We start from the raw sequence: 60,948 nt of genomic DNA on the forward strand, positions 1-60,948 counted from the left end.
ATTTCAGACACAGCCAACCTGAATCCACAAGATCAATATAACCATAACAACATCAGTCAATCTCTCCAAAGCAACACGGGCTACATCCACATTACCACAGAACATACATGTTTTTTTCAGAGGAGTGCAGTCATCCCTCCAGCCTGCAGAGGCCCAGACAGTTTTCCTCTGTGGATGTATGTGGCCTGGTGGTGTTTTCTTTGGTTCAGTCCTCCACACCAACATTACCTTAAACTGAGGAGTGAGAGTTGCTGTTTGAAATAGTTTTTTCCCCAGTGGTGCCAAGTAAAGATGCACAAGTGTTACTGTCCTTCTAGCCAAAAAAAAAAAATGGATTTCAATAATACCCAAAGTAAGATGGGACATTAATACTTAGGTATCTAACCACACCTGTGTAGAGGTACCTGGATCCCTCCTCTGAACGCCTTGTAGGGACTTGTTTCCTCAGGTTGTTGCCTGCACAGTGGCCAGTGCTGGGGACCAGTGTGAGTGATTGTCTGCTGCTCTCTAGTGGAGATCTGAGTGTGGTGCCTCGCGCTTCGGTGTGATAGAGGAAATTTTTTTGAGGAATCTGGAACTTCACATACTGAGTAATAATTACACCATACAGATGATTCATTCACTTATTTGACTCATTCAAGCAGTCATCTGCTTGGGAAATACATTGTCCTTGTGTCTGCGTCTACTATATGTGTGGGGTCATTTTTAGTCAGCATTTGAGCACATGAGTAACTCTACTAGACATAAAACAGAGTCATGATAATAAAACTACAAGATAGAAAACAGAGTCATAATAATAAAACTGTTATTATCACAGTACAAAGTGCTCACACTTATCAAATACATATTAAATATATATTAAATAAACCCAGAAACAGGGTACACACATGTTTAAAGTCATTTGAAGGCAGCACCTCAGTGGGTGTAGAGTCTTTTGTTGAGTTAATAGTATCATTGTGTTACTGTTTTGAGTGTGACAGCGTCACCTTCACAGTGAAACACCTTGTTAAGGAAGTGAAAAAACGGAAGATGCATGTGGCTCCAGCAACAGGTGAATAGATGTGTTTGTCTGTGTCTGCGTGTGTGTGTGTGTGTGTGTGTGTGTGTGTGTGTGTGTGTGTGTGTGTGTGTGTGTGTGTGTGCAGTATTTTTGAGAACAGAGAGCAAAAGTGTATCAAAAATATTTCCAACACAAAAAACATGAGGCTTTGTGTTAATCTGTTTTTCTGTGTCTGCATGTCTCAAGATGTCTCAAGAAACGTCACAGTCCCTCTGAACTACACCTTTGCTTTTTATTTCCCTCATATAAAGATGATTCGTTGTAAATAATCAACAAATGAAAAGAGGCGGAGGCCGGCCGACGGAAAGTGTAATCGCAGTCCTGCTGCACATTCTGACACCACTGTGGTGCATTTGTCTCACTTCTTCAACTGTTTCAGGAAGTGGGGCAGTGTCACCAAAATCAGGAAACTAAGTGTTGCTATTAATACAGCTGAGCACAAGGCTGTAGCCGATGAGAGCTAATGAAGTCTCAGGAGTTTGAGCTGAACTGAAGAACTAAAAAAGACATATTTCCCCAAACGATGCTCCTTTGTGAGGTGACCTTGGGAACTTTTTGAGGCTTGGCAACCATGGAGGAACCCGTCTCAAGCACTGAAGCAGGTGAATATGAGCCGACTTCACTCAGTTTCAGGTGGAGAGGGTAAAGCCAGAGGACATATTTACACTGACACCGCGCTGTGCTGTCGGCCAGTGACGAGACTGTATAAATGTTAAAGGATATTTTATCCAATCTTTTGAAATATGCTGCGTTTTATTTAATTGAACTTTTTTTTTAATCTGAACTTTCACTTGATAATCTCCTCTGAGTTTATATATATATATATATATATAAAAAGAGGAAGCACACATCATAGCTTTCCTGTACAGTTATATTCATAGGTCACTTATTTTATGATTGTGTGTCATGTCTAAATTTAAGCCAGCCGGGTTCGCGGCTTTTAACAGGCAGATGGCGAGTCTCTGCCCCGCCGTGGGAGTGGGAGCTGTGATGAAGGTGGATATTGGCGCTGGGTTTCTTCCCCAGTTAGCGTGAACAGAGGTGAACTTGCCCTGATTAAACACTGTAATGAGTCAAACCGAATTACTCCGACCAGTGTGCACCCAGCGCAGTGTTTGCACAGCACCGTGTTGACTGCGCTGGAATATCAAACAAATCAGACATTGATTCTCTGACCACAGTCACCTTGACATTCCACAGCCGGACAGCTGGTATGTTGTGGAGCATTTCCACGACAAACACTACCTGCTGCAGCGTGGAAAACCGACGCATAATATCAGCAGTGTCGTGTCATTAGTGTAATGTCTGAGCTGATTACAAGACTGTGACTGATGTTTCACGGCGAGGCTGGGTCAGCGGGCTTTAGGAGGAACTAATTATTCATTATTTTCCAGTTTCATGCCCTGGTAAGCTGGTCATGAGACTGGTTGAATGCATGCACTGTGCATACTAATCACACTGTGATATGTTGGGTCTTTCATCAGGCTCCACATCAAACTCAGCGCATGAGCTGCTGATCCTGCACGCGGCCGAGGCGCAGGAGTGGGCCGCGTACTTGCAGAAGATCTTGAAATCCTCTCGAAAACTGCACAAAAGGTCAATTTTGCTGTACACAGTCGGCCCGGCCGACCAGCTGCATGGATATAACTTTGAACACTTCCACAGTTGCAAGTGCATCGTGCTGCTCCTCACGGCTTCATTCCTGGACATGCTCTCTGACCCTCACCTGCAGGGGGCCCTGCATAGACTCCTGTATCCGCCGCACAGGGCGGTGGTGCTGCTGTGCGGCGTCTCGGAGGACGACGTACCGACGGAGTGTTTTGAAGACTGGCAGAGCTGGAGGAAACTTCACGCTGATGACGAGCCTGCCGTCTACATCTCCACCATTGTGGAGTCCATCGCTGACAGTACGCACCGCTTCATCACACTCGTCTTTGTGCCTTTAAAGACTCACACTTCACACTCGTGTGGTTATAGGTGTATGTCTGAAGCTTTTGTCTGACAGACCGAGATCATTTAATATTCAGAGAAGCTGCTTTGAGGCCCAAATATACAAATATAACCAATTATAGCGTCAGTTCTTCCAAATGACAAAAGCTGTGTCATCTCTTACCTCAGCTCCACTACAGTGGAAGTGAGTGAAATTTCATACTCTATGTGGTGGTAAAGATTTGACAAAAAATGTTTGAAAAAGGACTCAAAAGCATGTTGGCTTTCCAAAGACAACATGCTTGTTAATCAGATCAATCCACTGAACCAACAGTTTTCACTTGGACTGAAGAAATAGTAATGGTAAATATTCTGTGGATTAATAAATGTTTTGAAAAACACAAATGAAATTCCATTCACTGCTATTGTGTAAGGTTGGTTTCAGTTTCAGAGTGAGATACCTCAAAATTAACTCCATAAAACCACATATGTCGTCAGAGTTAAAACAAGAGGGTTGTTGAGCCTTTAGTCTCTGCTGAATAACTAAAACTAAATAAAAGCACCTTCAACCTACGTAGAATATTTAGATACCCATAAAAGTAATAGATTTTTGAGAATCAATCTGTTGCCTTCTACTCATAGGTCGACAAGCAGAGGCTGAAAAGAGCAAATCTGCAACCACACCAGAGTTGCACATCTCAGCAGCCTCTTCAACTGAAAATCCCACCACTGATGAAAGAGAGGAAGTGGCGTCAGAAGAGCAGAGAGAAACTGTCCTGAAGGATGAAGAGGAACCTGTGAGCACAGAGAATTCAGCAAGGGAGGAAATTAGCACTCCCTCGCAGCTCACCTGTCTCACCGTTCAACCACGCAGAGTCCTCTGTGGGGTAAGACTCGAGTTATTATATAATAATAACATCAGAGGCTATTTTAGGGGATGTGTGTAATGAGTTTGATATGGTTTTCAGACAGGAGTGGATTTTGTGATTTATATTTTGGTGTTGTTATTCATTAGTGTTTGTGATATCAGCTATTAATGGTTTTTTTTCTTTCTTTCTTTTGATCACTGTAGTTATTTAGATTTTGATATGTGCACATTATGATAAGTTGATCTTCTTTTGTTAATAAAAGTTTTTTCTTCATGTATTCTGGACTGGCAGCAGATTGTTGGCGCGTAGGCAAAGCTAATCAGGCCAACATCAGCCTCTCAGCGACTTTCAGTTTGTTCCCTGAAGTCGCTACATTCTTAATTTAACAGAGAGACATCAGGCATCTATATATTCAACAGTTACATTGTGTTACTGTTGTTTTTTTGGTATAAGTAAAACATATGAACTGGCAACGTCGAAAAATGAAATTTATGAAGAAAAGAATGTTAATTCTATTTCACCTTTTTGTTTAAGGAACGGGAGACGCTGTTTATCATTTTCAGGCAGAAAATAGATGATCAGCTGGTACCAGAGGTGGAGTTTTCATCTGAAGGTGTAGCTGCAAAAAGGGTCCCAGGCACTGTGGAGAACGAATACACTATAAGTGTTGCTGCACCTGGCAAGTACCTCCAGGAAGTCATGTGACCTTAAGCTGTTACCTGAACTGGTGAATGTGAGATATCTGAAGTTGTTGTATTTTCTTGTTTTCATCTAGATATGCCTGCTGGACTGGTATCACTCACCATGCACACTGACCATTCCTGCGTCAGCTTGACGCCTGTTATGTATTATACCAATATGGGTGAAGTCAGTCGGTGTCTTGAAAATGCTACTGATCCTGTTAACTTCATCTGCCAGGTGAGACATTATTCATATAGTGTGAAGCACTGTTGGCTTTTTTTGCTAGTTTAATAGCTCCTCTACTGATGCCACTTATTTTTTACCTCCAGGCCTTCAACTTGACATCCAATGCAACAGAATCACTGGACAACATGCTAACTGACTCCTTAAAATCCAGAATGCCGGCAACAAGTCTCCAGCTTTTTGGAATCAGACAGATTGAAGAAGAAAATATGGCAGCATGTGAGTACAGTGCTCTGATTTTTGGCTCTGCTAGTTGCCAGTACTTGCTATTTTTTGGGGCATTCCCCACGTGATACCATAAAGTTAGTGAAGGATCTGCTGTTGTTACACATGTATTTCACGAACAGCATCACTGCAGTGCCTGTTTGACTTGTTACAATGAAATCACAGAAAGTGAAAGCATCTTTAAAGAGTCAGCATACGGTCATTCGAATGGTTGTATCTGATCTTTTTGTGCTTTGTACAGATCAACGTAATGAGGAGCTTCCCACACTGCTCCACTTTGCTGCTAAGTACGGCCTGAAGAAGCTGACCACCATTCTCCTTCAATGTCCTGGAGCTTTACAGGCCTACAGCGTAATGAATAAACACGGAGACTACCCCAACACGCTGGCCGAGAGGAGTGGCTTCTCTGATCTTAGACAGTTCATGGATGAATTTGTTGTAAGCTGACTAATGAAAGCCTTTTCTTATTTTTATTTAGTATCCTTTTTTAGTATCGTTTTTGATATTTTCTTCTGTCAGACGGGCTGAGTCCAAATGTGCACCCTCCGGACTTGTGAACTTTTGTCATACAAACTATGACGTCTTCACTGTCATTACGTCAAGTTTGTCAGGGTGCTGGACTGCAAGGGGGAGAAATACAATATGAGACAGGGCTCCTGTGTTTCCATGGAGATTAACGGAAATTTGTGGACCTATATCTCAGAACAAAGTATTTTGATGATATTTGATGATATGTGCCATTCAAATGGCAGAATGTGCAGTAAAATTTCCCCTTTACATGTGGTGCCAGAGACAATATTTGCACCCCTCCTGGGTACATGAGTGCAAGTGTGGGGACATTTGGATTCAGCATCTGTTACTCGTATCTTTTGAGTCAATGTCTGCCTGTTTCCTGTGTTCAAACAAATCTAGGAGACAGCCGACATGCTCAAGTCTCATCTCGAAGACACTGTCAACACAGAGGAGTGTGCAGAGGTGTATGAACTCATGTCAGCTACATCTCAAGATATCATGATGAAGTACTCAGGTTGTTCAGAGGACATATATGAGTCGATGCTGGGGATCGACCCTGAATGTGCAGAGGACCTATGTAAGAATAACATGATTTTATTTATTGGATCTTACAATGATAATCGCAAAACTTGTGGTTAAAACGTCACTGATGATCGCTGTGCTGTTTTTATCAGATGAGGTGATGAATGTAGTAGACGAGAACCCAGAGGAAGCTATGCTTCGAAAGTTTTTCCAAGGTATACATTTGAACAACTGTCAAAGTAATGACCTTCAATAGAAACATTGTGTATGTATAATGTAGTGATAATATGTTATTTACAATGTGTCCTCCAGCAAAACCTCACCAAGATGTAGTCCAGAACAACGAGCCCCCTAAAAGTGAAGAAGAGGAAAAAAACTATCAGAATGACTTAGATCAAATTGAAGAGGAGGAGGATCCATACAACATCTGCCCAGAGGATATCTATGATACTGTGGATCCAAATAGTAGCTTTAACCCGCTAATCCAGAACCGTCCACCAGCCCCCATCCCCAGAACTGAGTTTGAGCCTGAGCCTGAAAAGCCTATGACCTACATCTCTAGAGGTATTGTGCAGTCTGTTTTTATTCTCTTTACACATCATTATTCATAAAACTGCTCTCCAGCCAAAAATAGATAACTTGATATTTTTGACAGTATTTTCAGATAAAAGTACGTCCCAGAGTAAGATGATGGAGATGGGATATCCTGCAGGTAAAAAAAAAAGTTTGAATTATTAAAAATAACACTGAGAATCTTTATTTTTTATGTTTGATTTCTTCCAGTATAGTTAGATCATAAGACTGATACTGTTTTGTTATCATATGCATTTAAAGTTTTTAACACATTGTAAAATTGCTAATAATCTCATCTTTCTCAATGGAGGGAGCCAAATATTTCTGGATTTAGTAAGCTGAACACGTTACTACATTAAAAAACAGAGTAGTAGATTCTCTATTTTGTTTGACATTATCTCTTAATACCTTCATATGGTCAGTCATCAGTGTGCTTGCTTTTTATTTTGATCAGTATCACTCATGAGTGTATGTATAGAAAACAACCTTCAAAGCTCGACCCTATCGCCCGCACGTGAACTATGCTACCTTTGCGCTATTAATACTGCGAGACTCAAGGTTCTCAGTGTCACCAAGATGGTCAAATAAAAAGGTTGTGGCTAAATGTGTCTCAGGGCATTTTTAACCAAGTCTCTGAGACCAAAGCATGTCGAACATTTTGCCTTATCAAAGCAGGAGAAGCGCAGTTGTAGATAAGACCAACAATGGTGCCATTCAATTTAGTGTTTCAGCCATGACAGTGAGAGAGCATGCCCAGTACCAGAGCCCTGGAACTGGCTCACCTAAATGGAATGCAGCCATTGTGAACATTGTCCTTTTTCTGCCTTGGCAAGTCAAGATTTCTGCTGTGAAAGGCGTCCATAAAAAATAGGGTGGGTGGACGTTATGAGGCTCTGATGTCCTCCTCTCACTTGTGCAAATGCTCCGCAGTGAATCAACTGATCCTGCAGGCTAACCGAAAAATGAAATGAATTAAATTACAGTCCATTTGATACAACCCAGCTCAGTGGGAAGCAACAAGAAGGAGAAAACAGAGATAAATCAAATTTGGACTTTTTGGAATTTTTAAAAGAACAATCAATCAGTGGGGTGTGGGGAAACTCTTGGTACTGTAGAGTCTGTTGGCTCAGAGAGAGTTCAGGAGGAAGAGGAAGGGCCTTTTGTTGGTAGATCAGCTTCCACTTATTGGTGGGGAACAAATAATTGGTCTAGGCTTCCTGAAATAACGCCCGGTGATTGAGGTAAAAGCACTGCACAGCACCATCAGCCGAACTGGGCCAACTGCAATGTACAATAGAACTGGGACAAGTGTCCTCACCCAGGATCAACAGCAAAATGATAAAATAGTGGAGGAACTGAAAAACTGGACCCAATCCCAGCTGACACTGGGCAAGAGGCACAGCACACCTGGACACGTCGCCAGTCTATAACAGCACTGACACATAGAGACAAACAATCATTTACAAGGAGCTATTTGGTCTTTGGACTGTGGGAGGGGAGGACGTGCAAACTCTACCCAGCAGAATCTTCTTGCTGTGAGGCGGCAGTGCAAACCACTGCGCCACCATGCCGCCCCCAGAAGAATAAACTTAGCACAATGAAGGGGAATAACCAAAATATGTAACTGTCAATCAGGCAGGCACCCATATGCTACAACCAAATAAAGTTGGATAGACAAAACTTTTTTTATTTTATTTTTAAAATCTGATAGGTGGATTAGCAGCCAGATTAACAATCCAATCAACAGATATACAGGAATACACAAGACATAAGACAATACATAAGAACAGTACAGTAATAATCAAAGCAAAACAAACATAAAAAAAGTTCTATCTTCTGCAGAATATTTTATCTTTGAAATAAAGATTTAGGACATTTCCATTTTTAAATCATGGGAACTTCTTGTATAAAATAGCATTTATGCATCTTCCTGTTCTTTTGCTTCTTCTGATATTTTACTTTAATTTTGTTTTTATTCTTGCCTTGAGACCATTCTGCTCATCTGCATAGTAGTGATGTTTTCTGTTTATCAGTGTTTTTTTTAATGTACTACTGAAAGTTTGACTCAACCAATGAGCGTAGTTATCATTGGCCACCACGTCAGCTTTCTCCATTACACTGTTTTAAAACTACTGATTTATCAAGAAAAATTTTTTTATGTTTTCCCTGGGCATGAAATAAATTTCACTAAGTTTAACAAGTTTTCCACCCATCCAGCTCGGCCTGCAACGGAGGCTCCGACACCCGTTCATGACCCCTATGCTGGGATGAAGACCCCTGGACAGAGGCAGCTCATATCTCTGCAGGAGAGAGTGAAAGTGGGGGAAATCACTGTGGATGAGGCCGTCCAAGAGTTCAAGGCTTGGCAGTTTGACCATGAGCGGAGGGCGAATTCTATTCGCTATCAGCAGGTAGATAAATAATACAAACTTTATGGCCTGTCGGGTGTGGATTCACGGTGCACAAATAGATCTAATGTGTTTCATGTGTGCTGTTTCTTTTCTTTTGTCAAGGAAAATCTGAAGAAATTACGAGACAGCATCACCAGGCGTCACAAAGAGAGAGAGAAGACAGGAAAGGAGCTCGGTAGAATAATTTGACTATTTATCGTTTGAATATTTATTGTATTCATTTGGACGACATGTATCTCCATGATGGACTGACTATGAGCATGTCTTACTGTTGTAAAACTAATTTGTTTACGAGCAGAGCACAGTGAAAAATCACATCCTGTTGTTTTCAAAAATTCTCTTATTTGATGTGGTCTGACCCCTCTTAGATTATGAGATAAGTGCTCCGCTGCAGAGGAACTTATATTGGGGCTCCAGTGTGACATTAGAGTGTGCTGTGTATGAGCCAGCACCCAGAATGGTGGCTCCGCCCCCTCCTGTGGCTCAGGTTATCCAGAGAGGCAGCTGGAAGACAGGTAGCACGTCCAGCACATCAAGTAAGTCAAAGCTTTTTCTTCTTCATGATGTCTTTTCCCCAACACTGTGGCTCAGCTGCTAGAACTGTGACCTCTCGGTTCTTGGTCTTTCCTATTAAATACATGTCACAGACAATGTGGGCTATACCAGTTCTGATCATCAGTCAATCCTTTCTATATTTCACGTTCAGTTTGAGGCTGGAAGAGACTGAGAAAGATGCAGGAGAAAAGGTTCATATTCACATGTTACTGTTGGCACTTGGAGACAGTGGTGATATTGGAAGTGCCAGCATTTGCAGATGTGGAAGCTTGGTGCAAATTCAACTTCCAACTGGGTGCTACCTGAATAACTTTGTCCATTTGTTGTCATGGCTGATGGTGTTTCCCTGTAGACACTGCTGCAGTGGGTGGTAGAAAACACTGGAAGTTAAATCCAGTGGAATAATCCAAAACTAGATTAAGTAACGGACTTGACTCAAGGGTGTTTCTTTTTTCATACACCAACCAGAGGCATGCTTGTCAGTAATGCATTTCCTCTGACAAAACATTACGTGTTATTCCTGTGCCTTCTAAGTCTCTCTGGCTGCCAGGACCTCAAGTATTTGCCTCCCTTTTCCTACAGGCAGTGGTAATAGTCATGGTAATGGTGGCCAAATCATTACCTGTAAGAAATAATAACCTTTTCTCATAACTTTGTTCCACAATCCAACAACTCTGAACAGGCCAAAGCCTTTTTTATTCTGTTTTATTACTGTATGATGGATGAAGCATCAGGTAGATGGAGGCAAATGAAGGTTTACTGAAGGCCAAGGACATTGTCATTCCTTCTTCTGAATTTCTTGAAGTCCATCATTCCCACCAAACCGACTTGATAATGATTTCTCACAGTGCTGATTTATGTACTGTCGGTGATCTGTACCTGAGTGAGTGGGGCTTTTGCTCAAGGATTTCCTAGAAATAATGTTCCTGTTAATCACAAGCTACACCCATGTGTTTCGAAAAAAAGGCTTCACCCTCTGATCTTGACGGATGTCTTGACTTTGCAAAAAAATCCTGTTATGATGGTGCCCACTTCTATGATGTATGTCAGTCTGTTAACTCTCCCTCTATGAATCTAAATTACATCAAATGGGAGAAAGAACAGGGAAAACAAATCTCTTAGGAGCTTTTGGTATTTGGTTTTGGGGAGATTCATACTTGTTCTGTTTATTCTAGACATTGTCTCAAATTAAAGTCATGCACACACACAATTATTCAAAGACAAAAATTGCACAAGAGATTTCCTGAGAGCTCTTCAGTAAGAAAAACAGCTTTGGTTCTTTGCCCTAAGAAAACTGACCTGAAATATTAAAATGTGTCTGAAATACTTCCTCTCTTACAGGCAAAAAAAAAACCCAACTTATATGTACCAGAAGAAACAGGAATTTCCCACAGTCAAATTACAGTTTGATGACCTGGGACTCCAGATCTTATCAGAGATGTAGACACTTAATTAACCCTTCATAGTCATAGTTTGTTTAAGTTATAGTGTTTGTTCTTTCAAGGTTTTCTCATGTTTATGTTGTTTTAAAGTGAGCTGGCTCATAATACAAGGAGCATTGAGCTGTTCTTACCAATTTTAGGTTATTTGCATTTGACAGGGAACTGTCACTTTGAGTCCTACCTCCTCCTCTACTTTCCATATTTTTTAATATTTTTTCAGAAAAGCTATCATAAGTGAGTGTACAATTATCACAAAGGACAAACAGTGCTTTCAGATGCTGTTGTTAGGTTTGAAGAATGCTGACAGCCTCATGAGGCTCATATTTAATCGTGTCTGTTCTTTACAGGCTTCTCCTTTGTGTTTAATCTCACTCTCACCGCTCCTGCAGACGTGTTGTACAGCTGCAACATCGACTCAAACACAATATTTTTGTCCGCATTTGGCGAAGTGGTTTAATGGCATAATTCACCACAAGCACTAACCTCATAGAGTCTTGACATCACATGTTCTCTTGCCACATTAACCTGTTTTCTCCTTACATCAGGCACTGAAAGCAACAGACTCAGTACTCACAGCGCCTTTAGCTACAGCAGCGGGACAGAACCTGACTTTGAGGTGAGTCCGAACTAACAACAGAAGCAGCTGCATCCTCAGTGCATTTAAAAACAAGTCTTCATGCAGACTTACCTCCTTCTACATCAGAAACTGCTACACTGCCCAGAGTCTATAAGCCAAACTGAACCTTGACTTTCCTTCTAACCTTGTATTCTGCCCTTGTGACATGTATGACGCAACTGCACGCGCAGCAGAGAGGTAGTCAGAGACTCTAGGTTCAGTTTTATTCTATATTCACTGGGTACTTCAGTTTTTCAGCGCCTGAAATATTCACAGCTACAGATCTACCTGTGTTTTAAAATTACAGTGACAAAAGACTCAAATTATGTTTTTCTGGTTTGTGCAATCTTTGAATCTTGGCTCACATTGCTCAATGTTTTCTCAGAAATCGCTTGTCTTAGTGTAATCAGACTGTGTTTTCTTCCTCAGACCTCAATTTTAACACTTTAACTGAAACACCCACTCATATCACACAGGTCTTACTGTGGGTCTGAAGAAGCCTGTAACCAGCTATTTACCTTATTGATTAATCTGACAGTTACATCTTTGATTAACCGATCAATCATTTGGTCGATACAATGTCAGATATACAAAAAATGTCATTACATTTCCCTAAAACCCAGAGTGATATCCTCAGATTGCTTGTTTTGTCGTTTCAGAAGTCTAATTTCAGGTTACTTCACACAAATTCAAGAAATGTAGCAAGCCTCTCAACTGAGGATCAGGAACTGAATTTTGTTGGATTTGTCAAAATCTTTATTTTAGGTGTGGTCACAGTATACGTTTGATTTTTTTTTTCTAAAGGACACAATAGAAAATCTCCCTCCTCCACCACGACCCCCACGACCGTCTGATGCTGCACCCGACGTTCCTCCACCCAGGGTTCCTCCACGAATCCCAGAAAGGTCAGTCTGAAGCCACTGATTCAGTTTACTGATGCTACAGTGCAGAACAACACAGTATTTAGCAATTTGATACAGACAATTGTATTACACAAAGAGGAGTGTCTGTTGTTTAGCCTACCCTCAATGATTTGTATGAGGTAGACAATATATTAGAAACACCTGTCAACATGCAATGCAGTGCAACAGCACCACATACGGCAGCCTCCAAAATGATCCTACAGTTGAATGAGCACCTCCCTGACACAATATCAAGAAACACTGACCATTATAAGCTTCCTGCAGGGCGGAGTTATTGCATGACTGTATTAGACTGCATTCATTTTAGCAAGCAGCACCAAATAAAGTTACAACTGTTTATATTTTAATGGCATGTGGCATGACTGATTTGACTGATGACCTCTGCAATTATAACAGAGGTGTATTATATTATAAGGTTATCATTGCATGACAGATGCAGAGAGATAAAGAATATGCAAGCAGTGATGAGAGAGACAATAGGTGGAGAAAGAGGAAACATTCACCCACCAGTGATTCACAGCTGTGCTTCAGGGAGGAAGCCAAAGTCAGAAAGTGATGAAGGCGTCGATGTTCATGTCTTGTAAAGATATAAATATCTCCCATGCACAGAAGTGAAGGAACACGCTGAGAACATTTTAAAACAAAAGCAAAAGTTCAAGTGACTCTCAAACTATTTTGATAGTTAGCTTTGGCTTTGATGAATTCCTGTAACAACAGTCTGATCATTTTAAATGCTACAGGGTCTGTGTGTGCACAGTATACACTCTGGTGCAGCTTTAGCTTGTTTAGCCATTGCACATATTATATATTATATTGTAATGTGCTGTATGTACCTATCTGTGTTCCCATTTCGATGTTGTTTTTTCTGAACAGTATGTTTCTTGTTCTTTTTGAACCCATCATAACTACAACCTAATTCCATCTCTGAGTAAAACACGTTTAGGTGCTATGTAGATATAACAGTAACAGGGAAAACAGAGCTTCTGAAATCAGTAAAGTTCTGTAGTGATATTATCCTATATTTGCCTTTTATATGTCTGTCAAAGCACTTTGTAAATCCTATTTTTAAAGGTGCTATGCAAGGTGATTATTATTATCACTATCAGGAAATTTTGTCTGTAGGAAGTAACAATTTCACTTGTCATTTCTTAGAAATATGTAAGCATCTAAATAATGAAAAAAGTGAACAAGCCACAACGTTGTATGAAAGTTTGATGTGCTACAAACAGTGTGGCAAAATCTGCCTGTGTGGGTTTCATTCTTGCTAAGTTAACCGTGTCACTGTGAAACCTCACTGAGGCGTGTGTGTGTCCTGCAAGTGTCGGGTGAGACACTGTGAATGTCTGACTTCATACAGAAATATATCATTTCTGTGAAAACAGCATTTTACATTTACATTTTCAGTTACTTCAAAACAAAACCGGCGGCACAGTTTGGTAACGTGGACAGAAGAACTTGCTGTAAGCAGCCACCTAGCTTGAGCAACAGAGCTACGGCACATCAAGTGAAGGCCACTGTAGCTGATAACCATGTTCGGCCTGAGCTAACACAATAACTGAATTTACAGATTTTACCCTACAGCAGCTGAAAAAAATCCATTTTGATAAACTGACATTGTGTAAATTGAGTTTATTTCTCCTTATATCTAAATGAGGCAGTAGCTACATTAAATAATGGTGTAGAAATAAACCTAACTCTAATGCTAAAGCTAACTTAACAGAGTAGCAGTTACCACCATCTGAGCTTTTGACTCAGGTGCAAATTATATGATTTGTTGTGGTTAAGCTACCTTAATCACACATTTAAAAGTATAAAAGAAGAACAATCTAAATATAAAAGTACTCATTTTAAAACTACCACAATTATATAAATATATTGGTTTAACCACCCTGTTGTAACTCTGTTATAAACAAATGATATAGTATATTGTTTGAAACACTAGTTTCAGAGTCTGGGTGTAGATGTCACTATGCTGCAGCCTTTTAATTGATGTATGTCTCACTTTACCCGGTCTTTACTGTATATATAACTGCATCAGTGGCTGACCTCACTGTCTGTTTCTTGCAGGGTGCCCGAGAAGATGCTTAATGAGCGCTACATATCCTGCCCTACTCGAGCACTTCCTCAAAGACCTTCTCACAGACAAACAACCCCGGCACCTCCCATACCTCGGCGACTGCGGTGATCCACACGTCTACTTTTGCTGGGTTTAGTATCTAAAGCTATGGGTTATTTTTATTTAACAGGGAAGGATGTGTTGGAAAGACAGTGTGTTCCTCTGTAAACAACCATCAGGATTTAACAAGATGAAGACACACAGAGAGACAGTTGCTTTGTTGTTTTTGCTTTTATTAATGTGTATGTTTATGTATTCAGTCCCTATAATATTTCATTTTGTGTGCATGTGGGTGGATTTGTGTCTTTGTTTGTCTTTGTGTATGTGTGTCTATGTGTGTGGGTGAGAGGGTGATATTTAGTCTGATTGGTTTATATGTCATTGTATGTTTTTTAATGTAAAAACTGTAACTGTAATGACTGTAGGACATTTTTTAATAAATTCTGTGATTATAATAATAAAAGGTATGATAGCTTGTGTTTAGGTGTTATATTTAATCATGGTTTGTTGTGGGTGTCCTGTAAAATTAACTCTACCAACTGTGCCAGTACTATTAATGATGATGCTAATATGTATATATATATATATATATATATATATATATATATATATATATATATATATATATATATATATATATATATATATATATATATATATATATATATATCAAACTTGTGGGAAGCCACCCCAACTCCCAACCCCAACTCTTCCCTATATATAACCTATATTCCTGTTTTATTACAATTAAGTATGGTTTTACTTAATTGTTTTTTTGTAATATTCCACTAATTTTTACTCAAATGTTGTCACCTTCATACTTCTGGCTGTGATATGTGCATAGCATCTTTCTTAATCTTGAAGGATTGCCATTGGTCATGCATTGATGATATAATAACCTTTTTGGGGGGGGTCTGTTTTTTTGTACATCAGACTTAATGTAACTTCTTGATTTCATGATGAATATTATATAAAATAATGATAATAATATAATCCTTTTATATGCTTGAATACGTGCTTATTCTTAATTGGCTCCTTTACAACCAGTGTTGATTTATTTCTTGTGCAATAAGAGGTCTGGCCACTTGATGGTGCTCCATGTTCTCCTTTAAAGGTAGGTTCCCACATTTTAACATGTACTTTGTATGAAAACTCCTTCCAATTTGACTTTATCTCATCAAATATTTAATTAAATTACAAATTAGTGAATTGTAATTAGTTTAAATGAACTTTGTCTGCTCTGAAGTTCTCTGATGAGAGACATGTACAAAGTCTGAGAGAGTGTAGCTAGGTGGGACTTTGGTCAAAACTTTCAAAGTAAAACCTTTAGGATACTAATAAACGCTACATCAAGGTACAAAAGCATATATTTCTGAAGATATCTGTTGTAAGATAATTACAATTAATTCATTAACAATGATTCAGTGTATAGATTTGTGTCTTAAAATGCTTTTCAGACTTAACTGCATGAAACACCTGATAAAGACAAGGTGTTCAAAAGACCTTTGCAGAGAAACAAAATGTTATAATTATTTTATCTGTATTCTTGTTTAGCCTTTATCGCAGTGTGGTCAGGCTCATATGCAATGTGGCACATGTGGAATCCTACAATGTTACTTTTGTAATGGTCATTATTTAATTTAGTACATTAGAAATTTTAGTGGATCTGTTTAGATGTGCACTGGCAAATGTCACGTTTTTAATAACCACCACAGACAGAAATCATAGCTGTCACTTAGAAGAAGATTATTTAACTGCGAAACTCCAGTACAAGTTAGTGATGAGCTCAATTATTTTAAAGCTGCATTTCTCAAATGACAGGGTAATGTGTAGGTGTCATCCATGATAACTCCTCACAAGCTTATGGAGCATTTTAGTATCTTTCAGCTCATTGTTTTGGTACATTCTTACACCTGTCAGCTGTTTCCCACTGCAGTACTTTATTTTAGCTAAAACACTGAAACACAAAACACACTGTGGGTTATGTTACTTCCCCTGCATCAAACAATAGTGGCGCATTTAGGTGCTTAAGAGCCAGGGTGTTTTTTTCCTCAGCAGCTAGGCTTTTATTGTGAAGGGTCGGCGGCCCGGCCCCCGGTGCTCGGTGGTGGTGTTGTGCGGCGGCGCTGACGCAGCTGTGGCCGGTGAGTGTGCAGCGCTGACAGGACGCTGGTGGAGGGGAGCCGTCGGTCGCACAGAGCCAGTGAAGTGTGTCTGCAGCAGCGAGAACCACACTGGATTACCGCCGCACAGAGGTAAGCATGGAGCTGCTGCCTGCGGCGGCTGCTGAGGCTCTTCAGTGGCTTTTATTTGTTTCTTTATTATTATTCATGCCACCTTTTATTTATTTATTTATTTATTTATTTATTTATTACCTTGGCAAGATAACAGCTGACTTTGTGTTATTATGGTATGGTGCAAAACCAGCAGCACTTAACGTATTTCTCGTGAATCACCCGGTCCTGTCAGTATGAAGCCAGCAGACTCCAGCAAACAGAAGAGCTTCTGTGAATCACTCGGTTCCTTGATTGTGCATCTCAGCAGACGGGCGCTCTGGCTGTGGGACAGTTGCTGCAGTAAAGACAGGTCCATATGCGACCCGCCATGGGTGCCGCACTCTGAAGCTCAATGCCCAGGAGGAAATCCCAAATACCCAAGTCAGGGAATTAAAGGCTTCCTGACTGAATTCTACCTGCTATCATTTTTATACTAATGACTAATGAATCGTCTTTGGTGCGTTTGTGTCTGTCAGAGTTGGCAGGCATCAGTGGAGCGGTACTGTTAGCGGTTGTCATTGTGAGTCAGCCACTCCACATACATACAATAAGACTGTGGCATCAGGACCATGCTCCCAACGGAATGCATATTATGCGGCATGGAGGTGTTGGGAATGGCTTATTGACCAGTGTTTCAGTGTCATTTTTACCACAGTGTTGTCAGATTAGGCTGTAGCCTTTGGCACGTTTGATTAGATCATATTGTGTAAGTGGTGTAACAGTGAATGAGGAGCATTAGCAGCTACACAGAAGCAGTTCAGTGCTGTATTCGTAATTTATTGTTATTTTAAAGGGGTGTTTCAGTGCAGTTTCTTATTTTTCCCTCGTATTATCCCTGTGGTATGTCTGAGTGTGACAAACTGAGCAGCTGTGTTGTGTAGCTGCACGGTGATAACAGTGTGCGTCTTCTCTGCAGTTATTGACACAGTGGACCTGAATGTTAAACTTCATGTTCCAGTCTGACAAACAGGTCTGCATGAAGCCTCCAGATGAGCAGCATGTGACGTGAACAACTGCCTGACAGCACGAGTGTGGAGTGAGGATGTGCACACTTGTTCATATTGTGTTACTTCAGAGCACTGTCAGGATAGACGAGATTTCTAAACGTAAATGGAAGAAGTGACACATTCCACGTATTTATATGAAACATGAATAGTAAATATATAGAAAAACACTGATTATTGTGAGCTAAATTGTTTAAAAAAAACTGCAAACTTGCAATAAGAGTTATTCTAAAGTTACTCATGTCCAAGTCCAACATACCTGCAGCAGGAACTCTCTCCCTCCACTTTACCTCTGCTTCAGCTCACGGATGTCATTAAAGAAAACAAATCACCACTTTGCTCCACCATCAGTGAGTTGTGATTTTCCTCTGAAACTCAGTGGATGTGTTTGTCTCTGCCTGTGTTTTCATTCATAATATTACTACAATGACTACTTCTTTTTTACTTGAACGGATCTGCGTAACTTGATGCTACGCAAGCATGATAAAATATTAACCCCAACGCAAATAATTAATCAAACTGCTTCGAGGACTGAGGCAAAGTAGTCGGATTATCTCAGAACGACCTGTTGATTTTCTCAAAACCACCTGTTGAGGTGTTTTATAATATGGACAGTACATTTCAGAATATCACACTCTTATCTCATAGTTGTACTGGACACAGTCAACAGAGATACTTTATCTGGACAGTGTTTACCCAGAAAGAACAGGATATCCATTAGCTTCCTACATGTTAAAGGACTTTGTGTGACCAAGCCTCAAAGACTTATTGTTATTATATTTAACTTAAGTGTGTTGTCACTGAGTGAAACGACACAGGGCCGCTCTGCTCACTGCTGCCTCTGGAGAACAAGTTTTTCGGGCTCAGGCTCAGTATTGACTCAGTAGTAGTTGAACATCGTGTGAAGCCGACTCCTTCTTTACAGCTTGTGGGCACAGGGGTTGTAGATGTTTGCACACAGATAGTGACAGGTCCGTGTGTGTAAACGCAGCAGATACATCAGTCACGTTTGGTACCCAGCGGCTCAGCCTGGAGCCATTTCTCCTCTCAAGTCATTCAAAGAGCAGCCGAGCCCCTATGACCTTTTGCACATATTGTTGTGTAATGAAACTCAGATATGAATTATGTGAAGTAGCATATATTTATGTATCCAGGTTACAATAGTACATTTGTCTGTCAGAGCAGGTTGTACCTTATTTTAGTTTAACTCACCTCAGTGCAAAATATCGGCCTCTTACCGATGATAATTTTTTTAAAGGAGGATTTTCTGTATGAATTATGATACATTTCTAGAGCAGGGATGTTTTGAGGTGTTTTAATATATCTTGGCAGGATTTCAGGGTGCCTTGTGCCGCTGTACATAGAAAGTATTAAAACCGAATGTGTAGTTTGGCACTTGCTTTTATAAGCCAGAAACATCTAGTTCTTGCTTTTTCAGGGACAGAATAAATCAAGGTCAAAGTGTTGTATTTCAGTCTTTTGAGCATGACATGACAACAGAAACCTGCAGAGTGAGGATGGGATGTGTTGGTATGAACCCAGCATAGTTGTTAATGTTTCATGAAGCTTGTTCAGAGTCACGTTACACAGATCCTCTAGATTTGAGAGGAGCGACCCTCAGAGACATAAATCTCAAAACTGAATTTCAAAGATTTGCCAAAGCCATCTGGCGTCCAGATCACCCAGTCCTGTTTTTCCAAGATGATCTCAGTTTGGTTTGGAAATCTGACACAGTATTATAAATTATGAGCTAGTTACAATATGTGCATTCAAGTGGAAATTACCCACAGGTTGTTAGAATTCACTTGCTTTGCCAAACAAGTGTTTCACCTGTTTCTACGACACATGTAGTAAAGGCTGCTGTGTCCATGTGTTCAGGACAAGTTTAAAGGGCCCATATTTTACACTTTTCTGATATTGATCTCCATAAGAAGATACATTTGTGGTTTTAAGAACCAAAAACCATCTCAGTGTAGTTTTACATCTCCTCTCTCAGGCTTCTTTCTGGTCTGGTCCGACTGACTGTTTTCTGAGTGATCAAATAAAAATATAATAGATTTCACTCTGAGAAACCAAATCCTGCAAAGCTTGGGGCATGGCTGAGGGCTTTGTTGTGACATCACAAAGTTACAGAAGTCCTGACGGCTGGTTTTAAGGCTCAGTTTCTGAATACAGGCTGTGTGCATTTCTCTGTGGACTGAGGCTTTGATACTTTCACAGTATTAATATAGAATCTGGACCTGCTTTATAATCACAAACACATGGAAATCTACCTTTATACAACATGGGACCTTTAAGTTAATGATTAGACATTATTCAATGCGGGTTTGAAGGTATTACAAAGTTAAACTGGACAACAGCAAAATAATCTAATAATATTCATCTTTTTGCTGAGATATTTTCCTTAAAATCAACCTGATTAGTCTTTGATTTCAGGCCAACTGTGAAGTGAAGCACAACATGGACACAAAACCTTTGTAGTGACAGTATATGTAGAAAACAGCCTTGTCTTTACTGTGAGTAACGGATGGCTTTGGATCAGGCCGGATGTTTCAGCCAGACACCAGGTTTCTGTTTTCACTCCATGTTAATGTTACAACAGGTTGCTTAGCAACCCCACCCCCCCCCCCCCACCCCCACCCCCACCCCCCGTCGTCTTTCTCCATCTGCTGCCATTGGTTGAAGTGGATGGTGAAGTGAAGTGTTGTGCTTCGGCTTTTCAAGGTTCGTGGCACAAAGAAACCCCCTGATCATGGACGCATGTAAACAAGGCAGAGAAAAAGACAATTTATTCTGTGGTGATGGATTTAAGCTGCGCCCCCTCCTCCTCCTCCACCAACACCACCACACCTCCACCCTTCTCCTCTGTGTTATATGTCAACAACTGATGGAAAACAACAGCAGCATCATTGCAGTTGTTGGCAGATATTTGAATGAGAACCAGCAGATGTCCTTTCTCATCCTCACACAAACCAAACCTGTATTATTAAGTGGCACTGATGCATCACAGGTTTACAAATCACTCACTGCAAAACGTAATAAACAGCAATGATAATCTGACATCTGTGCTGCCACCTATGGAGCCAGGCTGTTATTGATGGAGCTGCCTGTTGTGTTTGTGTCTGGGTGTGACGGGGCGGGTCAGACCGGGCCCAGCATTCCTGAAATAGACAGATGATGGGGACCCGCTGGAGTCCTGCTGCACGCCCATTTCACACGAGGATACCTTCATAGCACTTAAAATTGCTGGATTATCACATCGCTGTTTATATTCACGTTTAGCCGCCATATCCTATGACTCAATTATCAAGTAGTCCTGTCACATAGGCGCTCAGAGAGTTATATTAGGGAACACACTCAGAGCTTCCAATCCACGCTGGAGTCAAAATATCCAGCGGAGACGAGGAAACGCTTTCAGCACTCTCTCAGACAATGATTTGAGTTGTCATTGCAGCTCACCTAATGTGCAGTCCGCCCTATTATCTAAGCCAGGAGGAATCTCCTGTGCACAGCTGAGCTCATTATCTAGTGATGACATTAAAATGAACATCATGTGTGTCTCTTATTCATATTCCCAAATTAAATGCCACTATATTATCTCAATAAATGTGTCTGTGATGGATTTTTTCCACTTATGTCACTTACTGAATCTCCTTATTTGCTCATAAGCTTTTCTCATTTTGAACTTTTCTCTCAGCGCCTACAAAAGTAAACTCTCTAAGAGCCCCCTGAAGAGATGCCGCAAAGCTACTAGAATATTCAGCTGAATGTTTATCCTCACTCCGGCCCCGTGATCCAAGCTTTCTGGCTCTTGGAGTGTAGCCTGGAGCCCTTGCTGTGAAGATGTATCAACCTGGGTAAACTGTCAGCTCTCAGACATTCTTATTACACTGGCTCTAAAAGCCTAGCAGACCTGTTAGAAGCAGCCTGGCTCTCTAACACAGCGTCTCTAACAGGCGCTTTGGTCCACGCTGCCAGCTGCAGCCTTCCTCAGGACCTTCACACGTGCCAGCCAAGTGTTCCCTGTCCCGGGGATCTGGCCATGGTCACGTCCAGTAACTGTCAGGACTTCTCATGGACACGCTGACAAGCTGCAGGCCTCTCCAAGCGCAGAGGGACACAACTGTCACTGGCTTGGTGTGATGGATGCTTTTGTTTTTTTTCCTCATAAAAAGGACATTTTATTCCTACCATCACAAACAACTTCAAAATAAGCCTCAAATATGACAGTGAAACATAAGATAACTATAAACCTGTTAAGTCTTTGTCTTAATGTCATATTTCATTAGGTGAGGTTCAAAGATTTAAAGGCACAGACGCAGTGTTCATATAGTTTTGGCTTAAGCTCCATCCATTATCAACATGGATGTGTAATCCCGCTCTGAGGCCTGTAATGACTGCAGTGTGTAAGTTACATACATTTCCTTTTATGCTGCAGTTGTTTGAAATGAACTTCAAATAGCTGGGTTGAGGAATGTGTAGAATCCCAGACTGCTGTCCAGTGTGGAAGCTGTTTATGGAAGAGAGTTGGGAGGGTGGAGGGTGGGGGTCTCTTCTCAATTAGGGGGGGATAAGCCGCTGCTCCGGAGCGGCCCTTTCGAGCCATGTTTGGAGCTGTTTGGTGGGATCCACGCACGGCGCTGGATAGCTTCTCCCCTCTCTGCCATTTGTTGACAAAGCAGAAGTCAAACGGTGTTACGCAACGGCCCTCTCTCTCCCAGCACAGCACAGCTGAGCGCGTGCTGAGAGCTCTTTTGTGTTAACATAGCATGGACCCCCTGCGTGAAATACATCACAGTTCAACTCGGTACCACTCCACCTCTGTTTAGAGCTCAGACAGACAGAATCTGGGGTCGGATTCAGATAAAGTGAGTGTTGCTGCCAGTGGAGATCACTCTGACTGGGATTTAAACTCTTAAACAATTCAGGAAAAATGAAAATCAATTTTTATAAAGATTCATTGCATCTGTTACAGTTGGATGAATTTGTTGGATACCACCCAGTTTATTTTCCCCACAGCTGACGAGATGAAGTTTCTCCCTCTGAATGTTTTATTTATTACTGTAATTTAACTGTTTAGTAATGTTTCTTATAAATTATTGGTTCTAATTAAGTGACATTCTTTCCACTTCCCCCTACGATTCTCTCAGCTTTTATCTAGGCTTCATTTAAGAGGAAAATCAGTGGGAAATAATTTTTTTTATTTATTGATTTGGAATGAAATTTGATAGATTTACAGATAAAGGCACAGATATTTCCTTGATATGAAAACTTTTCATTTTCTTCCCAAGAGTTAGAAGATTGATTCTACTATTTAACAGTGCGCTGACCAACACTGACACATTTTAACTTAAATTAGTTTAATTCAAACACAACCAAAGTTGTCCTTCATGAAAGCCCTCTGTGTCCTCCTGGTTAACTGTAAATTGACTGACTTACATAGAGCTTTTCTCGTCTTATCTACCACTCAAAGCTTTACAATAGAAGCCGCCTTCACCCTTTCACTCACACATTCATACAGTACTTTCCCCTCACATATAGTGCTTTTCTACTATGTTTATTTTCCCATATTGCTCCCAATGACTCCTCTATCCTTTATCCAATATGGGGTTCAGTATCTTCCTTCCAGCCTGAAGGAGCTGGGAATCGAACCAACACACAGTTAATACACAGACATCAGAGTAATATTGATCCTCTTCAGAGCAAATAAACATATTTTCCCAAAATGTTGAACAAAAACTGAGTTGATCTCATGATTAAATGGTTTAATTTAGTTATATTTAGTTATTTTATTTGGAAAAAAAATAGATATATAACTGTTTTTTTTCTTTGATGTAAATGAAATATCTTTAGGTCATGAAGTGATAAAATAGTCATTGATAGATGACAGAAATAATTCATTTCAGCCAACTGTGGCATCTTCATCTCACAGTCCGTATAACTTTTTAAAGATTTCTGTATCATAGCCTCCATCACACATGAACATACAGTCATCATGTCGACTGAGGTATTAAGACCTCATGGTCGGCTGAGTCATCCAGTAGCGCATTCCAGCCGTCCCCCTGTGGTCTGTCTGTCTGTCTGTCTGTCTGTCTCTCGTCCACCAGTGGACGAGGATTTCATATGGTGGCCTGCGCAGTTGTTGAGTGGGTGCCACATTCCCAGGTGGCATGTGGTGACAGGTCCATCTGGGCACGCCTGTTGTCAAAAACAAACAGACCCCCTGCATAGTGAGGGTCAAGGTCAAAGCTGGGACCGTCCCCCCCTCGATGAGACCCTCATAGCTCAGCCAGACATCTCAGGGGACTTCAGAGGGACCTGATGAACGTGGACGAAGGACTCACATCATCGAGTAGGTAATGCGTCGCCCTAGATCCTCAGTGATGCTTGTGGATGATCGCAGCCTTTTGGAAAAGTACTTTCAGTCACTCGGTTGCAGATTTATGTATCTGTGTGTGTGAGTGTCACCTAGTTGTGTGGATGAGAACTGTGAAATGGGATGAATCATCTGGTCTTTGCTGCGCGTTCCTGCTTTTAGATGGTCACACAGGTCTGAGCTGAGAGGGTGTTCCACTGGCTGCACGCTTCCTACGAGCTGGACTGATCATTTTAGTGTGTGATCGTCACCTGATCCTGCTCCGTCTGAAGGTCTGTCAGCTCTGAGAAGTTGCTGCTACAGACGATCAGAAGACATCTGAGCTCGGTGCGACTGTGGCAGTTTGTGTTCTTCTTCACTTCTAGGTAAACATCAAAATACTTTTTCTGTGAGGAGACTGCAGGTCTAATGTAACGAGGTCAGATCACCAGAGACCCTGGTGGAGAATGTGAGCTTAAAGCTTCAGTTAAAACACACAGAACCTTTGATCCTCTCGGTTTATCTCTCTATCTGCTGAACTTTGAGCTCCACACTTTGACTTCATATCCATCTGTTTCTGCCCAAGTGAACGGCCAACTTGGTTCTTTTTTTGTGAAGCGGAGACATCTAAAGGTTTCGCAGATGATTAGGACTGACGGTGCATTTAGGTAAATTGCAGTTTTACAGGAGTTTGGCTGATAAAGACTCTTCTTATTTTCCTGTTTGTCTTGGCCCGAGCCCTGCAGGCTGTCCCACAGCTCCTGCACTGCTCTCCTGTGCGCTGAGGCATCTATTCCTAAAAAGGCCTGGGGTGATCTCTGCTCTCCTGTGTTTATACAGCAAACTGAACGCTGCGAGCTGTCATCTTCCCATTATCTATTATAAGTGAGAGGTTCAAATACTCCCACGTCTGTCCTTCTACTGTATATTCACCATGTCGGGGTTCATCCAAGGACACGACGGAAGAAGAGTTGAGATCAGCGTAGCGCTCCTCAAAGGAATGTCTGTTAATGGTTTCGGAAATGAGATCATGGATGCATCGCCTCTGTGGGATGCAGTTGTCAGGAAGCAAGCTGATTTTACTAAAGAGAGAGGGGAAATAAATACACAAAGTTCTGATGCTGTGGGACGGCTCGGCTCCAAGCCTGGAAGATGTTTTAAAAGTTTTTTTTGCTTCATGTCCCCATGGGGCTTGTTTGGCATCGCTCCCATTTTCCCTCATCCATTTAGGCCTATTTGTGGAGGTTTCCAGCTGGAACATCAGTCCCCTGCGTGTTCTGCAGGTTGGCTTATTTACTGCCATGTGTAAACACAGTGCACACGCACACACGCACACATGCACACACTTGCATACTCATGCAAACTCAGAGCAAGCAAAGCTGCAACCTTAAAAAGCAGCTTAAAATTGAGATCATAGAATAGACTCCAGATGGAATGAAAATGCTATTTAAGTGTGTTTGTGTTCATGCATGAGCGACTGTTTGAGTGCCTTTGTGTGTGTGTGTGTGTGTGTGTGTGTGTGTGTGTGTGTGTGTGTGTGTGTGTGTCTCCTGACTCAATCAGCCCTTTTCTTGCCATTTTAAATGGGGATGTCTCCTAAATTAGTCGTGCTGGCGGAGCACAATGGGAGGCCCGGCGGACTGATGGGAAGTGTTTCACAGCTACTTTTCTGGTGGCCTTGGTGTTGCCTCTGCTCGCTCTACTGATGCAGCTCAGATTAACATTTGTTTGTTCTCTCTCACGCCCTCCCTGCTCGTCCTTAAAGGGGAACACTGATTACATTTTGACTTCATATGTTTGATACGATGCAGGACAGACTTCCTCTCACAATGAACTGGAGGCAAAGTGAGACGTCACCAGAATAAAATTCTCAATGAACGGGAGGACCACCTGCAGAGACAGCTGAGCATTAACTAATTAGTGCCTTCTTCAACATGTGCTTTCATTCATTTTACATGTTGTATCTGTTGACAACCCAGATTAGTTTGTTTTCTGTTTTTGGCCTCATATCTTTAGACAACAGTGTCATAGTACTGCAGGAATATTGGATTATTATTATTATTCTGAAGCAGGCATCTGATCTGTGCCACTGTTTCCCCCCTTTGCTGTGACTTTTAATATTAGTGAGGGGAGTTTTTATGTAACACTGAAGCACGAAAACATGATCATACATATTAATAGTTTGCTATATCAAACTAGGGCTGAATGATATGTAAAAAAGAAATCATACTGCGATTTTTTTACAGATATTGCTTTTGCAATATGAGTCATGATTTGAGCTTGATCATTTTTATTTCAGTTTGATCATTTTAACTGAAAAAAAAAAAAGATGATCGTGTTGCCTTAAATCTGGAGAATATGATTTGTGGGCAGTGGTGTCTCTGTAGCACCACAATGCTTCATTTATGGTCTGTTGTGACACATTTTACTCTTATTGGAAAAGTCACACCTCCTTTGAATATTGCTCTTGGCCAGATTGCAATTTAAATAATATTCTGATCAATTGTTCAAACACTAGAGGTTATTGTATTTTTTAGTTTGAAATATTCTTTTTTTAAATGAATGCTAAAGCTCAAGCTCTTATTTTGCCATGTCAGTCATGTGGACTCCTGTGTGTTGTAGACCAGATTTAAACAGAAGACTTGACGTTCACCGCCGTCCTGTCTGACTGTGGTGTATCTCATTTCAGTGTGTAACCCAACCATAGGACATCTACCACAATTTCATTAGCTGTACGTGGCCCCTGATCACAGCTTTGGTTGCTACAGCCGAGCTCTATGGGGAAATTTTCTCCATGTGTAATAGTGGATCAGTGCTCACAGCTCACTGCGCACTGCAGGCCAACACTGCAGAGAAGCGCTGGTCTAGTTTCCAAACTCACCCTGATCCACAGCTAATATCACAGTCCATGTGATGCCAGGTTTCTAGAGTCTGATGCAAATGGAAAAAACAAGATATAGAGATCTTACATATCAGTGGATATACTGGATCTGTAGGTGGTGATACATGGTTTGTCGCACTGAATACACAACAATTCAAAAATAAAGTCACATGTATCTGGGGCTTTCCGTTTGCACAGTTGTTTCTCAACGAAGGTTCATAATAAAACAGAGAAGGAATTACACTCACTTATTTTTTCTGCTTTTATTCCTGCAGTAAAAGAAACAAACTACATGTGATTAGCTTTGCTGCATGTTGCTGCTGTCTGTGTGTCTGCAGGCTGATTTTTAATGATACATCACACTGAATCTCCAGATATCTGCTCCTTACCTTCACTGTTTGAAGTGTTTGTCTTCCTTGTGTGTCTTCCTCAGAGCTCTCCAGCAGAGGGCAGTGTAAGACCAAGAGCGTCTCCCAGTAAGTCAGCTCTCAGCCAGACTCCAAATGATTCACTGAACCTCATTTATGTTACATTATTATTATATAATCATGTCTTCCAGGCCAAAATGAAGTTAAATCACTTGCTTAGAGTTAAATGTACTTGCCAATTTCTAGTGCACATGATAAATAGTTTCACTATGTACTTTAATGAATAGGTGATAATGAAGCATAAATAATGCACATTAAAAATAGGTATTAAATATTTAATTTGAAATTATAAGAGGTGAAAAAAACTGTTTATCTTTCTCACATTTTTGTTTTACTTTATTCTTTACTAAACTAATATTTGTATGACATTTTAGACAATCATAAAAATGTCCTCCTGTTTCTGTGTGTGTGTGTGTGTGTGTGTGTGTGTGTGTGTGTTACAGTCCCGCCAGGTCCTCGAGCAGTCTGCGCTGTCAGGATCACACCTCTGAAAACCATGAAAGGTTCTCCTGACCTGATTCCTGCCGCAGGTGACGTATCCCTCCGCCTCATCAATCTTTCATTGCCTACGACGGTGGGACACCTCTTACTCACAGAGAAAACTTAGACGGACGCTTTTAAAACTCACTTGTCAATAATGTGGTGTCACTTTAACAACCTGTGTTGAGGAAAAAAAAAAACATACAGGACGAGCTCCAGCTGCTCTACTTCCAGCACTGACGGTGTGATCATGTCAATTAGTTTTATGGGACTACAGGATATTAAACTGGTGACCTGGTTTTGATGTTAGAGATCTATTTTGGTCATTTGGGGCATGAGGTAGCGATGATTTGGATTCAGCAGCTCCTGTGAGGCAGGAGAGCACTCTGACAACACAGAACATGACACTGCTGCGCCTTGAACAATGAGGAGCTGTGGAAGTGAGACTCTTATTTTGAATGTCTGCAGACCTGGACCCCAGCAGAGTGTGCAAAGGGAAAGGAGTCGTGACTCTAAGGGCCACCCTCGTCCACATAGATGATGAGGACTGCATCAGTGAGGAGCCGAACGTCATCACAGCACCAAGTAAGTCTGGGCGGACGCCACAGCTGTTTCCCAACTTCTCTCCATATGATGAAAAAGTATTTAGAGCAGTAACAGCTGCGTAATGTTGACGGAGGATGTGAAGCTTGGTGTCATTTAAATAAAACGTTTCATCATGAGAATTCCTCTCGTGCCTTTCAGAGCTCTGTTTAGATGTCAGGATTATATAACTCCTCACGTTTTGAGATCTGTGCTCAGTCACCGAGCACACTCTGAGTCATGATAAAGGGCGATTGCTCATATTTCCATGAGTGCGTCAAAGAGCCTTTTTGTCGCGGCCTGCCCACACTGCACTTTGGAGCAGGGGGCCTTGACTGTGGGCTTGTTTGTTGCGTAGAGCACATTGGAGCTGGACTGGAGGTTGGCCAAGGCTTTTGGGAAGATGCTTTAATTGTTGTAGAGCCTGAATATAAAGGCCATTGGAACAAACGGCCTTTGCAGCTCTGAATGGGTGCTTTGTTCTGATGACAAAGTTCAGAGATTGTGGGAGAATCTTTTTTTCCCCCTCTTTTCTGGGGATATTAACAACTGTGTGCATGAAAACCACCAAAGAAAGCATTCACACTCTGCGGATAGAAATGGAGATTTATTTGATCAGCAATTAGCTGTTGTGGTTTTCTGGTTTGCTGTGATAAGTTCACTGAAATACTGTATTTTTTAGTATCATCCTCAGTGCTTTTATTCTGGAATCTTTTCAGGCGGCTGGACAAGCCAGATTAATGGAGACAGCTCTAAAGCAGGACTGGCGGAGGGAGGCAGCGGCCTCACAGCTGATTTACCTCCTGTAAACAACCCTCAGTGCCAGGTACGTTTTACTTCTACCCCATTTAACACTGGATCCTTGTTTGGCTGGTTTGTGGTTTTACAATTATGAGAACTGTGTGATCTCCCCATTTTGGTCCTTATTTGATTTCGGGGAAACTCTTTAAAAACCTTTATAAATATTACAATGTATTTTTCTGTCACCTTCAGGTCAATTCACCAGAAAGCATAAAAGAAAACCAGGCTCCATCCTACAGTGACATTCAGAACTGTATCACATCGTCCCCTGGCTCTGTGTATCCCTGCACGAGCACCGTCAACCCCACCATAGTCCTGCTGCAGCATAACAGAGGTGAGCACACCAGTCTGTGACGGGTATCAAGGAGAGTTTTCAGAAGTTTGTAATAAGCATACTGTTATAGTGTACGTCTGCGTCTTGTCTGTGATCCATTAGCCTTGTCTTGCTCTCTGCTGTCACACCTGTGCTTCACTGTTTAGTCACATTTCACTGTCCTGTCCTTGTCTTGTCTTTCTCTCACAACAGAGCAGCAAAAGCATCTTTCTCATTTGGAAGGTATGCACTGGGAGCTTGGTGATGTCTAATATTATTATTATTATTATTATTATTGTTATTATTGTTATTTCTAGTCGTCTGAAATTGCCATGAGCTGGAATGAGCTAGAGAATTGGGCCAGTAACTGGTAATGATGTGCAAATGCTTCCCAACACACACGAGCCCAACCGTTAGATGTTTTGTTTTGTCTGAGGATCAGCATTTAGAGCTCGACCCATAAGGGGCACCAGAATACCAAACACACGCACCTTGGGGCTACCTCTCTCTACACTGTCCCTTTAAATAATATAAGGCATAAAATTATAATAAAAATAATAAAAATAATAATTTAAAAAATGCACCTCAAAACCCAGTGGATGGAATTTAACAAGTTTTGCTGAATATGATCTGAGAGCCACTATTAACCAGAGTCTGAAGTGCTGTATTGGCTGATGATGAATGTGGGCGTGGCCTATTCATCATTCGATTTCTCCTTGCTAGTTGCTTACAAGCTCACATGAAAGTTGCTTATTAACAGACTTTGGCTCCTTTTGTGACACTGGCTGTTTTTATGTGTGTGTTTTCCAGTGAATCTTTCAGCTTTGAAACTCTTGACAAACGATGAATCTGAGCATTTAGCACAATAGACACAGAGGAGAGCATTTAAGGAGGGGCTGTAATAGAGACAAGTCTAATCATTAAACCATTTCTCATGAGTGTCACATTTGGTCAATTTGCTCCCAGCTCCTCCTCCTCCTCCTCCTCCTCCTGCACCTTCATCTTGGCCTTGTCTTCTTTCTCTGTCATTGTCTCTAACTCACTCTACCAGCTTGATTATATTATCTGAAATACACAAAAGAAGCCAGGAATATGTCAGTTTAAATTAACATTAGGATTAAACTGTCGTGATGCCATTATTCTTGTCTGTTAGAAAAAAAAACAACCACTGACTTCATTTTGCTGCTCTGAGGTTCTGGAGCTGATCTAGTAGATTCACTGCAGTGTGAACGCCACTGCTGCAGTGATCTCACCAACGTCCTGTGAGTGACATGTAGGCATTAGTGGAAAACTAAATATCCAAATGTCTGTGGTGCAGTGTACCACATCACCCGTCATGCTTAACATGGGTTTCCTCACCTTTGCTACAACATCACTGTACAGGTTTGGCACAACTACCTGAGAAATGAATGAGTGAGGGTTCACTGTAGCATGGTGCAGGGTAGTGCAGTGAGTTCTTCACCGCTGAATGATTTGCCAGAAGAACGTCCAGGCAAATCACTTCACTAATCATTTACATAATATGCTCTGCAGTTGGGTGGTTGTGTGGGCGCAATGGATGGAGGAGGTTGGCTGTGGCTGTGTATTATAGCCCTTACTCGAGGGAGGGGGGGCTGGACAGATATGATCACAACAGGATGATAGACATACATATGATTACATTACAGATGCTGATAGGTGTTTCACATCCCTGCCTTGGCGTCTTGTGGCCCTGCACTGTTTGCAAATGACTTTAGTTGTATCAATTGGGCTGATTATAAAATACTCCCTAATAGTACTGTTGTTTTGCAATATACATTTTTTTGGGTGCCAAATCTATTACCAGCTTCACAAATCACTTGTTGCTGTCACTTGCCAAGTGTATAATTAATAAAGCAATGATATAGTAGTTATTATTCAAGTGTTTCACTTTCTACTTCTTATTTTGTGGCACAAAATAGAATCTGAGACAGAAAAAGAAAGAATTGATGTGTTCTCCATAGCACAAAATATATTTTGTGCATAAATGCAGCAGCTGACTCATTGTATGTTGTCCTTAGATTCTCCATTGATTAATATTATTATTATTTGTCACTAGTATTTGTCCCAGATCTCTCACCCCAACACTTTGAACATGAACCGCCACAACGGTCCTTTTGTCACAGCAGACATTTTGAATTTTCATGACAGGAAAAGAAAAGGTTGAGCTAATTATATTAAGGATGACACATTTCCATTAAAACAAGCTGTATGTAAATTTACAGTAAGCCTCCCTCTGAATAGAATTAATATATAGAATTAAACACACCCTTCCTTAATTCAGTACACTCTGGAGTTTTGCAGCCACAGCCTTAATAGCTAATTTTAGCTAATGCTAGCTAATGTTAGCAAACATGAAATAGAAGATGCTCTGTTACAGAAATTATTGAGTAACTTCCTGGACTTTGACTCTTCTCCACTTGTATTATGATTTTAGCATTTAGCTTTGTGCTATAATTATCAGCTGTGGCCTCAGTGGTTGTTGTTTACCAAAATAAGTCTATTAAGTGTCCCAGTAAGCTGTGCTAGCATGCTAGTGTGCTAGCATCCATAACACAAGGGCCCCAGAAAAAGCTAAACTACATAGGATTCTGTTGTTGATTTAGGAGGTTGGCAGGTGCAAAGAGGGTAATTCACTTATAGGCAGATGGAGAAAAAACTGAAATGTCGAAGGGAACTGAACGGAGCTGAACACAGACTTAACTAAACACAAGGGCCCCAGGTAACGAGACACAGGTGCAACTAATTGGGGCAGGGCAGACAAGGAAGTCAACTAAACAGAGTCCAGGGATAACGTCCATCTGAGGGGCAGCTCATAACCGTCAGTATTTGTTAATGTTATTAATTTTGTAAAAATAAATGTTTGTTTCTGCCCAGATTTATTGTAGGCAGCCTTCACCTGCAAATCTTATTAAGTCTGGCCTTCACACCGATCCCTAACTGAACCTGGCCTATATCATATATGTCGTTTTGTATAACGTTTTGTCTGGCTGATTTTTTTTTTTTTTTTTCATTTACAGACCCAACCCCAGAAAGGGACAAAAGCCCTGGTCCTGGCAGAGACTCAGTGAGTCCTGTCCCTGATATGGACGGGAAGAGGCTGCGTCTATCACTGCACTCCCCTGTCCTCAGTCCTCTCAACAAGCCCATTGTGCCCGTACGGGTGAGCGACAGAACCCACTGTCAGATAAAGACTTTATCAACTGACTGCAGACGTTTAATGGACGCTTAGTTCATACAATACATAGATCCTTGATATTAGAGTAATTTATATTAAACACATTGCTATGCATTATTGCAATACTATGTTGTTGATTTACGCCACTTTGAGGATTATGTTTATAATTTTGTCAGCAAAACATTTCTCATAGGAGATATATTTTAGACGTGTCCTAACAGGAAAAGCACAGGTGTAACTAATTAATTAACATTAATGGCTCTGTTCCATTTAGGTGCCAGCATACACAATATTAGAGCCCAGGAACTGAGACTTCTTAATGGAGTGCAGCCAACATTAAAGTCATTAGTTAGACCCCAGTGTGATAAATCAAAATGTCTTACCAAAACCACATAACATCACCACAGCTGCTCTACTCTTGCTTGAGGCTGAAACATTTGTCTGATAATCTGATTTGTTATTAATGAAAAATGTCCACATCCTAATTTCAGAACACTGAAAAGTCCAAAGACTGGTATAAGACAATGTTCAAACAGATACACAGAATACCTGGTAAGACTTTATCATCATTTCCACTCTCTGTATGTCTGATCACTTTGGCCTGTCATGTTTCTGTGTTGGTGTCCAAGGTTTGTGTATGTTCATGTGTGTGTTTGTATGTTATGTCACGTTGTGCTCTGTCTCTCCATCACTGTGCTCAGAGCCTATTGAAGAAAACCCTTACCGCCCCACCTACATTTTCCCTGAGAACTATGACATTCAGATGAAATCAAAAGGTATCCGATGGCAGAAACTCCGCTCTTGTTAGCTTTACTAATCTGCAGCCGTCCTGGGCCCTTTCAAATACTTCTGTGTTCAATCTGTTTTACTAATCTCGTACAAAACCACATAACCTTGAAGATGTCCAAAGTATTTGAAAGGATTTAGAGGTCCCATATTTTACACTTTGCAGTTTTATCTGAAGTGTTGATATCTATTAGAAGAAATACTTGTGTTTTAAGAACCAAAAACCATCTCAGTGTAGTTTTACATCTCCTCTCTCAGGCTTCTCTCTGGAGCTCTAGTAACAACATCGATTTCTGAGTGATCTTATAAAAATATAGCAGATTTCAGGTAAACACTCAGAGAAACCAAATCCTGCAAGGTTGGATGGTCCAGGTGGCCGGGGCTTGAGGCGTGACTGAGGGTGGTGACTGCTTTGTTGTGACATCACAAAGTTCCAGAAATCCTGACAGCTGGTTTTAAGGTTCAGTTTCTGAATACAGGCTGTGTGCATTTCTCTGTGGACTGAGGCTTTGATACTTTCACAGTATTAAAATAGAAACTAGACCTGCTTTATAATCACATGGACATCTACTTTTATAAAATATGGGACCTTTAATCTTTTTCCTTCCACTTCACACAGTAGAGCTACTATTTCCATCAGTTTTAAGCACATTGCAAGTTTCGTGCTGATCCTGATGTTGGATGGATTTCATGGTCTGATTGGCACAAATACAGTTGATCCCGATCTGTGACCCAGACTTAAACAAAAGTGTAGCTTCCTCTACCAAAACATAAGGCTACAAAATTATACACTGCAGTCACTTTTTAAATGGATTGACAGACCATTAATGCAATGATTAACACTGAACAACCAGTACGTCCTAGTATGCTGACGTGGGTAAAGCTCAGCTCTTACTATATTCACATACAACTCCTCACTGCTATTGGAATATACTGAACCTTTGAATTATTGTTGTCAACAAAAACACAGATTGGACAAATTTTCTTTGATGTCGATGTGTTGACAAGAAGGATGCACGAAGCCTTGTAGTGTCATTATATTTTTACTGAACTGTAACAACTTAAAAACGCAGACTTTCTGTTTTTTTCTGTTAACCCCTTATGATTAGAAATGTCTTATTTATTGATGCAAATCCAGGAGCATGATCAGGCTGTAACGAAGTGTAACTGTGTTGTAGTGTAGGGTTGTCGCCACTAGGTGCTGCTCCAGTCCTGCATTGAGGTTGTGGACGGTCCTGTTTATAGTTAAGAATGTACAAAAGTGTTTGTTGTTCATAATAAGCTTTACCATTCAGTGTTTGGTTTGAAGTTCTGGATGGCTGGTTATGATTAGAGTTATGGTATATGGTTTAAGCTCATTTCAAAGGAGGAAGTTTTCAGAATGAGACAAAGAGCTGCCAGACCTCTTATTTGGGTTTCTCAGTCTCAGCTCAATGACTTCCATGTGTAGTTATGGCTGATATGACTCTGTAGATGATATCTCACAGAAGATATAACTCTCACAGAGATCAGTCTGACTGTGGCGTTCTCACTCCACATTGCATTACTTATTCAGAGCCTTGATGCTCATCGATGCTCAGATCCTGTTTTAGCTCAGTAATGTTTCCTGTAAAACGCTTTGATTTGACACACTTTGATTTAATTTGATGCCTGGCCTAATGGAAGGTGTGAGGCAAACACAGTTTTCAGTGCCTTTTGAATAATTTAGCATTGTGCTGCATTCATTACTTTTCAAGTAGCAGACATAGGCATAGTTACAAGTGATAATAAACGGCTTTTGATTGTTGTTTGCTTCCTTCAGATGATGGTCCCCCCCCTTTTGGTTACTTGGAAGACGGTGAGTTATGGATTTATGCTTTATAAGCATGCAAAACAAATTTCAAACTGCACGTCGTCCATCATTAGTATTTCCAAGATTGTTGTGTGATGTTCAGCAGTGTCTCTTTCTCACACTTCAACATTTGTGCTGTGTTAATGTCTCCAAGCGTCTCCAAACCTGTCAATGTTTATGTGCCCGTTTTCAGTGAAAACGGTCCCACGCTCAAAGAGTGACGCCGAGGTCGATTCAAGAGGACGCTTGATGCCAGTGCCAACACGCTCCTCTTCCCTCAAACCCTCTGCCAAAAGGTCAGTGACCTCCATCTGCTCCAACCCTCCTCATGACAGTCACTGTGATGTTTTAACACAAAAGCTCAGATCTGTTCATGTTTGTTAGTGAAGAAAGGAGCTGCTCACCTCCAGAAGACTTTAAATGTCATAAAGGTAATTTTGACCAGAACAATCCTATTTGTGTCTGCTCTGTAACAGTCAGCGTTCCCATGATATAAAACCACAGATCAGGGTTCATAATTTAACACTACCCCCTGAAGGCAACAAAATGTGTCTTGTGATAAACAGTTTGTATTCTATTCTAGTGTAAATAAATTCTATTCTATTCTATTCTAGTGTAACTAAACATGGCCGCGCACAGCAGAGACACAAGACGTTTCTCCTTTCTGATTCTGATCTTATTTTATTTTATTTTATTTTATTTTATTTTATTTTATTTTATTTTATTTTATTTTATTTTATTTTATTTTATTTTATTTTATTTCTATTAGTAGTGGCTTCCTCTACTTTGTCCCTTTACATGAAGTGGGATTAATCCTCATCCTTCCACACACACACACACACACACACACACACACACACACAAACACACACACACACACACACACATGTCAGCGCTGACACGGGATGATCTGCTCTTAGAGAATTGAGCGATGGAGTGATGAAGGAGGACAGGTGATAGAGGATAAACAGTTTCCCACTAGAGCTGCAGATGACATGTTGAGGTCTGATCTCCTCCCTCCTCAGAGGTTGTGTATGTAGGGATGTAAACGCTGCGGCTGGATTTCCTTGAGCATTTCATTCATAAAAGGTTTTTTGTGTGTGTGTGGTGAGAACAGGTGTAAGAATAACCGACTGTTTCTTATTTAAGAGTCATACCTCAGTGCTTTTCTGAGCAGTGATTTAAGCGCTGGCTGTATATGAAGAATTTCTCTCGGGAAATGAGGCGCTCTGTTTTTTGTCACTGGGTCCAATCTAGTTTACTCGATTGAATTACTGATTTGGCTCAACCGTGAATTGGATTTTCTGTCATATCATCATTAGAGGAAGAGAGGGACAGAGAGAGAGAGAGAGAGAGAGAGAGAGAGAGTAGGGATAATGAGGATAGACGTCATGTTTAAATTAAAAAAAAAAAAAAAACATCTTAGCCTATGCTGGTTGCCATGGAGACTACTTGATAAGGATTGGCTCTCTCCCATCCCACATCACCACCCCTCCCTGACACCCGCCTCTCCACAGGAACGAGTGGGAGCCCCCGGATAAAAAGGTAGACACCAGGAAGTACCGCGCCGAGCCCAAGAGCATCTTTGAGTACGAGCCTGGGAAATCATCGGTGCTGAAGCTGGAGAGAACGGTATGCTAGCCGCCAGCCTGTTTACCTCCCTCTCTCTCTCTCTCTCTCTCTCTCTCTATCTGTCTGTGTGCATGTCGTGTGCGCTGTCCCCTACTCCACGCACCATCCAACCCCCCCAACTCACCCCACCCACCACCTCTGTATCTAAGCTCCCGGGTGGCAGCTTCACCAACAGCTCAGGAGGAGATGTATGTGTAGCCTGAATCGCCATGTGCACCACATTCCTAAAGGGTGTCCTGTTGCGGCGACAGATGATCCTGCCTGGCAGAGGGGGGAGTATCACTTACAAGGATAGCCATTGTCTTCCTGTCTTCAATTTAAGGTTATTGGGCTGAATTAGCTCAGTGTGAGAGGATCCCAGCGAACACACAAAACCTGGATCCTGTGTGTTTTCTGACTCTCGTCTCCAGCTTTAACACTTTGTGTTAAATCAAACGCTGCAGCATTATCCAGTGTCCTTGAGGTCTGTCTTGTGAGGATAAGCTTTGCTACATATAGTAGAGAACTGGCAGCAGCTGTAATATTTACCAAAAAGAGAGCACATTTACTTTGCAGATTTCATAGGGCTCAGGTTCTTTATCATTTCCCTCTTACATAATTAGAAACATGGGGAAGTCTAGGATTGTGATTTAGTAGTTTTTTGATATGTAATAATTCTCAGTGACATCAAGCTAATAGATGTTGTTTGCCAAGATCAGGCCCGATCCCAGTGCCAACAAACTCACTCATCACAGTTCGCTCCAGTTCATCCTGGGACCACTGTAAAATAATGGACTCTGCTGTTTTTTAATTACAGACTCTGTTATGATCAGTCAGTGTCCTTGTTGCTGTCGCTGGTCATTCTCTGCATTAGGGCCATTCATTTTACTGTTCTTTAAGTTGTGTTGTCACTTACTTACCTTAAACCCTCCAATGTATTATAGCTTATAGTATATTATAGCTTAAAAATGAGTTTGCATGTTTTGTTAGTCATTATCAGAATATGTCTGTTGATTAGACAGATCTATATTTATTTTTCTAGATTTTTAGATAGTTCTATAAATGTATCGTTCACATTAAGTATCTGCACGTCTTGTGTAAGACTTGCTTAAAAGAATAGGTTCATGTTTTTCAAGTGTATTTTGCAGCATACTCCTGTTTATACACAAACGGTTGCAATAGAGGATGCCATCTCACTTTCAAAAGTTCAGCTGAAGCTAATATGACGGCTTCAGCAGCCAAATCAATTGTGTATCTGCCAAATCTGTTTCATATAAAACCTGCTCTTGGTATTTCAACGGACTGATACCACCCTCAGTAAAAACACAGCCTCAGCCAGGAGCCACTTAGCTTAGCTTTGAACAGAGACTGGAAACAGGGGGAAACAGCTAGCCTGCTGACAGCATCCACGTGCCAGTGCCTCTGATAACTGACATATTTAATTTAATGGCACATAATAAGTTATGTGCCAGACGGATACTTAGGAGCAGGGACATCCGGGAGAGTCACAGTGAGCACAAGACTCGAGGTTTTTATACAGATGATTAAAATAAGGGAGCTTTAGAGATTTTGTTTCTGTTGGACAGAGGCAGGCTAGATGTTTCCCCTTGTTTCCATTGTTTATGCTAAGCTCATCTAACCGGCCACTGACAGTAGCTTCATGTTTATCATAGATACGACACTGGTATCAGTCTACTGATTTTACTGTCTGCAAGAAATTAAATAAGCATTTCCCAAACTATCAAAATATCCCTTAAAAAAAAAGACTTGAAAAAATGTGAACCTATCCTTTATTCCGCTTATAAAGAAATAAAGAAACCAGCAGGTATCGTCAGGTATCGTGTGTGTGATAGGCCCATTAGCTCAGGTGTGTATTTTCTGTGCTGTCTGAACTGTCTTCTCTTTGTCTTTCTCCTCCTCTTCTTGTTGCCATGCCCCTAGACTCAGGATGTAAGTCCGGAAGATGTAGATTTAGAGAATGAGCCTTGGTATAAATTCTTTTCAGAGATGGAGTTTGACAAAGCGGTAAGTGGTTGCTGTCTTTACAGTGACAGTATATTGTACGTCATTGCATGTGATAACATCCGTGTTCAAATAATGCCTAAACAACCTGTGTCTGTCTGTACGGACTACTCTCAGTTCCTACTCCCACTGAATCATTTTCTTTTTAATCGGTCCTGCACATAAAAAAGTTATGTGACAGCATGTGTGAGAAGAAAATTTTTGTTCCATCGACGCAGCTTAATAAGACGAACCTCTGTTATGATCCTGTTTTTTCATCATAATCTCTCGTAATTAAAAAAAATAAGAATGTATCTGTATGTTTATACAGAAGCCCTGAAAGGCAAGAGAAAACCTTTTTCTTTTTTTATCTGTGATAACAAGCCCTGGGATGCAACTGATTTAAATTTTTTTTATTTTTTGCCAGGGTCATTTTTCAAGCTTTTCTTTTTAGTCTGTATAAACAACCCCTGAGAGGTATGTGATTTTTTTTTCTGGGAACAAAAGAAAAAAACTATAACAATATGCTATTGATATTTTTAAAAATTTTGAAATATTTTTTTTTCTTTTATTCTTTTCTTTTTTTTCATCTGTGAAAATGAAAAAATCAAAAAGAAAAAAAATTTCACTTGCCTTTCAGGGTTTCCGTACATATATATGCGGCAAAACCTTTTTCAAAGCACTTGATAAAGCTGCTGTCATCCCTCATCGTCACCACATACAGTTTAAAAGGATTTTGTCCCGCAGCAGCATCTAAAATAGTCGACTGAGATCTATTTTTGCCTTCTTCAAAAGTATCTGAGCGAGCACAACAAAAACACTCTGACCCCTGATGTTGGCTGTGCTTTTTATCCCTCTACAACTTAGATTATTAATATTTAATAATGCTGATTATTGATTAGGATTTATTACACTCCAGTCGTAGCACAGTTGTCTATGATAAAGGTCCAATTAGAGATTTTATCGGGCTCATATTTTCTTTACAGCAGGATCTTTTGATCTCTTTCCAACCATGGCAGCATCCCTGTTCCTCCATGCTGTTAACTCAACACCCAAGAGTAACACTTTGTTTCCTTAATTTTCATATGCGCCCTGCCAACTAGGATTCATATCGTAAGCCGGAGGCCTTGACGGGGGTGATTCATCCAGAAGTCACTCCTCACTTGGAGAGCCTGCAGTCCGCGCGAGCACCGGGCTCCAGGATAATCCCAGGCCCTTGAAATAATAATTGCTGCCCATCTGCCATCTAGCAGATTTACCAAAATATCCAAAGTGGTGCAGGCATGTTGAAGCAGTATACAGTGTCATGACAAATCCATGCCTCAGGTCTTAGATGGCACCAGACAACTGTGGCACTGGCTGCCCACAAACAGATGTTGCTTCTCCTCGCTCTCTGTCAGTCAGAGCCCGCCACCACACCCTGGATCATATGAGGTGGCACCGCTGACTACGACATGAGGTCATGTCCTAGCATCAGCCAGACGCAGGGGCAGAGTCTCCCGCTCTGGGTTAGTGTATATGTGGAGGAGGTTTAGTCGCGGAGGCGGCCGACTCTTGTCTCATGGCAGCCTGGATGTTTGCCAGATGAGCTGGGCTTGATGACTGGCTCCTGTTTAATGTCAAAGTCACTTCTAAAGCTGCACCTGGTATGTGCAGTATTTGACCTTAAGGCTCGGCCAGACACACTGGCTCATTGGGGTTTGATTGACATATCAGTGCTCACTCGCTCTGTGTTATTGGAGGAGAGATATGACTGGAAGTCTCCAAAAACGACAGTCGCTCAGGAGTTAAATGAGGAGCGAGGGCTTCCTGGCTCTGGTCCAGTCAGCTCCTGTTCTTATTAATAACCTCTGAAGTGCTGAGGAGAAACACTTCTGCTAATGAAGTAGTATTATAATGATGGGAAACTTCTTCCATCTTATGTCTTTGAACCTCATCTTCAAACCGTCTTGTGGTTTCACACTACTAATTAGCCAGTTGTCGACCAAATACCTGTCAGTAATCCATTTGATTTGAATCTTTTCTTCTTTATCCTGTCAAATCATCGTTACTCATCCACTAGCAACCTCTTATAGTCACCTAATAGCCACTGAGTAAGAGTGACACCTGTGTGTGATCACAGTAATGGTCCTCTTGATTAATATTAACAAGCTCTAGGTTCAAGAGGAGCCTGGAAACACCTCCGGTGACAGTTACAGTCAAACACAGGCTCATCGATGCCGGAGCTGGAGCTGGAATTCCTCACATAGCTCTGGTCAGGAAGAGCGTTTTGGCCCCCCCGTAACCGACAGAGTGACTCCATCTGTCGAGCATATGCTGACGAGGGGGCTGCTGCCACACTGTCTCAGCGCTGACTTACACAAACCCCCCCACCCCTCCGGCCTACCACCTGACATATTCTAAAGGAGGCAACTCCATAAGCCTGCCAGCTCATTGTGCTTTCATATTTAACCTCTGTTATACACTTAACCTTTACCTTTAAGCATTTAGCGGAGATGAGATGAGGGGCGCGCGTGGCTATAACAGGCCCCTCACACTGGGGGAGCTGTTTGTTTTCATGAGAACATATCAACACAAATAAGGCGCTGGAAAGAATGGGATTCATGTTACCATGACCTACTCATGACTGCTATTTTGAATATGAAAGCGGCACACAGGAGCCGCGGCGCTGAGTAGCCAGGGACACCTGTTAGGAAACATGCACAGGAAATTCTGCAGAAACGTTGTCATCGGTGTTCCACTGACTCACCAAGGCCTTTATTCGTAACCATGTACAGCTCCAGACATGTCACGCTGTTACAGTGAGCACTTTCATGCTCTGTTTATCTGATAAGTCAGGCCAGTTTTATTATTTCTCTACCTCTAACTTCTGTCCGACCCTTTATTTCATAAGATGTATTTTTTTTAAAGTTATGCAGCTATGAGAGTAATGTGATATTAAGTGATGTGAGTGTAGGATTAGTTTGAAATTGAGCAGTTTTACTCTTTTGTATAAAGAAAAGTTCACATAAACTGACACTAATCAGGCATCTTGTAAATAACCAGATTAAGATTCCTTCACTCCAGATAAGCCGTCCATGCTTTTTTCCTGTTTACTTTCCATTCAAGCTGTGTGTGTGTGTGTAAGCCCAATTACCCAGGGGTGTCAGTGAACACTATCTTCTCCCCGTGATATCAGATTTGAGGGGGACACGAGACGTGGCGGCACAAGGAAGAGCTGCAGATTATTCAATGACACTGCCGTGTTCTCCAAGTCGACATGGAACATTTGGCTTTATAAATAGATCCGACTACAGACCTGCCAGCCTGATGTTCTGTTCTTATAAAGATAGGCATTTATTCTGAAAGGTTATTAATGATAGTTCTGCCCTGGCAACTAAGTGGAAAGGCATGTTGTGGCAAATGAGCTGCGGAGAGTGCTCCTTGTCTGGTCATCGGTGTGGGAAGCGGAGGCTTGGCCGCCGCGTAGGGGAAGTGGATGTGGTATTAACAGCAGGGCTGGGCCGGACTGGGCTGGGCTGGGCTGGGATGAGGATTGTGCAATCGTATTTGCAAACAACACTTGCGCTCTTATTCATAGTGTCTGTGTCACGTCTGTTATTTTTACCTGCTGTGACGTCCAGAAAGAGGAAAGCAACAGAAACAGTGGGCTAAAATTAGTTTCCTCTAAACCATTCAAAATGCTAGTGGGTGCTACCACACTGAGTGACCACCCCCGTGTTTTGAAGATAATATCTGCTCCTAAATAACAACTACCTTTGCCCTTATAGCCCTGTACACATTTACTTATTTATGTATTTAATTTGCCTTTATGTTTTTTTTGTTCTTTGTCTTTATAACATTCTTATAATTATGTTTCTTCTTCAATGAAAATGTTTTACTGTGTTATTCACTTTGTCAGGAAGCAATTGTCTCTTTTTAACTCTGTAAGTGTGTGAGATAGAGTGTCGTGTGTGTGTGTGTGTGTGTGTGTGTGTGTGTGTGTGTAATTCGGCCTGCTTGTACCACCAGCTGGTTAATTGTCCCCTGGTCTGGTCCACTGGTAATGAGAGTGACTCAATAACAGACAAAAGAGACGGCTTCACTTGAACACAGCAGCCCATTGGCTGAGCCTGTAACAGCCCCCTCCCCGCATGGGCGCCCCCTGACCGATGCACGCCCACTCCCCCTCCCACCCCCCCTCCTCTCTCCTCACTGCCGCTTGTTTTCTCCAACTTGCATGCAGGCCAAAACACACGCTTACTCCCTCCATGCCAAGACCAGTCCAGAGAGGCTAAGAACCCCGGGTGCTCGAGGCAGAAACCCAGAGCAGCAAGTGAACGGCAGAGAGGAAGAGAAGAGAGAATCTGGCCATAGCTAATGCCCCTGCCTCTGTTCTAGCTGGAGGAGACCTTCCTGTGGATCTATCAATGACTTCTTTGTTTGGTTTGTTGCAGAGTGCCCCCTCTTTCAGCCCCCTGGAAACAGCCTCTGACCTGCAGCAGTAGTAAGTCCACGCTTCTCCTTCCTATTTGGATACTTGTGCTTTAAATCTCGCTTCCTTCTTCCAGTATGTAGATGATTATTTAAACCATGTTATGAGGATAAATGTCAGTGAGAGATTTCTCCACCCTGTAGAGCTCGCCCGCCTACAGCAGGGGGACTCCTGCTTCCTGAGGAGATCCTGTTAATAAGGCAAAAAGCTACCAGAACAGTGTGTCCTCTGTGTGTGTTTCATGGTGTTTTTTAGTGGGGGGGGGGGTTGTAGTGTGGAGACATGGCTGCTATGTGGTGATTTATTTAAAGACAGCAACCTGGATGTCACTGGGATAGAGGGAACTCGCCCCAGCTGCTGCATAACTCAAAAACCGTTATCTGCTTCTGAATGGGTGTGTGAGCGGAGAGACAAGCAGCAGCTGGATCGGAGGGTGATGCTAACTCTTCACCACTCGTGTTTTTGTCTTCGGAGATTGACATCTGCTATTTCTGTTTGTGTAATAAAATGTAAGGAATTTAGAACCGAGGTGCTGTGACTGTCTCATGCTGCAGTCCAGGGAAAATAAACATCACTTCTTTCCATCTGCTACGATCATTATGTCATCACGGCCAAAGAGATTCCCAATCCAAACTTTTTAATCAATGGATTTGTTGTTAATTTTGAAAGGGAAGAAGGTTCCTGTTGAAGTAGTGGAGGAAGTTCACTCAGACTTTTCAGAGGAAAGTCATAAACTGACTTCCTTCAGAGGCACATATGTTTAGGGCTGGATGGGTTTTTTTTCCTTTGGGGTTTATTTGAAATTGGAGACGTATTTTGTCGTCAAGACAATATTTGTGCAATGCAAAAACCATATGTGCCTGTGCAGCGTCATTCGATGAATGAATGAACCTCTGAGCAGATGATGGTGACAGTTATTCTCATATAGAAAATGCAAACATTCATCTAAAATACCTCCTCATCATTTCATATAAACATTACAGTTAACCTGCAATAAGCAGCGTGCTGACTGTTGATTCCACCAGAGCTTCCCCGAGAGACTCGTCTTAAATCTTGCATGGCTCCTGTACTTCCTCTGCAGCATTTATGTGAATTCTTGTACAAAACCTAGACCCAACATGATTTTAATGACTCTCTGCAGTCAGCAGTGCACTTGTTTTTTTTTTCCTCACAGCTATGAAAGAGCTTCTTGTTGAGGTAGGGAACAAGGAGAGTGATGTATCCATACATTTGTGCAAGCTTGTAAAACTCTGACTTGGCATCAGTGCAGATGTAAAACACATTTTGGAAAATAGATTCCTCTTTCTCCCGACACCAGTGAGAAGAGTTTGTACAGGATTTTATTGGCGCTGTAAGATACAGGCGTCTCTGTCAGTTTAGTTTGTCTGCGGATAGAGGAGCAGCGTGAGTAACACATGAGCAGGGTGACAGAGAGTAAACCTGAGAGTTGTACAGGTGCATGGCAGGGGTTGATGCACCATGCAGGAATGTTCAGAGAATATTTATAGAAATCTGCTCTGTTGGCCTCTGCAAAGCCAAGATATGAGTGGAAGCCAGGGCCTTCTCTCAACATCAGCCTTCAAACTCTGTGGCTTCTTTCTCAAGTTTGACTTTTACTGTCTGATTATTTTGTCTCCCACAAGTCTGCAAAGACAGAAATTACCTTAAGATATGCGAAATAAGAACCATATGACAGCTCATTACCCAATTTGTGTGCCTGTGTTTATCATAAAAACATGTAACACAACACCTCTGAGTGACTTTGACTGTGTTTAATTAGCTGCCTGCGTTCCTCTCACCGCTGTCTAGCTCCTCGAGCAAGTCTGGACACAGCGAGGTGGAGAAGGACAGAGACTCATCCACGAGCGAGCCTGCGGCTCCAGAATGCGACCGCCATGTTTACAAGAGCGTCCTGGAGGGTGGCGACATTCCCTTGCAAGGTCTGCGGGCCCTAAACAAGCGCCATGGCAGCTCTTCCTCCTCTAAAGGTAGGACAGCAGCCACTTTACGTATGTGGCCAGTGAAAAGGAAGGTGTGTGTATGTTTGTGGGTGTGGATGTGGGGCCAGACAGCACAGCGGGCCATTAAAGGCCTTTCCTGCTGAGACAGAACCAATGAGTTACAGACACTGATGTTGGACGTGTCAGACAGGGATACATGTGTTTCCGTTTACCTTTCTGTTGGAATCCACACATTTTCTTTGCTCCCAGACCTCACAGCCAATCACCTCGCAGCATTCATCCCCTCAGCAGCTTTTGATTTATTATTGATGCCATGGATGTTTTCATCAAACGTGTACTGGCCATCTGCTTTGGAAAACTCACGGAGGGAGTGAGGTTGTCTTGCTAAGTCGATGGACGCTAACCTTGGGGATTTTCCCCCCTCTCCTGCTCCAGTTGTGAGCCGCCAGTCGCTAGGCAGGCTTAGGGCAAGTCTCCAGAGCGTTCCAGCGCCAGGGAGCGGAGGGCCAGAGTGGGAATGGATGATGAGGGACGATAAACAGAGCTTTGCTTTTCACAACCCTGGCCAGACATGGGTGAGATAAACAGGAGGGACACAGAGGGTGGGCAGGCATGAGGAAGTCAGCTGTCAGTGTGAGGTCAGGGGCTGGAATGCCTGCGCACTTGGACGGAGGAGAGAAACGCCAGAGGAGATGTAAGGAAGAGAAAGGAAGGGACAGTGTGACCCAACACATGTCATTACTTTTACATCTGGAAAGTCCCACAGCAAACTTTCAGTCACTTTAGAAACTTATGTATCCACAATAATAACTAATATGAATGTTTTAAAGAGGACATATCCATGTCAGCAGTCTCAGGACACAGATGCAGTAAATCAGGGTAGCCGTTGTTTTAGCTTTTACGCAGAACTGTGGAAAGACCCAGTAAATGGATTTGGCAGTCTAGTCAACTGACTAGCACGCTCTTTCATTAGCCTCCCGCCAGAGGCACCACCTTGATCATTAGAGTCAGTTACAGTTCACCGCACAAGGTAAAGTGTAGACGAGCCCAAAGAAACGACCGAGTGCTATAAACCAAACACTTCATCATGAGTTTCTGTCTTGTGCTCATGTAAAAAAAACTGTATGAATCTTTGTGTCTTTAAAGAGCTAAACCTGCTTCAGGGCCTTTTCATGGCTGGAGTGGTAACTCTTCACTCACCACATGCAATGGAGAAAATATCTGGTCTGCTTCCTCAGTGTGTGTTTTCCTGGCAGATATGAATGTGACAGATGGGTCACTCATGCTACAGAAGCGTTTCTCAGCATGTGAAAGTGTTGTGTCATTTCCCGGCTCCATCTGTAGCACTATCACAGGCCTCACTACTACAAGCCAGGAGCTGACTACAGCCAGGATGAGCATTTACAAGCTTTTTTTGACAGACATATTTCACTGGTCATGTTCAGTCAGGATACAGTTTTTATTTACAACCGTGTAGCAGAGCAATGTATGTATTAACAGCAGTGCCAGGGGCCATTTATCACTGCAGCTGCCCGTCTGATTGCTAAAAGTAGAGGAGGAGAAAACACTGTATGGAGCACGTTGAAGTGGACGTGAAGCAGTCATGTGGAGGAAAAGTCTTTCCCCCTAACATGACCATAAAACAGAAAAAAATGTTGTGTTAAGACTTCCTATAAGACGTCCAACATTACATAACATTTCATGGCATATTGCTGTTTTAATACTTTATGTTTCACTTGTTATATCGCTGTTTACAGTGATAATAATGCAGAAATCTGTTAGACAGTAAATTGCTCAATTTTTACAAAGCATAACTCTTCACTGCAGTTTCATTCTGTTAAAATAACAGTCATCTGTTACTTGATGTCTAATGCATCAAGTCTGCTTCCTCTTCTCATCTACTTCTAATGGAACCTGGTCTTTACTTTAGAAATGTGCCTGACTCTGTTTTAGTGTGTATGTGTGTGAACCTGTGACCATTGTAATCTAATATGTTGTTTATTCTGTTGTCCTGCATGCTTGCCAGTGGATTATAAAGGTGGGAATGGCTATATAATTTCACCCTGCTCCTCTGTAAATAGTCAATCGGTTCTTGCCAGTAATGCAATAGGTAACCAGTGTAAGAGTAAGAAGCCTCTTTCTGCTGCCAAAGCCTGCATACCCCAAATCCTGCCTTCTAAGTTCAAGCCCAAGCTGCTGCCACCCAGTGGTGACAGTCAGGAGAGCAGGACTAAAGTCGTCAGGCACCCAAAGGCCCACAGCTGTGAGGATCTGTACACGGGGCCGTGTCACACGGACTTTGCTGGAGCAGAGGAGAGGGAGAGTGGGCAGTATTCAGACTCTAAGTCCAGCTGTGGCAGCGACTGTGCGGATGGCCTCAGGAATGTTTCCCCTGCAATCAGGAGGAGCGCGTCTGAGTTCTCCAGCCTTTACAGGACCATGCATCACATCCAGAGGCCCAGTTCAGCTGGCTGCAGCCCCCACGGCAGCGTCCGGAGCCTGGCCTCCCTTTTTGAGAAGGCAAAGGCAGACGGGGGTGAAAGGTCAGAGGCAGATGACGGGGGTAACATTCCACGGGAAGCCGTGTTGTCACGGGTCAGCGAATTTGAAATGATCATCCAGAGGTCTGGCTCGGCACCCAGCCGCTCCTCCTCCCTGCCCACCCTGCACTCCAGCCACAGCCATAGCCCCGACCACGCGCCTGCCCACCTCTACATCGCGTCTGCAGTGTCAGCGGAGTCCCTTCTGGTAGCCAACGCCACCCAGACGGATGCCTGCTCCCCAGTGGAGGCAGAGGACAAGAGCTCTGGGGAGGAGGCCTTGTCACCGAGCAGTGTGACGGTGGAGGAGGCCGCGTCCTCCTCAGAGGACAGACACAACATCAGGGCTGGGTCGCCCTCCAACACTGAGGCCGAGGTTGAGCAGATCTTCAGTAAAGGTTCCCCAGAACTCATCCACCAAAATGTCAGTGCATCAAAGAGTCCCATAGCACTTCTCACAGCATCCCCACCGCAACACAACCATCTCCACCACCACCACCACCTCCTGCACCACCTGAACCACCAGCTCCTCCTCAAACCAAGCAAATGCAAAGGCTCCTGCCCAGCCTCCTACACGCGCTTCACCACCATCCTCAGGCACGAGAGGCAGCAAGCCACCACCCAACAGGAGAGGCCCCCACCTCAGGAAAAGAAGACCATGCTGCCCGGAAACCTCTTCCTCATGGGTCCTGCTCCCTTCAGGCCACGGAGGAACCTGCAGTCCCACCAGACTCGGAGAACCCTGTTAGCCACCAAGGTGACAGCAGGCACCCAGAGGCCCAGCAGCCTGTCCCCTGAGCTCAGACCTCTGATCCCTCAGCGCCTGTCCTCGCTGGAGGTCTTGGAGAGGCTGGGCAACGGAGAAGGAGGCAACACTGACCACCTGAGTAACGGGCAGGGCTTGGACGCCAACGGGAACCTACTGCAGCCGCTGGCAGCTCACCGCAGAGGTGGCTATCTCCATCCCTTCACCACTGTCACCCTCCTCTCTCCTCATTTATCTCGACTCTCTCTTCACCTCGTGTCCCTTTTCTTCCACAAAGAGACGCCGCCACCCTCCATCTCTAGTCTGTGTGGTGTGTTTACAAAGTGACAGGGAAGCCTCCATCTCATTCTGAGTATGCTGTTTGGTGCTCTTCCATTTCACTGTGAATGAATATGGTCCCTCAAACACATCAAAGCGCCTCACTGTAGGAGGTTCAGGCAGCCTTTGGTAACGTATACATCTCCTTGTGACATCAGATTTGAGTTGTATGCAAGAGTGCAAGAGCCTGCATAAGCATTACACTGATTCAGACAGCACTCGTCATCTCGTTAATAATGAGATATTAAATCTTACCTTAAACTACAATCCCAGCATTCATCTGTAATGTTTAAGCAGGATATTATGATACAACATTGCATACGCTCTCTCAAATTGATGCCTCACCATGTCTGTGTACTGTATCTGTTTTATTTTATTTTCTCTGCTTTTTTGGGGACTGTTCTCGTCTGCCATCTTTCATTCTCTCACCATGAAAGGTTTGTTTTAGCCAGACTGGATGTTTCCTGTTTTGATGTCCATTGCATAAACAGCCAGAACTCAGAGCATCAGAGACACAAACCTGAAACATTGATAGCTGTTTCTCGTGGCCCTCGCTGGGACACAGACTGAAACATCTATGGTGGTGTGGGAAGCAAACTAAGTAACAGTTAATAAGGTGAAACCTCAGTAAACTAATGGATGCTGGTTGGTTGATCAGTAAAATCATGATGTCATGTTTATTTTTCTTCTGGCCAAGATACAGTAAATTTCATATTTTCTGTCCTGCATTGTTTTGTTTTTTTTCATGAACACACATCGGGTCATTCTGTGTTCATTCCTCTGTGCATGCAGGATTACATTTGGCTTTTTTTGATATGTGTGTGTGCGTGTGTGTGCGTGCATTTCGTTTTAGTGTTGCAGAGATTCTGGTGTTCATTTAAAGCATGCGTGGTTGTACAGCAGTTCTTGTATAATTTTATGACTGTGTTCACTGGAAGAAGGAGGAGGAGAATTGAGTGCAATTTCATCATCTTCTTATTGAGAAGTTTTGTTCTTGTGATCTGCCTTGAGGTCGACGATGACATTGCTTCACAGCATAATCCTCTTTCTGCTTCTGTTCCAGACTCATCCCCAGCTCACGGGGAGAGCCAGGATGAAGTGTTGCGGAGGCGTCATGGAGACAAAGAGGTGAATTTCCTTTAAAATTAAGCCAAGATTTCATTAATTAAACTTCACTGGCAATATTTATGTAAAGATATCTGTGTTATGAATGAGGAAACTATATATTATGCATCACAAATGTGTCACATGAATAAAAGAGGAGAGGAGACCCATATCTGGAGGGGACAAACAGTTCAGTCTGGTTTCCTGGTTGCAGAAAATCTTGGAGGAGCAGCGGCGGTTGAAGCGGGAACAGGAAGAAGCTGACACAGCGTCGAGGCGACACACAGGAATAGTCCCGACACACCACCAGTTCATCACCAATGAGCGCTTCGGAGACCTGCTCAACATCACAGATAACGCAGAGAAGAGGAAATCGGGCGTAGAGGTACAATACAGGGCTGTGTCTTATCCTTCTGTAAGCAGGAAGAAAAGATGACAGATGCTGTGTCAGTCTGTGTGTGACTCAGGCTGAGGGGTGAGGCGGGTGAGGGGCTTGTCAGCAGGATTTCTGTCGACACAGATGGCTTTCTCCTCTTAGTTAAAAATTCAGAGTAGTAACAGAAGGAATGGTTGAGTTTATCACTGAATATTTCAAGTCATTTTCACAGTGCACCCTGTTCACCAGCTGTATAGCTTGTATTAGTTGCACCCTTGTGTTTACCAAGGTGTGCCTGCTCTCCTGGCACGCCAGTCAGACTGTAAGCAACCCACAGTAGCTTCTAACTGGGCATGCTCCAGAGGACAAGTAACCCAGTCAGTCACAAGCACATCATTCCTGTCATTGCTGGAATATTTATGTACAGAGGGGGCACAGAAAGGACAAGTCAGGCAGATTTACAGTACACAACACCAGAGGATCTTCTTTTTATGTTCTCTACATAAAAGACAAACACAGACAGTGAAACAGCCAAAAAGAGACAAAGATTTAGATAAATAAGAGTATTTAGTCTTTTGGGAAACTTTCTGTAGTGACCTGTAATAACAAAATCAAGAGTCACTCAAGTTTCTTTTTGTATCCTCACAGAGAACTCCAGCCATGGCTCGCTTTGACTTCAGAGCTGAAACTCTAAAGTAAGTGGAAATGATCACAATCTGTATTTAAATGTGGTTGGAGAAACAACCTTACAGTTTATTACAGTCCAGTACAATAATGATGTTGTTTTACTGCCTCCACCCTGTGTATTTTTAGTTTGGAGTATCTCATGGGTGGTTGATGAAGAAGTGGTGCCAGAAAATCTGACATTCACAGGAAATTACTGTTTAGAAAAGTAGAAAAGTCAAAATAAAAGTGCTGTTGGACAGACAGTTGGCATGAAACCACACTCTTAATTTTTCAATTCTCTTAATTTCTCTTGAATTTCTAATCTTTTTGGAACATTTCTAGGGAGTTACCATTTCAGAAGGGAGACATCGTGTACATCATTCGACAGGTGGATCAGAACTGGTATGAAGGGGAACATCACGGACGAGTTGGTATTTTCCCCCGAAGTTACGTTGAGGTGTGTGGCTTCTCTCTGCCTTTCTTTACTCACAGTCAGGATGGTTTAAAGGACGGCTGCAGCAAAAATTATTGTTAAATAAAACATATAGTGCATTATAATTCATGTTTTTTTGATTGAAATAGTTTCTTTGCTCTCTGTAACTGGATTCTTAAAGATGTTTTTCACAGTAATATTTTTGCCAGCCACGATTTGAGTCATATTGTTTTTTCTCGGTTAGTCACTTTTGTTATCTGTCTGCTTGTGCAGCTCCTCCCGCCCACAGAGAAAGCCCAGCCAAAGAAAAGTGCCCCGGTGCAGGTCCTGGAATATGGAGAGGCTGTCGCCCGCTTCAACTTCACTGGGGACACAGTGGTGGAGATGTCCTTCAGAAAGGTGAGATGGGAATTAATTCATACAAACTCAAGAATATTTTGTAGCAGTTTTTTCTAAATAGTGATTCTTTAATACCTTTATCACTAATTATTCATGAGTCCAACTTTTTAAATGATATTTATTATCGATGTTGTGACCACGTGCAGGGAGAGAGGATCACACTAATTCGTAGAGTTGATGAGAACTGGTATGAAGGCAAAATCGCAGGCACCAACCGCCAAGGCATCTTCCCCGTCACCTACGTAGAAGTGCACAGAAGACCCCGCGTCAAAAACGGGGTGGAGTATCCCGACCCTCCCATCAGTCAGTCGCCACAGCGCAGCACCAACGCTTCTCCTCAGGTGAGGACTCTAAGCCAAACTGATGGGTCAGTCTTGGGGAAAACTGGCCCAGATTTTTTATTAACACTCTGAACCCAGAAAAAAAAACACCACGTTTCATTTAAAATGTTTTGTCTCGTGAATTTGTTTCATCTTTCATTTTCCTTTTCTTTCTCTCATCCTTTCTTCCTCCTCTGCCTCCATCTCCTTCATCCTGTTGCTCTGTAAAGCTGTATCGTAATCGTCTGACCACCTCCCCCCTACCCCTCCCTCGCTCCCCCCGCCGCTCCGTGTCCCCCGAGGTCCACGCTGTCTCCTCTGAGTGGATCTCCCTGACTGTGGGAGGAGGGAGCCCCCCTGCTGCCCCCACCCCTCCCCTGCCGCCGCTGCCCACCGTTTCCTACCGCTGCGGCGAGTACCTGCCCCCACCTTACTCCGCCAGCCCCGTGCCTCCCATCAGCGGCAGCCCATACTGCGTCTCCCCCATGGCATCCCCATCTGCTTCCCCTTTACCCCCACCTTACCCACCCAGACCCAACTCCACCACTCCCTTCCTCACGTTCACCCCACCTCAGGGAGAGGACTTCCTGCTCTCCCCTCCCTCCCCACATCTCTCACGCAGCGTGAGCCCCTGCGGCGGGCCGGTGCTGGAGGGCTGGCTGAGGGGGGAGAAGGAGTTGACAGAGGGGAAAGGCACAGAGTGGGACAGGGGCGGCGCAGCCCCGGGCAGCAGGCGAAATAGCCCTGCAGAGGTATCTTCTGCATGGTGTGCGGTGTTGCATCTCAGGCTCACTCTGGAACATGGGCTTTTGGCCACAGTATGATTCCCTAAAACTGCAGAACTGAAGACGTGACTAACTTGTAGATTTGACTGAAGTTGACTTTAGCCCTTTAGAGGATGAATCTGCTGGTTTAATAATAATAATAATAATAATAATAAACTACAGAGCACTTTTCATACAAGAGATGTAGCTCAAAGAGCTTTACAATAAGAAATGTGAAGTAGTAAAAGCAGGATAAGTTAAACCTTGTCACACTGCTCAAGGCTGCAAGACTGCATGTTGTTGTGTTTACTACTAACACGCAGATGATTTACAGTGTGTCTGTTTTATATAGTTCTGTTTCAGATTTCCTAACTGTAAAAGGCTGTAAGAAGAGATATGGTGCTTGCATTTCCTGGACTTATTTGAGAGCTCAAGTTACTTTGTCTGTGTAAAATTCAGCTTATAGTTGCATGTTGTTGTTGTTCTATTCAGAGGTGCCATAACATGGATGACATTGGAGGTTGGAGGTTTATTTAGGACAGTGACATATTTATTAGTGAGTATTTATAGGTTTCACATGTTGGCTTCTGTTTCAAAACCTACAAGGAAACACAACCTGACTGTCTCTGAAGTACGACAACAATTTACAGCAGGTGGACATGAGGTGCAGTCGCCAGAGATAAGCTTAAATTATGAAATGTCCAGGCTGATGTGACGTTTTTGTGTTGCAGTTTGTGAGGAATGAGGCTGATCATCATGGACGGAGCTCCAGAAGCCCTGTGATGCTGTTTGACATCCAGGATAATAACAACGTTAACTCATTTGCGGTAAGGTGGTACAGAGTTTCCTTGGGTCTCCAGTGAAGTTTATAAAAATAATGTGAAGTTTGTTAAATGACTGTTTAACTTTATAACCCATCACCTTCAAAGATCCATTGACTCATCTTTAACTCCCATTATGTCGTCTATATTTGTGCTATATGTTAGACATGGGAGCTATTGGAGAACGATCCTTTTCCTATTAAAGAAATTGTTTGATATTTTGGGGAAATAAAATTAGCAGATGCTATTTGCATCTAGGGTGGATAGCCACTTTAGCTATTTATTCTCAGGTGTATCTAGCATGACAGAGACAAGCAATGTTATTTGCAACCAGGTGTCTATAGTCAACAATGCTATGTGCACCTGGGGTGGATAGTCAATGTGGCTATTTACACCCAGCTCTCCTGGACCACTTCAGTGAGTCACACAGAAGAAGTTCTGGCAGAACATTGTTGTTTTCTAACACATTGTTAATGTTGTGAAAGGGTCTATTTTAACCCAAACCTCGATATTTTCCTAAACCTAACCTAAGTCGTTTTGGTGCCTAAACCTAATCAAACTGAAATCTGAATATAATTTTTTTTTAAACTACTAAAAAAATACTATCTCACCTGACTTCCTGAAGACTTTCTGCTATAGTGGTGTTTAATAAGCGTTTAGAACGCCACCTGGTGTCCAGCGCTAATTAAACATTGTATTTCAGTAATCTGGGCTGTCTGCTTTTTAACAGGGCAAAAATAAAGGGCCTTTAGGAGCCATTGGGCAATTCATACAGAAATAAATAGTCAAATAGCTGCCGTGGGACTGTTTTCACCCTGGTGCAAATAGACACAGAATAAAATTTGGTTTTCTTGCTGAAAGGTAAATAGGAGGATCAGTATAACTCTCATGTTTGTCTGTTCAGTATGAACCTGAAGGCAGCATCCAGCCACAGACCAGCACCTCTCAAGATCAATAATTAACATGTTATATCGTGTCCGATTGATTCATACAAAAAAAAATGGATTTGGGGGTTGTGTGCTACTCATAGTGATTTCATGGAGTCTTGTCATACCCAGATTTCTACATCTATTTTCAAAGGAAAGTCGCTGAATCCTGCTAAAAAAGTTGCTAGATGTTACTAGACTATGTCATGTGCTAATTTGCATATACAAGGCATCAAACTATAACTGCTTAAACATGTACACAATTTAAAAAATGAAGTTAAGCTAAACTTTACTGCCTCCAATGAGCTTTACTGTTGTCATCTCACCAGTTTGCATCTAGAAACAAAACTACAAAACCTTTTTATGGAGGCTGTGGAGCTGAAGTGTCGTAAACAAGAGAGTATGCAGACACTGGAATAAACTCACTCCTGTAAATTCTGTGTATTTTGAGGAAAATAAGAAAAACTTAAATAGTCAAGTTAAATCATTTACAACAAAAAATAAAGAGAAGGAGTTCCCCAGACAAACAACTCCTTCACATTTCTGTCTGGCTGATAATTGGTTGCAGAGCCACAGCCACATGAGATCATGGTTACTGAGAAATATAGGTGACTCATTTCAAAGGAGAGAGGAGTTAAACTTGCCATATTTAGAAAAATCATTAGAGAAGTCTTAAACTATTCACTATTCATCACCACTACTCTGCCATTACATTGTTTTCCCCATGCTAAGCTAAGCTAACCCACTACTGGCTTCAGCTTCATATTAAATTGAGGGATATGAGAGTAGAATCACTTTTCTTATTTGACTCTCAGCAAGAAACAGAATAAGAGTGATCACTCAAAATGTCAAAGTATTCCTTTCAGCTGTACCTGTCAGCTTCCCTGTAATCCTGCATGTTCATACTGAATATTATCTTCTAGAAAGTGAACTAATATTTCATGTTTCCTGTCTACATGCTCTCACTCTGGTGTCTTGCCTCTTCATGTCTCTCCTCCCGGGCTCCACCAACATCTCCTCTACTTTTAACGGATCACTTCCTTTTCTTCCTTTCTACTTACTGGAACCCACCTTCCTGTCTCGCCCTTCGCCCCCCCCCCCCTCCCTCTCTAACTCCTCACCTCCTCCCCTCAACTTCACCTCGGCATCTTCTGGGACCCTCGGTGTGGGCCCACTGTCTGTCTTTTCTCTGACGACTTCACCTACTACTACTAGGAGGCAGTGTGTAATGAGATCTTGAATATAGCTGAGACCTCGGTGAGGTACTGCAGCACCCTGTCCCACCACCCTCATGACTCTGTCCATAGACTGCACCCCCACCCCAGTAAACAATCTTTCATCATTTCCCAGCAACCCCAGTCCCACAGCAGCAGTCCGGAGCCAAGTCGTCTTAACTGTGGAATGTGAGTAAGATCTGTGTTTCAAGTCTGAATTTTTTCCTGATTTCATATTTTGCATCCTCAGCTCAGCTCAGCTCAGCTTTGTGAGTTTACCAGTTTATCTTTGCACCCCGCTCCAGTTTCCAGGCTTTGTACAGTTACGTGCCACAGAACGAGGACGAGCTGGAGCTGCAGGAGGGAGATCTCGTCAGTGTCATGGAGAAGTGCGATGACGGCTGGTTTGTCGGTATGTGCCTCAGGATAGATTCTTCAGACGTGCAGTCACACTCGCTGTGTCACATTTATCCATACAGGGTTTCTGCAGCATGACAGCAAAGGACTGCACGCGTGCAATGTGCATGCTCAGGCCACCTGGAGAAGTAGAGTCATCTTCTGACATCCATCCATATAGGGTTCCTAAAGAAGTGACAGTGGATGATTGAATGTAGTGGACATGCTCAGGTCTTGCTCTGCATTTCAGATATAGCTCAAATGTGTAATTTTGTCTTAAAATCAAGCTCATTTAAGCCTTTAGATTAAGAAAAGTCCCTTTACTTCCTTTTCCTGATCAGGGTTTCTCTTTCTCTTTCGACAGGTACCTCAAAGAGGACAAAACAGTTTGGGACTTTCCCTGGGAATTACGTGAAGGAGGTGAAACTGTAAAGATATCTAATCTGGCTGTAACACATGGTTGCCTGTCAAGCTTGGGAAGTCATTACTATCGCGCATGGCTGTTGGTTAGAATAGACATTTAGCCAGGCGAATCCATTTTGTCTGGGGAAAGTGATTGGTTCAGCCTGAGGTATGTCAAACTGCACGAGGCGAAGACGGAGACGGCTCACTGCCCAAACCTCAGCATGGTGTACACCTTCATCACACTTCACTTCGCTTTCCTGACAGAATACGTCCCATCTCCACACGTGGAATATCTCTGTGAAAACCTACCACAAACTAGCTTTTATTGTACAGATAATAGCTTCCATTTTGTCCGTGTGATCTTACAGTACACGAGTGTTAATGTAGCAGGCCGGCAGCAGAGCAGTGTTTATGGGTCAAGGAGAGGATCTTATTGCCTGAACGTGACTTTGGAGGAGTCAGAATGTATTTTTTGTGTGATGTGGGGTTGGAACTGTTTGTCATGAGCTACCTTTCAGGATCAGAGGCGTTTAACACGATTAGCTAAAGTATGATGCATATCGAAACAATCACTTCCTTTTTTGATTTAACTTCCAAAAGAAAACCATCAGCGTTGGGATCAATGTACCGTGAGTTTAACGTGGTTCCTCACTCTGGTCCTACAGACAGTTTTCCTCAGTTTAGATTTAAGGTAATGTTGTTGACTCAGTGCCCCCTGGAGTTGAAATTCTTTAAAGACCCTTTAGAAACTGGTCTGACATACCTGTTGCTTTCTTTTACACTTTCAGTCAGTGTTGCTGCTTTTCAAGAGCATGGCAGCGCTCACAATTCAGTGTGACCCAAAAGCTTTAGATACCAGTTCAGTATTGCCTTCATTTCCTATCCAAAGGTCATCATACAGCAGATATTACAGTCATATGTGTGACTAAACACTAAAATGTTGAAGTGTGCTGTTAGCTTCTCCTTTTCTCAGTTACCACAACAAACACAAACTCAGAACACCTACTGTGTTGATTGTCTCATAACAGTGAAGATAAACTCTGTGTATGCAAATAGAAACTCTTTATTTGTGCTTGAAAACCTCCTCTGTTGAATTAGAGACTATGTTTGCTGATGCCTGCAAGGTAGCTGGTGGTAGACGGCTGGCTTCAGCTCAACTACAGGACAGGCGTGGTAGCACTTAACTTCCTGTTTGGTTATTTTAGGGGGATCCCACCTAACAAGATAATAGAAGATTAATCAGTGATGACACAAAAAGCTATTTAATGTTTTGAATGAAAGCCAACGAGGTGTCTTAGAGAATAATCATACTGGTTTTTAAAAGCATATTGAGATTTTAACCAAGCCCTTACTGAAAAGATTGTATGTTTTAGCCTTGTAAATGTGTACAGAAAACTTTGAGAGGCCTTCCAAATATGACCACATATTTTCATATGTAATGACGACAACTAGCTGTTTCATTTTTATGTACCTACATAAAAATGACCATTAAAGGAAATCTTGATTCAAATAATAGCATTTATAGGTCGGCATAAGAACAGCATGCACTGTAACACCAATAAGAGACTGACAAATCCGATCAGAGCATGAAACACTATCAGCTAACGCCTCTATATTTGCATTTAGCTTAAAGAAAACAGAAGTGACGACAGGGTTAAAAGTCTGCTCCTCTAGCTTCAGTAGCTCCTGATGGTTTGAATTCTGCTATCAAAGCATCAGAGTCCTGCGGAGCACAGAGCTCCCACATCTCCAGCACTGTCACATCCTGTAACACACACTGTCAGAATAGCTCCTCCACATGCACAGATCAAAGCTATTGTTGTCTCTCTTTTGTTTGTGTTTTCATCAAATTCCTTGTTGTCATCAACCGCTGCAGTGTGCCCATCAGTCCTTAGCAGAGCTGTCAGATAGTACTTGCAAATAATTCTTAGTGCTTGTTAAGACCTGCTCAGAGCAGCATATGGGCGTAGTTTGTGGGGCAATTTGCTACAAAAGTATTTAAAGTCAGTGTAGTTGATACCAGGAGGGGCTGAGCTGTCCGAAGCTCCGTGTAGCTGAGGTCAGATCCACACATTTCCAATCAAATGGTGCCAGACTATCCGTGGTCCTTCCTGTTAGTACAGATCTTTCTGACTGCCTGAGTGCACACAATCTGAACCATAATGTGAAGTATAGACAGATAAAACAGTAACGCTCACTAGATCTCAAAGTGTATGTTTACTATATCTCTGTTTTTCTTGCGTCTGAATGTGCAACAGTTTTGCAGTGATGACGATAAACGATGACCTGGTTGGAACATGACTTGAATGTTGTGTATGTGGTGAACACACACAAGTAGTATATGAAGTTCAGCAGCTGATTAAGTGCATTGATTTAACAAAATTCAGTAGCAATCAGTGTTTCATCCTCTCTGTGGCGTTTGCTGTTGAGACAAAATCAGGTGTTTCTTCCTGTGCACATCACCACTGACAATTCTGCCGGCATCGGCAAGGGAGTATCGACTCAAGATCAAATACATAATATAATACATTGCATTGTGTGTTTGCTTATATAGCACTGATATAATGTTCAGGTATTTTGTTACACCACAAAAGCATTTTTCCTTCCACCACATTGTTTTTTCCTGTGTAACTCCAGCTCCTCGTGAATGTGCTGATTGGCCAGGAGTCTGTCGACCTGTAGGCTTGTCCTAACAGAACAACAGCAGTGTCTCAAAAACACTAGACTGTATGTGGACAAATAAACAGTTACAACACAACTCACTATAGATTGTTCCTGTGATATTCTGCTCGATAAACCATCACAGGATGTATGAATGTATAAATATATGAATGTGGCACTGCCTGCGTACACACGATTTGTAAAAAAAGAAAAAAAAAACATGTCTGAATGTCTTTTCACCTTGAATGAACACGCAGACTAACGAGCAGCGCGGCACAAGAAGGACTGTAAATATGTAAAATATAAAAAATATACTGCAGGTGTCTGAGCTCTCAGTTACTTGCAGCAGTTTATTTACCTGAAGGATTTTTGGAAAAGCACAGAGTGGAGCGTTACTGAGCACAGGAAGTTAGATGCATATGAACATTACGCTGCCATTTGTGAGGATCATAATGCCTTATGTTAGATGCAAAATTAAATTGTGCCTCATTTTCATTTAATGTTTTTTTTTTTTTTTTGGGAGTATCACTGAAATGTATCCATGACATATTTAATGTAACCATGATTTCCCCATTACTCCCAATCTCTGTGATGAGAGAATATTTACTAAGAACTTGTCAGTTACTGTGCAAGTACCTAAAAGTGTGACACAATGCTTCAACTTAATGATTAATAACCATGAGAATGGACTAGTTTAATGGGACGCACAACCCGCAACAGGTTTGGTTTGTTTGCTTCAATTTGCAGTGCTGTTACATTGACAATATTAAAAATAAAGATACTATACACTGCTGTGACTTCGGTATTATGCAATATTTAATAAACCATTTAAACCATTTGGTGTTTTCTGTGTTGATTTCCTGAGACAGATCTGGTGTAGAGATAAGCTTGTAATAAATGTCAGAGGATAACTTCTGTAACTTCAGCCAGGTCACATGATAGACTTTTATTTTGTCTGCCCTGTGAGTCCTGTGGAGAAGCATATGTCTGTCAGATGGGTAAAATCCCATTAAAGTGGTGATGTTGATAGGTGTGTTTTTACAGCCCTGATAGGGAGGAGCAGGTTTACTTTTCATTTACAAAGATCTTACATAAGGGCTTCACTTTAAAACAAACAGATTTAAGGACTTCTGTGGCAGGCCTGAAGGCCTGTTGTGGATGCATGCAACCCCCACAAGAAA

General features: G+C 42.1%; 2 protein-coding genes across 3 annotated transcripts; both read left to right on the forward strand.

Annotated features, from left to right (window-relative positions):
* The first annotated feature begins 1,375 nt into the window (after nucleotides 1–1,375).
* pik3ap1 (phosphoinositide-3-kinase adaptor protein 1) lies at nucleotides 1,376–15,157 on the forward strand. 2 transcript variants are annotated; one of them, XM_071481370.1, is made up of 18 exons: nucleotides 1,386–1,662; nucleotides 2,545–2,656; nucleotides 2,726–2,967; nucleotides 3,632–3,876; nucleotides 4,393–4,537; nucleotides 4,634–4,776; nucleotides 4,869–5,001; nucleotides 5,249–5,445; nucleotides 5,920–6,097; nucleotides 6,195–6,257; nucleotides 6,355–6,606; nucleotides 6,698–6,754; nucleotides 8,833–9,026; nucleotides 9,129–9,201; nucleotides 9,395–9,562; nucleotides 11,569–11,639; nucleotides 12,444–12,544; nucleotides 14,630–15,157. In XM_071481370.1, the coding sequence occupies exons 1-18, from the start codon at nucleotides 1,632–1,634 to the stop codon at nucleotides 14,745–14,747; spliced, it is 2,523 nt and encodes an 840-aa protein (XP_071337471.1). In that variant the 5' UTR covers nucleotides 1,386–1,631; the 3' UTR covers nucleotides 14,748–15,157. The 2 variants fall into 2 exon arrangements, with proteins under 2 accessions (XP_071337470.1, XP_071337471.1); XM_071481369.1 differs by having other exon boundaries at nucleotides 1,376–1,662; nucleotides 2,545–2,967.
* Nucleotides 15,158–16,778: 1,621 nt separating this feature from the next.
* LOC139623289 (sorbin and SH3 domain-containing protein 1) lies at nucleotides 16,779–60,603 on the forward strand. The gene is made up of 28 exons (XM_071481397.1): nucleotides 16,779–16,933; nucleotides 27,628–27,670; nucleotides 28,066–28,152; nucleotides 28,571–28,687; nucleotides 29,404–29,510; nucleotides 29,678–29,819; nucleotides 30,012–30,041; nucleotides 32,837–32,979; nucleotides 33,486–33,546; nucleotides 33,696–33,770; nucleotides 35,582–35,617; nucleotides 35,805–35,907; nucleotides 37,129–37,243; nucleotides 39,164–39,247; nucleotides 43,660–43,709; nucleotides 45,507–45,685; nucleotides 47,685–49,148; nucleotides 50,346–50,410; nucleotides 50,601–50,771; nucleotides 51,411–51,457; nucleotides 51,771–51,885; nucleotides 52,135–52,260; nucleotides 52,407–52,601; nucleotides 52,811–53,332; nucleotides 54,076–54,171; nucleotides 56,307–56,494; nucleotides 56,611–56,717; nucleotides 57,066–60,603. The coding sequence occupies exons 3-28, from the start codon at nucleotides 28,119–28,121 to the stop codon at nucleotides 57,131–57,133; spliced, it is 4,440 nt and encodes a 1,479-aa protein (XP_071337498.1). The 5' UTR covers nucleotides 16,779–16,933; nucleotides 27,628–27,670; nucleotides 28,066–28,118; the 3' UTR covers nucleotides 57,134–60,603.
* The last annotated feature ends 345 nt before the right edge of the window (nucleotides 60,604–60,948 follow it).

This window comes from Trachinotus anak, unplaced genomic scaffold (genome assembly GCF_046630095.1).
Source record: "Trachinotus anak isolate AG129_WGS33_773 ecotype Australia unplaced genomic scaffold, CSIRO_AGI_Tana_v1 ptg000007l, whole genome shotgun sequence".
NCBI classification, from domain to species: Eukaryota; Metazoa; Chordata; class Actinopteri; order Carangiformes; family Carangidae; genus Trachinotus; species Trachinotus anak.

What these genes read in the sequence shown, in the direction of transcription:
- LOC139623289 (XM_071481397.1), top strand. Translation starts at nt 28,119, where the DNA reads ATGAAAGGTTCTCCTGACCTGATTCCTGCCGCAG. An exon ending in TTTTGGTTACTTGGAAGACG is followed by an intron (nt 35,618 to 35,804) that starts GTGAGTTATGGA and finishes GCCCGTTTTCAG; the next exon opens with TGAAAACGGTCCCACGCTCA. An exon ending in GGCGTCATGGAGACAAAGAG is followed by an intron (nt 50,411 to 50,600) that starts GTGAATTTCCTT and finishes TCCTGGTTGCAG; the next exon opens with AAAATCTTGGAGGAGCAGCG.
- pik3ap1 (XM_071481369.1), top strand. Translation starts at nt 1,632, where the DNA reads ATGGAGGAACCCGTCTCAAGCACTGAAGCAG. An exon ending in CTGTTAACTTCATCTGCCAG is followed by an intron (nt 4,777 to 4,868) that starts GTGAGACATTAT and finishes TTTTACCTCCAG; the next exon opens with GCCTTCAACTTGACATCCAA. An exon ending in GAAGACAGGAAAGGAGCTCG is followed by an intron (nt 9,202 to 9,394) that starts GTAGAATAATTT and finishes GACCCCTCTTAG; the next exon opens with ATTATGAGATAAGTGCTCCG.